General features: G+C 51.4%; 1 protein-coding gene across 2 annotated transcripts; it reads left to right on the plus strand.

The window, feature by feature from the left end:
- Positions 1-44,907: 44,907 nt before the first annotated feature.
- LOC119302082 (serine/threonine-protein phosphatase PP2A-2 catalytic subunit-like) lies at positions 44,908-50,215 on the plus strand. 2 transcript variants are annotated; one of them, XM_037579099.1, is made up of 11 exons: positions 44,911-45,177; positions 45,702-45,758; positions 46,456-46,539; positions 46,662-46,733; positions 46,815-46,886; positions 46,967-47,007; positions 48,272-48,338; positions 49,108-49,299; positions 49,391-49,480; positions 49,558-49,665; positions 49,756-50,215. In XM_037579099.1, the coding sequence occupies exons 1-11, from the start codon at positions 45,103-45,105 to the stop codon at positions 49,819-49,821; spliced, it is 924 nt and encodes a 307-aa protein (XP_037434996.1). In that variant the 5' UTR covers positions 44,911-45,102; the 3' UTR covers positions 49,822-50,215. The 2 variants fall into 2 exon arrangements, with proteins under 2 accessions (XP_037434995.1, XP_037434996.1); XM_037579098.1 differs by having other exon boundaries at positions 44,908-45,177; positions 46,662-46,886.
- The last annotated feature ends 19,951 nt before the right edge of the window (positions 50,216-70,166 follow it).

Raw genomic sequence — 70,166 nt, forward strand, 5'->3', positions numbered from 1 at the left:
CCTCTTATCACAGTAAAGGCCTTGGATCGACGGACGATCTGTCGAGCCTCTTCTTCGTCCTCTGGGAGTTCCTTCCTAAGGATGTACGCAATGTACGACATTGTCCAGTCGGGAGTAATGATCAGAACCTCCATGATTAGGTCGACCACGACTGGGACCTCGACTTCGGTCGAATCTGTGGCGCTCTTGGGCTGCAGAGGCTCTTCAGTAAAAGGATCTTCCTGAACTGTTGGTGTGTGAATATGTTCCAAAAACACATTGCTGGGAATGGCTTCTCTCTTGGAACCTATCTTTGCCAAGTCATCGGCTACTTGATTTTTCAGACGGGGTATGTGATGGAGCTCTAACCCCTCAAACTTCTTTTCCAACTTCCTCACTGCGTTGTAGTAACCAGTCATAGCTGGGCTTCTAACGTCCCATTCTTTCATCACTTGATTGACCACCAAATCTGAGTCACCATAAACCATGAGGCGACGGACGCCGAGTGAAATGGCCAAACGTAACCCATAAAGGAGTGCTTCGTATTCTGCTTCATTATTGGAGGAATCGAAGTGAATCTAGAGGACGTATCTGAGCTTGTCTCCTCGGGGGGATACTAGTACCACCCCAACACCAGAACCATTCAGCATTTTGGACCCATCAAAGAACATGGTCCAATGCTCCGAGTGAACTTGAGTCGGCAGTTGTTGTTCGATCCACTCGGCGAGGAAATCTGCCACTGCTTGGGACTTGATAGCTTTCTTTGCCTCAAACTTGATATCTAAGGGAAGGAGTTCAATCGCCCATTTTGCCACTCGACCCGTTGTGTCTCTGTTGTGCAGAATCTCCGACAATGGAGCGTCGCTGACGACTGTAACCGAGTGATCAGAGAAATAGTGTGCAACCTTCTTCGTGGTCATGTAAATCCCATAAACAAGCTTCTGACAGTGTGGATGTCTCTGCTTTGATGGGGTCAGGACTTCAGAAATATAATAAACCGGCGCTGAACTTTATAAGCTTTTCCCTCTTCTTCCCGCTTGACCGTAAGTACTATACTGACGACTTGTCCAGTGGCTGCTATATAAAGCAGTAAAGGCTCTTTGCTGATTGGGGCAGCAAGCACCCGCTGGGTGGAGAGCAGGGCGTTTAGCTCTGCAAATGCTGCATCAGCTTCAAGAGTCCACTCGAACTTACCTAATTTCTTCATCAGTCGGTAAAGAGGCAGTGCCTTTTCACCGAGGCGATAAATGAATCGACTTAGGGCGGCCAAACAACTAGTAAGCTTCTGGACATCATGCACATGCACAGGGCGTTTCATCCGGAGTATAGCACCCACTTTCTCTGGGTTAGCATCGATCCCTTGTTCGGAAACGAGAAAACCGAGTAATTTTCCGTCTGGAACTCCAAACGTGCACTTTGATCGATTAAGCTTGATGTCATACCTTCTGAGGTTGGCAAAGGTTTCAGCAAGGTCAGCCAGTAGGTCTGAACCTTTACATGACTTGACCACAATGTCATCCATGTATGCTTCCACATTTTGACTGATCTGACTGAGCAGGCACTTCTGGATCATCCGCATGAATGTGGCTCCAGCGTTCTTCAAGCCGAATGGCATAGTGACATAACAGAAGCACCCAAATGGGGTGATGAAATCTGTTTTTATCTCGTTGGGTCCGTACAGACGGATCTGGTGGTACCCAGAGTAGGCGTCCAAAAAGGACAAACGCTCGCACCCCATAGTCGAGTCGACTATCTGGTCGATGCGAGGGAGAGGAAAGTGATCTTTCGGGCAGGCCCAATTGATATGTTTGAAGTCGATGCACATGCGAAGTGAGTCATCCTTCTTTGGGACCATGACAACATTGGCTAACCACTCGGAGTGGTAAATCTCACGGATAAACTCAGCTGCCAAAAGCCGAGCCACCTCTTCACCGATTGCCTTCCTCTTCTGTACGGCGGACCGTCGAAGATGTTCTTTGACTGGTTTCACTTTTGGGTCGACTCGCAAATGATGCTCAGCCAGTCCGCAGGGAACACCTGGCATGTCTGAAGGTTTCCATGCAAAGATGTCCCAGTTCTCACGGAGGAACTGGGTGAGCGCTTCTTCCTATTTGGAGTCGAGTGTTGTTGAAATGTGAGTAGGAGCAGCATTGGGATCCGTCGGGTGGATGTGAATCGGCTTTGTTTCGCCAGATGACTGGAATGCTGAATCCGTGGCGGGCTTCTTGGCTCGCAACAAATCACTCGGATCTGCACTTTTTTGATATTCTTGCAATTCTACTATGGCCATCTGTGCATCGACGATCTTTGAGCCCTTCTGGAAGCACTCTTCCGCCTTCTTCCGACTACCGGTGATAGTGATCACCCCTTTGGGACCAGGCATCTTCAATTTGAGGTGCACGTAACATGGTCGAGCCATAAAACGTGCATAAGCTGGCCTGCCCAGAATAGCATGATAGGCACTCTGGAAATCCACAACTTCAAATGTCAACTTTTCTTTACAGTAATTCTTGGAATCACCGAAAACCACATCGGGAGCAATCTGGCCGAGTGATGCAGCCTTCTTTCCAGGAATGACCCCATGGAAACTCATATTACTTTCACTGAGTCTGGACATCGGAATGCCCATTCCTTTCAACATCTCTGCATACAGTATATTCAGGCCACTGCCACCATCCATCAGCACCTTAGTCGGTTGGGTGCCTTCGACTACTGGGTTGACCACCAACGCTTGCCTCCCAGGGGTGGCTATGTGCGCTGGGTGATCGGACTGGTCGAATGTAATGGCAGTCTGGGACCACTTCAAATAACTGGGTGTCACCGGAGTGACCATGTTCATTTCTCTGTTGATGACTTTCAATCGACTTTTACTCTCAATGTCAGCGAAAATCATCAGAGTGGAATTCACGTGGGGATAACCGTCATCATCCTCTTCTTCATCCTCAACCTTGTCAGCTTCTTTCTCCTTTTCCCTTGGTTGTTTCTCTCAGAATTGTTGGATTAGGAGTCGACACTGCCGAGTGTTATGCTTCGGGTAAATGAAATTACCCTCTTCATCTTTTTTGGTGTGGATGTGGCATGGCAAATCCAGCACATCATTTCCATCTTGATCTTTTACTTTCTCGGGGTTCCACGGTCCTTTGGGCTTCCCCTTGAACTTTCCTTGAGTCACAGCTAAGGCTTCACCAGGAGCAGCTGGCTCGGCTTTGCGCTTCTGTTTCCGACTGGAGTTTCCTCCACCGGTTTCATGGGCGACTGCTTTGTGTTTGCCACTCCGTAGTTGGTCTTCTTCTTCACCGTTGGCATACTTGGTGGCAATCTCCATCATCCGAGTCAGAGTCATATCTCCTGTCCGACCGAATTTCAGATTCAACTCCCGATACTTGACACCTTCTTTAAAGGCACAAATTGCTTGATGATCAGACACATTCTCCACCGTGTGGTGCAATGTGATCCATCTCTGGATGTAATCCCTCAAAGTCTCATTCGGTTTCTGAACGCAACACTGTAATTCGGTCAACCCTGTCGGCCGTTTGCAAGTACCTTTGAATGTTCTGACAAATACTCGGGCAAGATCTTCCCAAGTATAAATACTGCTAGGTGCTAACTGATTCAGCCATGCTCTAGCCGAGCCCTCCAACATCAGAGGAAGGTGTTTCATGGCCACTTCATCATTGTCACCGCCAATCTGGACAGCCACTCGGTAGTCTTCAAGCCAAGTGTCCAGTCTGGACTCACCAGTGAACTTACTGACTCCAGTCGCCAACCTGAAGTTGGGGGGAATCACTGCAGCCCTGATGGCTCTGCTGAAGCACTCCGGACCTGAGACATGCACCCTGCTTCTGGTTGGTAGATCTCTGTCATGACCTTCTCGGTGAGCTCTGTTTCTGTCGACCAAGCCCTGAACGAGAATAGATCTCGCATCAAAGCCTGGTTCTCTGGGGTCGACTGGAATCCCTCGCCCCATACTGTGAGGGCGCCTGTCATCATGTTGCATGATAACCCACAATTATAGGGGATCGCAACAGTTTTCGATAAGTAAGAGTGTCGAACCCAACGAGGAGCTAAAGGTGGAACAAATATTCCCTCAAGTTCTATCGACCACCGATACAACTCTACGCACGCTTGATGTTTGCTTTACCTAGAACAAGTATGAAACTAGAAGTACTTTGTAGGTGTTGTTGGATAGGTTTGCAAGATAATAAAGAGCACGAAAATAAAACTAGGGGCTGTTAATGTAAAGAAGAAACTAAAGTAAATATAGCGAGTGTGGAAAAGTGGTGGTAGGAGTTGCGAAATTGTCCCTTAAGCAATTGACTACTTTACTAGACCGATAGCAAGTATTATGTGGGAGAGGCCACTGCTAGCATGTTATCCCTTACTTGGAATTCTATGCACTTATGATTGGAACTATTAGCAAGCATCCGCAACTACTAACGTTCATTAAGGTAAAACCCAACCATAGCATTAAGATATATTGGTCCCCCTTCAATCCCGTATGCATCAATTTCTATGCTAGGTTGAAGCTTCTGTCACTCTTGCCCTCCAATACATAGTCCTATCAACATACAACTAACCCTATGGTGTGATCCACGCGCGCGCTCATATGATGGGCACCAAAGGACAGCAACATAACCACAAGCAAATTAAATCAATCATAGCAATTCATCAACCACCGATAGGACAACGAAAACCTACTCAGACATCATAGGATGGCAACACATCATTGGATAATAATATGAAGCATAAAGCACCATGTTCAAGTAGAGGGTACAGCGGGTTGTGGGAGAGTGGACCGCTGTAGATAGAGGGGGGAAGGTGATGGAGATGTTGGTGAAGATGGCGGAGGTGTTGGTGAAGATCGCGGTGATGATGATGATGGCCAGGGCGGCGTTCTGACGCCACCGGAGGAGAGGGGGAGAGGGGCCCTGTCGGTGTCAAAACCGGCGGATCTCGGGTAGGGGGTCCCGAACTGTGCATCTAGGCCGGATGGTAACAAGAGGCAAGGGACACAAAGTTTTACCCAGGTTCGGGCCCTCTTGATGGAGGTAAAACCCTACGTCCTGCTTGATTAATATTGATGATATGGGTAGTAAAGAGTAGATCTACCACAAGATCAGAGAGGCTAAACCCTAGAAGCTAGCCTATGGTATGATTGTTGTTCTGTATGTTGTCCTACGGACTAAAACCCTCCGGTTTATATAGACACCGGAGAGGGTTAGGGTTACACAAAGTCGGTTACAATGGTAGGAGATCTGCATATCCGTATCGCCAAGCTTGCCTTCCACGCCAAGGAAAGTCCCTTCCGGACACGGGACGAAGTCTTCAATCTTGTATCTTCATAATCCAGGAGTCCGGCTGAAGGTATAATCCGGCCATCCGGACACCCCCTAATCCAGGACTCCCTCGGTAGCCCCCGAACCAGGCTTCAATGACGATGAGTCCGGCGCGCAGATTGTCTTCGGCATTGCAAGGCGGGTTCTCCTTCAAATTCCGTGTACATGTCGAATAAAGTCCGGTTTCTTGTAAATGTTGCGCTCCTCGGCTTCCACGCCCAATAATGGTCGTCTCCCACGTGTCAAACGAATATGAAAAGTCTGAGTGTTTTTACATCCACACCCCTAGCCGCGTAAATGAGCCGCCCATTTAAGGGGACGAGGATTTAGATCCAAACCACACCTTCTCCCCTTCGCGAGTGTTCATTAGAGCGCATCCGACCAAGGTCCATACCACCATGGCCAGCCATCGCAACTCCTCCTTTCGCCCCTCCAGCCCTCAGCCTAGATATTGGGAGAGATGCTCCATCCCGCATAGTGAGCTAGTGATGCTCCAGACCAAGGGATTTCTCCCCCCGGCCTATATGATCCCTGTTCGAGCCGGTCTTGCCATCTATAATGGCGGAGAGCAAGTGGAGAGTGCCCCTAATCCCTCCAAAGGAGAGCGGGTATGCCTCGTCCCTTATTTAATAAGAGGGCTCGGATTTCCAATCCATCCGTTTCTCTGGGGGCTCCTGGAGTTCTATGGCCTCCAGCTACACAATCTTACGCCTGCCTCCGTATTGCATATCTCGGGCTTAGTAGACCTCTGCGAGCTGTTCTTGGGTGTTGAGGCTCATTTCGGGTTGTGGAAAGAGCTATTCTGCCTTGTGCCCCGCTCTCAGAAGGGGTCGATATATCAAGTGGGCGGAGCTGAAGTGTGGCGCATCGCCGGGACCGGATATCTATCCGGAACCCCAAAGAAGGCATCTGAGGACTGGCCTTCGGAATGGTTTTACATAGAGGACGTCCCGCTGCCGGATCCTGTCCGGATCGGCCTCCCCGAGTTCGACAGTGCTCCACTAAAGAAGCGCCTAAGTTGGCGTCCACGGAGCCCTCAGAGGGAAAGTGACAAGGACGTTTGTTACCTGATGAGCCGGATAAGATTGTTAGCTCATTCCGGACTGACCATGATCGGGGTCATGGCTGCATGCATCATGCGAGGGGTGCAGCCGCTACAGTACAAAGGCCACCCCATGTGGGATTTCAATGGGGAGGACGACGCCACCCGCTACGGCCGTAAGGGACCGGATTCGGCTGCGGCCCTAACAAAGACCTTGTCCACTTTGTACAAGGGAGAAGAGGAGGAATTTCTCTGCGTCAACCCACAGGGTGGATTTTCTATGTACAATCCCCCAAGCTGGGTAAGTGGTTTACTTGCCCATCCGTTTTATATTCCCATTGTTAAATATTCAGTCTAACGACTTTAATGCAGGAACTGCACCAGGCTGTTAAAGAAATAAACAGCCCTCCTCCACAACCCGAGGACCCAGGACGGTCCCTTGACCCGGCCTCTCAAGAGGATCCGGACTTATCTGTGGAGCTGATTGATGGAGTGTTTCATCAATTGAGCAAGGACAACGCCTTGGTGGCCATTACGGCCGATTACCCAGGGATAATCCCGGGCTCCCAGGTAACTGAGATCGAAGTCCCAGTACCCCGAATAGGGGTCCGCCCTCTCATGTTTTCAGTTTCCTGATTACAACCGAGCTTTGCAGGGGAGGTTTTTGAGACGGGAGGCCGAACCTGCGGCGACAAGCCAACGAGGGGCCGCAGGGCCCCGTGGGCAGAAAAGAGGTGCAGTCCAGATCGAGATGTCAGCGCAAAGGTATGGCGCGCCCCCTTATCCCAGGTGTTATACCTTCAAGGCATGTTAACATTTGTGCTCTCTTCAGGACAAAGAGACCTCGCCGGACTATATCCGAAGAGGCTGCCAATCGCACCTCCACCAGCCAGGCTCCAAAGCCTGGTCCGGAGGCGGAGGCGAACACAAGGCGCGCACTGGACGCTCCTCCGACGGAGGACGTGGACAGGTTGTCTGCCACCAACTCTGAGGTGGAGAGTGCCATGAACCACAGGCGTCTCCGGACAATTCTTCGCGACGCTTGTTTCTCCTGAGAGGCATTAGATGCCTTCAATTCGGGAGATGCGTACCTCCGTGCCGCTCAAAATGGTCTAGCCAGAGCCACGAAGCAATATGTAAAAGACATACGGGTAAGAAAATTTTGGTAATTATATATATATACCAGTAGCCCCCGAGACTTGAAACAGTTAGAATAACTGATTTAAGGATCATATGTTATGCAGGTTCTTACAGAAAAGAATTCCCTACTGTCCCAGGAGCTGGAAGAGTGCAAAGCCCAACTTAAGGCCGCACTAGCCACGGCAGGGGAGCGCAAGGAGACCCCCTCTGGTAATATACACTTCGAAAGATAAGTATTTTGTGAAGCACGGCATGGGTGCGAATCTGACAAATGAAATTGCAGATGGCGCTGAATTGAATCCGGAAAGGCAACACCTCCTACGCCAGCTGAAGGCTGGTGAGAAGGTGCTGACAAAGGTGAGACGGGAGAAGAACGATCTCCAAGATGCCAACACCAAGCTGGGCGTCGAGCTGAAAGATGTTCGTGCCCAGCTGTCAGACTCCGTTAGGGAGAATCAGCGGCTTCGGCGTGGCATATTTAGTAAGTGCTTGAACGAACCTTTGGAGAAAAAAAAGTTCGGCGGGGAAGTCGACTAACAGAGTAATGTCTGTGGTGTGCTAACAGGTCGTCCTGCAGAGGAGATGCCCGGTTCTACGGGTGACCTTCTTCCCGAGCTCTCGCAGCTGCTCGAGCGAGTTCGGAAGGCGATGCGAGGCATCGCCCAGGCCCTGTGGCCATCCATCTTCGTGCCCGAAGGTCTTGGAGAGCTTGCGGAGAAGCTAAAGGGAGCACGGCGGCGCTTCCGATTGTGGAAGATATCAGCCTGCCATCAAGGCGCTAGGGAGGCCTGGGCCATGGTGAAGATGCGGTACACAAAGGCTGACCCCAACCACATGGCCGAGGTCGGTCCTGTGGGGCCCGATGGGAAGGAGATCCCTGTAAGCTTAGTATACGGCCAAGTAGAATTGGCCGCAAAGTATTCCTAGCAGCACTGTAAATTAGACAGCCTATTAGATGGTATTGAAGAGGGATACAATCAGTCAGAATGACTATGTAATTTGATTGACATTTATAATGCCTTCTAGCCGGATTGTAGATCGTTTGTCATGGCCGACCTTTTCACTTCAGCCTCGGGACCTGACGGTCCGGAGTGTGTCCGAATTCCCATGCGGTTATATAAGAACCGGGGACTGCATGGAGACCAGGCATAGGGGTCATTAGTGCGTGAACAGACAAGTGCCTGACTAGTTATGTTATATTACACGGTTAGTAAGAAACATCTTCCAGGGAGAATAGTTCCGTTAGGGGTTCCTTTCCCTGGGAGGCATGCCCTAAAGTGCATGCCCATTCTGCGAAAAAGACGTAGGAAAAAGCATCTGGGGGCGCATAAATAAATAAGTAAAAAGATCATCTTTTAGGTCACCGACCAAATATTCCCTTAAGAACGCTAGCTTTCGGCTTCACCCAGTCTGAGGTACACATTCCGCTGATCCGGCAGTAACAATCGCAGAGGTGCTCCCTTTACCGCCTAGCCGAATAATCGGGAACGTAGGGGTAAGCACAGGAGCCAGGCAACCCAGCTTGGCCAAAACTTAAGTCATATCGATGCATATAATGGTGAAATAAAAGGTACATGCGGAAGTGTCACACATGTGTTGGGCATGAAGCCCGTATAAATAAGCTTCTGGTAAAAGAAGCCCCCAGGTTTAATGAGTGCGAATAGCACGTCATTTGATGAGCCTTTAAAGGCTATAAGAGAAAGGAAGGGGAGAAGGAGAGAAATGTAAGGCAGACAGTATATAAAAAATGGACAAAGGAAGGAGACGAACACAGAGTCCAGCACTAGGCATAGAATCTTCGGAGACAGGCCGCGCTCCATGGGTTCGGCTCGAGTCGGTTATCCGATGCATCTCGCAGGCGGTACGCTCCACCAGTCAGGACTTGGTCAATTATGAAGGGACCTTCCCACTTGGGCTTGAGTTTGTCCTTTTTCTTGCCCCGCAGGCGTAGAACTAATTCGCCAACGTTGTAATTTTTGGCCCGTACTTCTCTGCTTTGGTATCTTCGAGCCTGTTGTTGATAGAATGCGGAACGGGCTTTTGCCACGTCACGCTCCTCCTCCAATGTGTCCAAACTGTCCTGTCGATCGAGCTCGGCTTCTCTTTCTTCGTACATGCGCACTCGAGGTGAGTCATGAACTATGTCGCAAGGCAAAACTGCCTCTGCGTCGTACACCATAAAGAATGGTGTGTATCCGGTGGTGCGATTAGGCGTGGTCCGCAGCCCCCAGAGTACGGAGTCGAGCTCCTCTACCTAGTGCGTGTTAGATTCCTTGAGGGACCGCACTAATCTGGGTTTGATGCAGCTCATGATAAGACCATTTGCATGTTCGACCTGGCCGTTAGTTTGTGGGTGATAGACGGAAGCATAATCGAGCTTGATGCCCATGTTTTTGCACCAGAGTTTTACCTCGTCGGCTGTAAAGTTCGTGCCGTTATCAGTGATGATGCTGTGGGGACGCCGTAACAGTGTACAACCCCAGATATAAAGTCTATCACCGGTATGGATTCGGCCGTCTTAACAGGCTTGGCTTCTATCCATTTGGTGAACTTATCCACCATGACCAGTAAGTATTTTTGCTTGTGGGTTCCGCCTTTAAGGGGTCCAACCATGTCAAGCCCCCAGACCGCGAAGGGCCAAGTGATGGGGATAGTTTGGAGGGCGGTGGGTGGCATATGGCTTTGGTTTGCAAAGAGCTGGCAACCGACGCATCGCTGGACTAAGTCCTGGGCGTCTGCCCGGGCCATCGGCCAATAAAAGCCTGTACGGAAGGCCTTGCTTACAAGGGACCGGGCTGCAGTGTGATGACTGCCGAGTCCGGCATGAATTTCAGCCAGGAGGTTCCTCCCTTCCTCTTCGGAGATGCACCTTTGAAGGACTCCGGTAGTGCTTTTCTTTTAAAGCTCTCCCTCATGGCCTTTGTAGGCTTTGGATCGCCGCACTATGCAGCATGCCTCATTTTGGTCCTCGGGGAGTTCCTGCCTAGTAAGGTAGGCGAGGAATGGTTCTGTCCACGGGGCGATGACGGCCATTATTACGTGGGTTGAAGGTGTTATTTCATTGGCAGAGCCTCCGATTGTGTCAGAATGTTCAGTGTCGGGCAGTGCGGTTGGGTCCGGGCTGTTATTGTTCGGCTCCCCTTCCCATACTACGGATGGCTTGAACATCCTTTCCAAGAAGATGTTGGGGGGGACTACATCGCGTTTTGTGTCGATGCATGCCAGGACATCTGCCGCCTGATTATTTTCCCGGACTATATGGTGAAATTCAAGCCCTTCGAACCGAGCTGATATTTTTAGGACGGCATTGCGGTAAGCTGCCATTTTTGGATCCTTGGCATCGAAGTCTCCATTTATTTGGGATATTGCGAGGTTCGAGTCCCCGCGCACCTCTAGGCGTTGAATGCCCATGGATACTGCCATCCGGACACCATGTAAAAGGGCCTCATATTCGGCTGCATTGTTGGAGTATGTGTACATAATCTGGAGTACGTATTGAACTGTGTCTCCTGTGGGGGACGTCAAAACGATGCCAGCCCCTAGTCCAGCCAACATCTTGGAGCCGTCGAAATGCATGATCCAATTTGAATATGTGCCGTACTCTTTAGGGAGTTCGGCCTCCGTCCATTCTGCGACGAAGTCGGCCAAAATTTGCGACTTGATGGCTCGCCGTAGCTTATAAGTTATGTCGAACGGGAGGAGCTCAATGGCCCATTTTGCAATCCGGCCCGTTGCGTCACGGTTGTTTATAATATCGTTAAGTGGTACTTCCGAGGCTACAGTTATTGAACACTCTTGAAAGTAGTGTCATAGCTTCCGGGATGCCATGAATACCGCGTAAGAGATCTTTTGATAATGCAGGTACTGTGATTTGCACGGAGTGAGGACAGTGGACACATAATAGACCGGTTTTTGAAGGGGGGATTTGTGTCCGTCCGTTTCTCGTTCGATGACGAGCACTGCGCTTACAACCTGATGTGTTGCTGCAATGTACAATAGCATTGGTTCGCCAATGTTTGGCGCGGCCAGGACTGGGTTTGTTGCCAATATGGCTTTTATTTTGTCGAGTCCGGCGTGGCTGCATCCGTCCATTCGAAGTGTTCGGTGCACCAAAGGAGGCGGTAAAGGGGTAGGGCCTTTTCTCCCAAGCGGGAGATAAAGCGGCTTAGAGCCGCCACGCATCCGGTTAACTATTGTATTTGTTTGAGGTCCTTTGGGATATCCAATTGTGACAGAGCTCGGATCTTGGCTGGATTTGCTTCAATTCCTCTACCGGATACAATGAAGCCCAAGAGCTTTCCGGCTGGGACGCCGAAAACGCATTTTTCCGGGTTGAGCTTGATGTCGTATGTTCGGAGGTTATCAAATGTGAGCCTCAAGTCGTCTACTAGAGATTCGACATGTCTTGTTTTGACGACCACATCATCTACATATGCCTCCACTGTTTTGCCAATCTGGTTTGCCGGACATGTCTGAATCATGCGCTGATATGTTGCGCCGGCGTTTTTGAGCCCGAAGGGCATTGTGTTGAAGCAGACTGGGTCGTATGGTGTAATAAATGCCGTTGCGGCTTGATCTGATTCTGCCATCTTGATTTGATGGTAGCCGGAATATGCGTCAAGGAAACACAACGAATCATGTCTTGCGGTAGCATCGATAATTTGATCGATGCGGGGGAGGGGGAAGGGATCCTTTGGGCAAGCCTTGTTAAGGTCTTTAAAATCAACGCACAGGCGCCAGGATTTGTCCTTCTTTGGTACCATCACCAGGTTTGCTAGCCAGTCCGGATGTTTTATATATCTGATGAATCCGGCCTCCAATAGCTTTGCTAGCTCCTCTCCCATAGCCTATCTCTTAGGTTCGGAAAAACACCGAAGAGCTTGTTTGACAGGTTTGAATCCTTTTAGGATATTTAGGTTGTGCTCGGCCAGCCTGCGTGGGATTCCTGGCATGTCTGAAGGGTGCCAGGCGAAAATGTCCTAGTTCTCTCGTAGGAACTCTCGCAGTGCGGCGTCTACATCAGGGTTTAACTGTGCCCTGATGGAAGCTGTTTTATTGGGGTTCGTTGGATGGACCTGGAATTTGACTATTTCGTCCGCCGGTTTAAAGGAGGTGGACTTGGATCTTTTGTCGAGTACCACATCGTCCCTATTCACTGTGGAGCGCAGCGCAGTCAGTTCCTCAGCCGCTAGGGCTTCGGATAGTGCCTCGAGGGCCAGTGCGGCTGTCTTGTTTTCGGCGCGGAGTGCTATGTCCGGATCACTAGCGAGAGTGATGATCCCTTTAGGCCTGGGCATCTTGAGCTTCATGTACCCGTAATGGGGTATTGCTTGGAAGATTGTAAATGCTTCCCGCCCTAATAGAGCGTGATAACCGCTGCTGAACGGAGCCACATGGAACGTGACCTCTTCGGACCTGTAATTATCCGGCATGCCGAACACCACATCTAGTGTGAATTTTCCTGTACAATGCGCTTCTCGACTGGGGATTATTCCTCTAAAGGTTGTGCTGCTTCGCTCAATGCAGTTCCAGTCTATTTCCATTTTTTGAAGGGTTTCCTCATAAATGAGGTTCAATCCGCTGCCGCCGTCCATGAGTACCTTGGTAAGACGAAAGTCGTCCACTATTGGACTGAGGACCAATGCGGCTGGTGCTCGGGCTGTTCAGAATTTAGGTTCATCACTGGCGTTAAAGGTAATAGCCGTGTCACTTCATGGGTTTATTGTTGCTACTTGGTAGACTTCGGCAAGGCTGCGGAGTGTCCTTTTTCGCATATTATTTGATGCGAAAGTCTCGAAGACTATTAATACCGTATTGGTGTCTCTGGGGTGGCTTTCTGTGGCCTCCGGAATTAGGAGATCTTCGCCAATTTTGGCCACCTGCCGGAGTATCCAACATGCTCTAAGGCTGTGAGTTGGTGTGGCGTCCTTTGTACTGTGAATTTTACAGGGTCCATTAAGCCATCCTTCCAGTACGGTTCCATGCCCTGTAGAGGGTTTTTTCTTTTTGGTGTTTGACCCGGGTGTATGGCGATGATGCACCCTTTTATTTCGGACTGGGTTTGTATTCAGGGCCGAATCGTCCCAAAATTTTATTTTGGTTTTCCAGGCGCTTTCCATCGCACAGTATTTTCGTACAATGGACGCCAAGTCAGCGAAGCGTGTAATATCACGGCGACTTATGGCGTTGAGGATTCCCTTGTCCATGCAATTATTGCAGAAGATTGAGATTGCATCTTCCTCACGGCAGTCCCTTATCCTGTTCCTAACCAGGAGGAATCTGGCCCAGTAATGATGTACTATTTCTTCGGGCTCTTGCCTGATTTGGGATAGATCGCTTATGTTCGGGTGGGTGGGTGGAATTAAATCCGAAGCCTCACCCCATCTGAGGCTCAGAGGCCGAGGAATTTCTGAACTCGAAAATTTGGATTCCTGGATGTTGTCCAATGAATCCAACCCGTCGCCTGACTCTGAGTTCAGGTCTTGAGTGATATCCTCCCCTCCGCGGGTATCTGGCTTGGAGAGATCGGGAATCCGGACGTAGCTAGTCCTTAAGATAGATGAAGGGTCGCCGCACTGTCCCTCTACCACGGCAACGTGATGGTGACTTGGGGAGAGTTAATCTCTCTCAGATCGGGCTTAGGCCCAATCTGGTCGTAATCCGTAGCGACTCCGAGGGCGGCGATGCGATCTAAGAGCTCGTTTATGAAGGAGAGCTCCATTGGATCTAACTGCTCGGCGAGTTCCGAGCTAACATGAAGATTGTTTTTGATGGCTCGAGAGGTCATCGTCGGCGCAGAAGCCGAACAGGCGGTCATGAGAAAACCACCTAGCCGGAGGGTTTGGCTGACAGCCAAAGCTCCCTTAGCAATGGTGCCTTCTTTAAAGACGGGGCGAGGCATCCTTCCTGATGGCGACGACATAGAGGAACTCTCAATGAAAGCACCAATGTCGGTGTCAAAACTGGCGGATCTCGGGTAGGGGGTCCCGAACTGTGCGTCTAGGCCGGATGGTAAAGGGAGGCAAGGGACACGAAGTTTTACCCAGGTTCGGGCCCTCTTGATGGAGGTAAAACCCTACGTCCTGCTTGATTAATATTGATGATAGGGGTAGTACAAGAGTAGATCTACCACGATATCGGAGAGGCTAAACCCTAGAAGCTAGCCTATGGTATGATTGTTGTTCTGTATGTTGTCCTACGGACTAAAACCCTCCGGTTTATATAGACACCGGAGAGGGTTAGGGTTACCCAAAGTCGGTTACAATGGTAGGAGATCTGCATATCCATATCGCCAAGCTTGCCTTCCACGCCAAGGAAAGTCCCTTCCAGACACGGGACGAAGTCTTCAATCTTGTATCTTCATAATCCAGGAGTCCGGCTGAAGGTATAATCCGGCATCCGGACACCCCCTAATCCAGGACTCCCTCAGGCCCCCTTCTTCCTCTTCTTCCTTGACCTCCTCCCTAGGTGGGAGAAGGGTTTCCCCTCTGGTCCTTGGCCTCCATGGCATGGGAGGGGCGAGAGCCCCTCCGAGATTGGATCTATCTCTCTATTTCTCTCTGGTTCTGGGTTCTCTCCTGGCTCTGTTTCACCGTTTCGTATATATATGGAGATCCATAACTCCGATTGGCCTGAAACCTTCGCCGTGATTTTTTTTCCGAATATTACCTTTCTTGCGGCAAAAGAAGAGCGTCAACCGCCTTACGGTGGGCTCATGAGGGTAGGGGCGCGCCTAGGGGGGCAGGCGCGCCCCCCCCTGCCTCGTGACCACCTCGGGCACTGGTTCGCGTTGATTTTCCTTCCAAATTTTCCATATTTTCCAAAAATAAGCTCCGTCCGTTTTTATCCCGTTTGGACTCCATTTGATATGGATATTCTGCGAAACCAAAAACATGCAACAGACAGGAACTAGCACTGGGCACTGGATCAATATGTTAGTCCCAAAAATAATATAAAAAGTTGCCAAAAAGTATATGAAAGTTGAATAATATTGGCATGGAACAATCAAAAATTATAGATACGACGGAGACGTATCAGCATCCCCAAGCTTAATTCCTGCTCGTCCTCGAGTAGGTAAATGATAAAAAAGATAATTTTTGGTGTGGAATGCTACCTAGCATAATCTTGATCACATATCTAATCATGGCATGAATATTAAGATACGAGTGATTCAAAGCAATAGTCTATCATTTGACATAAAAATAATAATACTTCAAGCCTACTAATAAAGCAATCATGTCTTTTCAAAATAACATGGACAAAGAAAGTTATCCCTAGAAAATCATATAGTCTGGCTATGCTCCATCTTCACCACACAAAATATTCACATCATGCACAACCCCGATGACAAGCGAAGCAATTGTTTCATACTTTTGACGTTCTCAAACCTTTTCAACTTTCACGCAATACATGAGCGTGAGCCATGGACATAGCACTATAGGTGGAATAGAATATGATGGTGGAGAAGACAAAAAGGAGAAGATAGTCTCACATCAACTAGGCGTATCAACGGGCTATGGAGATGACCATCAATAGATATCAATGTGAGTGAGTAGGGATTGTCATGCAACGGATGCACTAGAGCTATAAGTGTATGAAAGCTCTAACTGAAACTAAGTGGGTGTGCATCCAACTTGCTTGCTCATGAAGACCTCGGGCATTTGAGGAAGCCCATCATCGGAATATGTCGGGGATATACCCCGCGGTAATCACCCGGCCAGATGTATAACCCGGCCGGACTTGGTGACTCACTAATGACCCGCCCTGACTGGACGACTCACTAAGTGACCCGCCCGAGCCTGGCGACTTATGGGTGACGTGGCAAGCGGATCAAAGGAGCGACAAGACCCGGGGGCCCAAGAGGCTCAAGGCCCAGAAGGCCAGCTACGTTATGGTAGGCCGGCTTAAGAGGAAAGGCGTGAGGAATATCTCCTTTACGAGGAAGCAAGACCCGGACTTGTAATCAACTTGTAAGAGAAGATAGACTAATCCTAGTCCTACTAGGACTCCACATGTAACCCGCCCCTCTAACTTATATAAGGAGGGGCAGGGCTCCCCAAAGAGGGAGAGGACAAAAAGTAATCTCTAGGGCTAGACACAAAGAGCCGGCTTACCAGCGACTCCCTCATGATCATAATGAGATCTAGCCACAAACAGCATGTAGGGTTATTACCGGATGATGTTTCCCGGGGCCCGAAGCCGTCTAAACCCTTGTCTTGTGTTGCGTCTCTCAATTCCACTCAACCCCTCTCAAGCTACCACATAGATGCGTTGGTCTCGCGACTAAGTCCTCGCACTAAGTACATCTGCCGTGACAATTCCAGGACAATTGGCGCCCACCGTGGGGCCTGCGCACGGTGGTGTTGAGTTCTTGAAGAGATCTTGTCGGAGGAAATAACCATGGGTAGCCTAGCCGGCTTCCCCTAGCCCTCCTGAAAAAGTTACGAGCCCGCCCGGCTCTCAAGAATCCAAGATATGGGGCCGCCTTCCCCTTGCTGGCTGCCACCCAGGCCGGCTTTCGGAAGGCGGTCCGACTTTAGCCCTCATGAGAAGGCCGACTCCAAGAAGCCGACCATGAGAAGGCCAACTCCAGGAAGCCGACCATGAGAAGGCCGACTCCAAGAAGCCGGCTCCCCATAAAGCGGTCAAGACCGTACCCACAAAGTTTGCACCCACCTAACAGCGGTGCGACGGGGCGTGGCTACAGTGAAGCCCGCCACCCCCGAATCCCAGAGCACGCCTGGCACAGTGCGTCGTACGGGGTAGGCATGACCCGTCCGGCGCGGCACTGTTGCCATGTTGACCCTGGCATCACCCACGACGGGCCGCCGGCGTGGCCCACAGACGGTGGGCCCCTTCGAGCAGAGAGACGCCCGAAGGCGGCCACGCCTCCAACCAGTCGGCCCAAGACAGAGCCGGCTCCTCGCAGCCGGCTTGCTGCCACCCTCGAAGAAGACGCCCCATCAAGGAGACAAGACGCGGTGAGGCTACAGCGATCGCCTGACAGGCGGCGGCACTGTAGCCACGCTTACCACGATGAAGCTCACGTCAACAAGATGGAGCCACAGTAATCAGTCGCCGACCAGGCCCTGGACAGTGGGGCCTGGCTGTCGACCGAGGGGCCGGCAGTCAGCGGGACCCACCAGTCAGTGGGCCCCGACAGCCGGCGCAGAAGCCGGCGAGCGCAGTCACAGACGGCTGGGTCCCGCGCCCAGTCGGATTACCATTGTACCCCCGGGGGGTAGGCCTATATAAACCCCCCAGAGCACCCATGCAAAGGGTTGGACCCCCTGCTAGTTCTAGACACCACACGAGGAGAAGAAGCGGGCTAGCCGTGCCCTTCTTCCCCCTCCCACCAGACAGCTCAAGGAGCGTTGTGTAGCTACTTGAATCATCCAATGAATATGCGGAGACCCCGCAGAGCAGCAATAGGGGTGTTATCTCCACGGAGAGCCCCGAAGCTGGGTAAGATCCGCCGGCGTGCATGTCTTCGCCTTATCCCGTTTCCAGGCACCGGCGATGTCTTACTGGCTCCCACAATGATAAGCCACCCATTGGCATATGTCGCACCTACCACCCGACATTTGGCGCCCACCGTGGGGCCAGGTGCACCGTCGTCCGAAGACCTGTTCTGGACGGGAACCTTATTCCTCCCCCGCGAGCGTAGCCAGCCCGGCACGCCCGATGGCGCTTGCCACGACGCGCTGCAAGGTGTCACCAGCATCTGCGCGGCGAGCAGCCTCGCCGATCCCCTCGACGAAACCCTCATCTCCGACGAGCTCGCCTCCGATGCAGGCACCGACCACCTCGCCAACCTTCTCGGCCAGCTCCATGTCTCCAGCGAGCCCGCTGCGGACCTGGAGTCGGTCGGCTCCACCGACCCGATGCCTGTCGACTCCGACACGGCCTCCTACGACACCTTCCCCACCAATGTCACGATCTACAACGACCCGCTTTCCTGAGCCGACGGCTGCGAAGCTGTCACCACCGAAGTGATGGTTGTCGGCCACGGCGGCCCGGCCGACGAGAGCGCCCGCGACGCCTCGCACACGGCAGCCCACGACTTGTCCGCTCCCCTCCTGGCTAATGCCTACGACGAAGCACTGGAGGCACGCCGCCTCGCCCTCCTCGCAGAGGGCCGGAGGCTGGCTTCCGTAAGACGCCTCACTGAGGCCTATCAGCGCGAAGCTGACCGCGCCGCCTTCGGCACGCCGGCCCCAGGCGGGCCAAGCCAGGCCGGCCTTGTCAAGCAACGCGGCGCCGTCATCGCCGACACTCTGGGAGTCGACCGCCCGGTCTATGCCACTCCGCTCGAGAACTTGCGTGCCGCCCAGGCGGCTGTAGACGAGTTGGACGGCTTGGAGGCCGAAGACCTCCCCCACATGACCCGGCGCATCCAGCAATTGATTGATGTAGCCGCGCAGCGACACGAAGCCGATGGCCACGCGGAAAGCCCTCCCCCGCGCCGAGAACACGGCGCGACGTCCCGGACGCCGACTACGAGCAACACCCGCGCACGACGCGAGAAGGAGCCGGCTGCCAGCCGCAGCCGGACCCGGATCTCCATCGAGCGAGACGCGGACGGTCATCCCCGAGCCATGGAATGGCGGGGCGACCCGCCTCCGCCTCCGTCCTGTGGAGAGAGATATCCCGCCACGCCGCCAGTGGCGCACCCGACTCTTAGCGGCCGGCTAGGCCGCCGCGAAGGAATCGGCGAGAACGACGCCCGCCATCGGATCGACCGCCTGGCGCGATCCCTGGCGTTGGAAGAAGAAGACGATGTCGGCCCGCCTTATTTCGGCCCCCGCATCTGCGACGAGCCCTTTCCCAAAGGGTTCTCGCTCCCAAGAGACATGCCCAAGTACAACGGCTCCGTGAAGCCGGAAGATTGGTTGATCGACTACTCCACGGCGGTTAGCATAGCCAACGGCAACCGGCGCGTTGCCGTGAAGTACGTGCCCCTCATGCTGCAAGGCACGGCGCGGACCTGGCTCAACAGCCTCAAGCCGCATAGCATCAACAGTTGGCTAGATTTCACAGAAGCCTTCATCCGCAACTTCACCAGCACCTACAAGCGAGCTCCCAAGCCCAGACAGCTCTCCTTGTGCGTACAAGGCCCCGCCGAGTCCACTCGCGATTACCTCACGCGTTGGGCCGAGCTCCGCAACTCCTGTGAAGGGATGCACGAGGTGCAAGCCATAGAATACTTCACAGCCGGATGCCGAGAAGGCACCCTCCTCAAGCACAAGCTCCTCTGCGACGAGCCGGCTACCCTCGACGAGCTTCTGGACATAGCGGACAAGTACGCCACCGCCGACTCCTCGATGAAGACTGAGCTTCGGGTAGACGCGTCCGGAAAGGTACTCAACCCGGCGCCTAAGACGCCGCTTGGGATTCCGGCCGACTCCCCCACTCGAACGACCACAAGCGCAAGGGCCCCGCGCCGCCTCCCGCCAGTCGGCAGGTGGCCATAGTCGAAGACGCGCCGCCTGAAGAGCGACCGGCGCCCAAGAAGCCCAAGGGCGGCAGGCCGGCCTGGCAGCCCGCCTTCTCCTACGAGCAAACTCTCGACGCCCCTTGCAAGTTCCACAGCGGCGCGAAGCCGTCCAACCACACGACCCGGAAGTGCCATTGGCTCACCCGGATCTCTAAGGGCGAGGGGCTCGTGTCACCTCCGCCTGCCGGCCCGCCGCCTCCGCCCCCGCCACCCTCGGCCGCTCGGCCTGCATTCGGAGCCGTGCATGACGAGTTCCCTGACGAGCAAGCAACCTACATCGTCTTTACAAGCCAGCCCAAAGACCGGCGCAGCAAACGCCAAGAGCGCCAGGAAGTTAGCGTGGTCGCTGCCACCCCCGCCGCACACATGCATTGTCAGAAAAGCCCATCAGCTGGAGCCGGGCCGACCATCCGGAGGTGATGCCGTCTCCCGGCTCTTATGCTTTGGTCCTGGAAGCCACCCTTGCAACGGACAGACGCGCCGCCCGCTTCTCCCGTGTGTTGATAGACGGCGGGAGCAGCATCAACATCCTGTACCGTGACACCCTGGAGAAGCTAAATGTCAAGACGAAGCAGCTCATACCTACTCGGACAGTGTTCCATGGCATCGTACCCGGCCTGTCCTGCGCCCCCATTGGCAAGATCAAGATTGATGTACTCTTTGGGGACAAGGAGCATTTCCGCCGGGAAGTGATCTGGTTTAAAGTGGTGGACCTGGAGAGCCCTTACCATGCATTTCTTGGCCAACCTGCCTTGGCCAAATTCATGGTAGTTCCTCACTATGCATACCTCAAGATGAAGATACCAAGCACCAAAGGCGTCATCACCGTAGCCGGCAATTACAAGAAGTCCTCTGAGTGCGCAGTAGCCGGCAGCCGGCTAGCCGAGTCCCTTGTGATTTCCAAAGAGAAGAAGATGTTGGACCGAGTCGTGGCCATAGCCGGCAAACAGTCGGCCGTGTCCCCCGACCCCAAGGAGCATGACGCTCAAGGATCTTTCCAGCCGGCCAAGGAGACGAAGAAGATATCTCTTGACCCCGAGCATCCAGAGAGGTTTGCCATCATCGGGGCAAACCTGAACAGCAAATAGGAAGGCGAGCTCGCTGATTTCCTCCGTGAGAATCGGGACATCTTTGCATGGTCCCCCAAGGACATGCCGGGTGTTGTGAGGAAATTCACCGAGCACAAACTACATGTTCGAGAAGATGCAAAGCCAATCAGACAACCCCTTCGCCGACTATCGGAGGAGAAGCGCAGGATCGTAGGGGAGGAGATAGCCTGGCTTTTGGCAGCCGACTTTATTATGGAAGTTTTCTTTCCAGAGTGGCTCGCCAACCCGGTCCTTGTGCTAAAGAAGAACAACAAGTGGCGCATGTGTATAGACTACACGAGCCTCAACAAGGCCTGCCCCAAAGATCCCTTTGCCCTGCCAAGGATTGACCAAGTGATAGACTCCACAGCCGGATGCGAGCTGTTGAGTTTTTTGGATGCTTACTCCGGATATCATCAGATAAAGCTAGATCCGGACGACCGCCTGAAGACCGCCTTCATCACGCCATTTGGGGCCTTCTGCTACCTGACTATGACATTCGGCTTGAGAAATGTCGGTGCCACTTTTCAGCGTTGCATGCAGAAGTGCCTCCTCAAGCAACTCGGCAGAAACGCTCACGTTTACGTGGACGACATCGTGGTGAAGACGGAAAGGCGCGGCACCTTGCTGGGAGACCTCAAGGAAACGTTTGAGAACTTACGCCGGTTCCAAATCAAGCTCAACCCCGAGAAATGCGTGTTCGGGGTGCCAGCCGGCCAGCTCCTTGGCTTCCTGGTCTCCAAACGCGGCATCGAATGCAACCCGGTGAAGATCAAGGACATCGAGAGAATGGCGATCCCCACCAAGCTTCAAGACATCCAGAAGTTCACCGGGTGCTTGGCCTCCTTGAACCGCTTCATCAGCCGGCTCGGAGAGAAACCTCTCCCCCTCTACCGCCTCATGAAGAAGAGCACTCACTTCGAGTGGAACGACCAGGCCAACCAAGCCTTTCACGAGCTGAAGAAGATGCTGGCCACACCGCCTGTCCTCGCGGCGCCGACTGAGAAAGAGCCCATGCTCCTCTACATCGCCGCAACCAGCTGGGTGGTCAGCACCGTCATCGTAGTCCAGCGCCCAGAAGAAGGCCGAGCCCAGCCAGTCCAGAGGCCGGTGTATTATTTGAGCAAGGTGTTGTCCGCCTCAAAGAAGAACTACCCGCACTACCAGAAGATGTGTTACGACGTGTACTTCACCACCAAGAAGTTGAAGCCCTACTTTCAAGAGCATCTCGTCACGGTCGTATGCACTGCCCCGCTAGCCGAGATCATAGGCAGCCGGGATGCATCCGGCCGGGTGGCGAAATGGGCCATCGAGCTGGCCCCCTACACGATCTTCTACCAGCCCCGCACTGTCATCAAGTCCTAAGCACTGGCCGACTTCCTCATCGACTGGGCCGAGACCCAGTACCTGCCGCTGGCGCCCGACTCCACCCATTGGCGCATGCACTTCGACGGGTCCAAGATGCGCACCGGCTTGGGAGCCGGCGTCGTCCTTACCTCTCCGAAAGGCGACAAGCTCAGATACACGCTATAGATCCACTTTGCCGCCTCCAACAATGTGGCCGAGTACGAGGCGCTCATACACGGGCTCCGGCTTGCCAAAGAGCTTGGCATTCGCCGGATCCTATGTTATGGCGACTCGGACCTGGTGGTCCAACAATCATCCGGCGACTGGGACGCCAAGGACGCGAATATGGCGAACTACCGCTTCCTGGTCCAACAACTCAGCGGATACTTTGAAGGATGCGAGTTCCTCCATGTACCGCGAGCCGACAATGAGCCAGCCGATGCCCTAGCTCGAATAGGCTCCACTCGGCAAGCAATTCCAACCGGCGTCGCTCTACAACGCCTCCTCAAGCCGTCCATCAAGCCGTCTCCAGAGTCCGATTCCATCTTCGTGCCGCCTGACCCCGATGCGGCCGGGTCCGGCTCGAAGAACCGAGTAGGCGACCCCAAGACCCCCGTAGCCGGCCCGGCGACTTCGGCAGCCGGCTCGGGGACTTCGGCGGCCGGCTTGGGGACTTCGGCAACTGGCTCGGGGACTGCCACGACCGGCTCGGGGACTGCGGTAGCCGGCCCGGGGACTGCACCAGCACTACAGCCGGCGGCCGACTCCAGCACCTCACCGCCCAGCCCGCCCACCCTGGTGGCAGTAGCCACTTTGGCAGTAGAAGAAGTCGCGGCTCCGTCATGGGCTCAGTCCATCCTCAACTTCCTAGTAAACCAAGACCTGCCGGCTGACGAAACAAAAGCAAGACAAGTCCAGCGTCGAGCCGGAGCGTACACAATCGTCAACAGAGAACTACTCCAGCGCAGTGTCACTGGAATCCTCCAATGGTGCGTCGAGCAAGAGAAGGGCATTGCAATCCTCACAGACATTCACCAAGGAGAATGCGGCCACCATGCGGCCTCAAGATCACTTGTCGCCAAAGCCTTCCACCATGGTTTCTTCTGGCTGACTGCTTTGGATGACGCCAAAGAATTAGTCAAACATTGCAAGGGATGCCAACTCTTCAGCTCCAAGCAACACGTGCCGGCTTCGGCACTCAAGACCATTCCCCTCACTTGGCCCTTTGCCGTTTGGGGACTGGACATGGTGGGCCCATTCAAGACGGCGCGCGGCGGCATGATGCATTTGCTCGTCGCCGTGGACAAATTCACCAAGTGGATCGAGGCAAAGCTGATCAAGAAGCTGAATGGGCCGACTACTATGACATTCATCGCAGACATAACAACTCGGTACGGCGTGCCGCACAGCATCATCACCAACAATGGCACGAATTTTGCCAAAGGAGCCTTGGCACGTTTCTGCGCAGCCCAAGGTATCCGGTTGGACTTAGCATCCGTCGCCCACCCGCAGTCAAACGGCCAGGTCGAGCGAGCCAACGGCCTCATCCTCTCCGGTATCAAGCCTCGACTGGTCGTACCTCTGGAGCGCTCAGCCAGCTGTTGGCTCGATGAGCTGCCGGCTGTCCTCTGGAGTCTGCGCACTACACCAAACAAGTCAACCGGCTTCACCCCTTTCTTCCTTGTGTATGGTGCCGAGGCGGTCATCCCAACTGACATCGAGTTTGACTCGCCTCGAGTAACCATGTACACGGAAGCGGAGGCCAAGGAAGCATGAGAAGACGGCGTCGACCTGCTGGAAGAAAGCCGGATGTTAGCCCTCAGCCGGTCTGCAATCTACCAGCGGGGTTTGCGCCGCTACCACAGCCGGAAGGTCAGGCCAAGATCTTTCCAAGAGGGCGATCTTGTGCTCCGGCTGATCCAGCGAACAGCCGGCCAGCACAAGCTCTTAGCCCCTTGGGAAGGCCCCTTCGTCATCAGCAGAGCTCTAGGCAACGACTCCTACTATCTGATCAACGCACAGAAGCCGAAGGCACACAAGAGAGACGACTCCGGCAAGGAGTCGGAACGACCATGGAACGCCAACCTCCTCCGAAGATTTTACAGTTGAAATGCAGTATGTACCGCGCTAACTTTTGTATTAAGTACAAGACAATAGGCCCCCCAAGGAGGGCTTGGGGACTGCCATCCCTTATTTATGAATGAAAAGTATCATGCTTATGACCTTGTCATTTCATTTACTTGTTCCGTCCGGCACCAGGTTCGACTAGTCGGCTCAGGGACTGGCCGACTGGAGTTATATTAGAAGTCCTACCCGCAGTCAGACAAGTAGTGTGCCGGCTCCCAAGCCTTCTCTTGCCAAAAGTCGCAGTTCGAAGAACCGGCTGTCCGGCTGGCAAGAGTTAAAGGCAGGAACGGGCGCCCACACGAAAAATGGCTAGGGACTAACGGACTAATATAACAAGAGCCGGTTTTCTCACACCACCGACTGGCTACCAGAGTAGCCGGCCGGCCGGTTTCCATTCACTTCACTTCAATCCAAGAAAGCTCAAGTACTTGCCTCCCCAAAGAGGGAAGGCGGCAAAGGAAAAAGCCTAAGGATAAAAAGAACATACACGAATGGAAACCAAACATGCACATAATAATATTTACATAAAAAGACCTCCGAGAGGCCAGCATTCAACATAGTTTCGATACACCCCCAGTGGGTGGAACTGCGAAAACTTAACAAAGATTGTTCAAAGACAACAAAGCAGGAAAGATAAAGATGGCAGGTCAAGCCGGCGGAGCGGCCGACGAGCCAGACTGGTTGGCGGAGACGGTCGTGCCGGCTGAAGGAGCAGCCGGCTGGCGAACTTCGGCTTTGTCGCCGCCTCCTGCAGAGGGCGCGCTTCCACGCACCTCGTTGCTGGAGGCACGGTCGGCCTGAGGTCGGCCGGTTGTTCCACCAGCCGGCTCGACGTCTTCGACGTCCTCCTCTTCGTCATCCTCGCCTTCGTCGCTGGAGGCAATCTCCTCCGCCGAGTCCTCGCCCACCGCCGGGTTCAGCCCAAACCATTCCTCCGGCTGAGCAACACCGTCATCATCGATTTCGGGTGCGAAAATGCTGATGTCGGTGCACTCGGCGATTGTCGAAGCTCGTTGGATGATAGCCGGCCTCACCTCCTCCAGCTCCGCGTCGGCTTCCATCCGCCAAGTGCACAGCTGGTCCAGGCTCAGCCCTGGGTACCAAGCCCGAACGAACTCCAACGCCCGGCCGGCTCCGAGGCGGGCCACCGACGCCTTCCAAGCCTCAAAGCGACCGACTGCGACCTCCAGCCAGTCGGTAGTTCGGCTTGGGGTGCGGGGAATCGTCTCGCCGGGCCAGAAGGCGGCCAGCACTTGCGCCCCGGCACGTTGGAGCCGACGAAGCATCCGATGAGCCGGCTGCAACCGCGCCTGGACAGCCAAGAGCTGCTCCTCGAGCGTCCGGTTCGCATCCGGCACGATGTTGGCCCCCGCCTGACGACGCGCCTCGCGATGGGCCTCAATGCTTTGGGCGGCGAAGGCGGAGTAGCCCGGGAAGTAATCTGCAAGAAACAACAAGCAACAGCTCAAGATACGTCAAAAAAAACCCAAGCGGCAAGGGGCAGGGGAGGGCCGAGGAAGGCGACTTACCATCGATCAAATCCTCGATCCGGCCGAAGCCTTTGTCCAGGGCTCGCCGGGTCTCAGACCAGCTCGCCGCCTCGGTCTCATACTCCGCCTTCAAGGCAGCTTCGCTTTCCTGCGCCGCCTGCAGGGCCGCTTTGTGACTCTCCTCTTGGTCGGCCAGCTTCTTGGCTAGGCGATCCCGTTCCTGGACCAAGGCGGCGCACTCGGCCTCCTTGGTATGAAGGGCGGCCTTCGCTTCGCCGAGCTCCTTTCTCAAGTCGGCATTGGCCCCTGAAGACAAAGAAAAAGAAAAACAATAAAGAAAGAGTCATCAAGAAAGATCCGACCCGACTGCGCAGCAGTCGGCCCGAATCTCGGGACTACACCCAGTGGGTGCGCTGACGCGCCCCCACAGGAGACAGACAAGTTTGAGTACTTACTTCGGCTGTCGGCCAGGTCGTCGGTCCTCCGGCTCAGCTCCCGAGCCTGGGAGTTGAAGGCGGCAGCACGAAGGTTGTGATATTCCTGAAGGTTCAGAAAAGAGCAAAGTAAGGTAGCCGTCGAGAAAGATCCAACCCGACTACGCAGCAGTCGGCCCGAATCTCGGGGACTACACCCAGTGGGTGCGCTGACGCGCCCCCATGGAAGAAATTAAGAAAGCAAAGCAGCCAAGAACGAAGGACTCACCCGGATAGTGGCTCGCGTTGACAAGAACTCCTGGGTGAACTGTTGCAGCAGGGCGGCCTGAGCTTGCAGCCGGCTCCGGACCCCTTGAGCCGCCACATTCATCTCGCCAGTTCCCCCGCTGGGAGTCCACTCGGACGTAGCAGTGCTGGCCGCCTCCAGATCTTCCGCCGACCGGCCTGCGCCCGCGACTCGGCGCAACTCCGGCGGAGCGGCGCCTCCCTCTGCGCGCCGACCTGTCGCTGACTACACCTCGAGGCCGGCTCTGTTCTCCGGCTCACCTCCGGTCGGCCCCTCTGGCGCCGCTAACAATTGGCCGCCTTGGCCCGCTCTGGTTGGCGCTGCTGGCGGCGCTCTCCTCGTAAAGGCCAAGGGTAATGGGGTGTCAGGGGCTACGGCTCGGAGAGGGATGGCGAGCAGCGGGGGCGGGTTGCGCGAGCTTTCCGCCTCCGTCTCCGCGGTAGCCGCCTCCATCTGGGCCTTGGCTGCCGCATCGACCTGCTCCCTCGCCGCCTGGGCGGCCGCCTTCTCCGCCGCCTTGCGCTCCTCCCGCGCTTCGTGGGCGTTCCGCTCTGTGGCCTCCCTGAGATCGGCGCGGGGGTCCACGCGGCGGGAGCTCGAAGACCCTCCGGCCGGCCCCACGACGGAGCCGCCCGGACCCCGCTCAAGGGAAACCGGCGCCCTGTCCAGCAAGCGAGGAAAAGTTAAGAAGAATACTCGAAGAGAAAGAGAGTGATGAAGGGCATGCGACCAGACAACCGGTGACTTACGCTGAAACCGCCTGAGGCTGCCTCACCGCCTTGCGGAAGCGGGCCGCCTTCGCGGCCGCCTCGTCTCGTTTTGTCGCCACGGTGGAGGGCTTGGACTTCTTCGGCCAGCTGCCGAAGAGGCCTGGAGCGGCCCGGCGCTTCTGCGCGCCGCCGGCAGCCGGTGCGATGGACGAGCCCGCGCCCTGATGGTCGGCCGCCGGCTGGCGGCGCGGGGCGACTTCGGCTTCGAAATCGTCCGGCCAGTCCTCGAAGCTCGCGGTGAACCTTGAGCCTCCAGGCTCGGCACTGTCCCCCACCACGGCGTCTTCCATAGCGGCCGCCCCCAAGTCCGGGTCGTCAACGTCGTCCACCGTGCGGTCGGGGGCATACTGGCGTTCAATCCCCGCCGCCCCGGCCGGCGGCGCAAGAAGAGGGTTCTGCTCAAAAGAACCGACTGGTCAGAAGCCGACCGTCATGAAACCGGCTGACGACTAAAAGAAGATAGAGAGAGAAGCTTACCACGGGCGGAGGATTGGCGCGAGAATACGACACCTTGTTGTATTGCCAGTCCCCGGCGAGCTTGCAGTTGGCGATGTAGTTAACCATGAGCGCCACCTCCGCGTGGGGCATTTCCCATGTGCTCAGCCGGCTTGGGTCGAAGCGGCCGCTCATCTGACACATCATATGGGGCCAGCTTTGGAGAGGAAGGATCCGGCGCTCCACGAAGGCGGCCACTAAGTCGGCCCCGCGCAGACCTTCCGACTGAATCATCACCCGAAGCCGGGAGATGGCGGCGTTCCCGGACGGAGACAGTGACCGGAACCGGAAGCTCCACGAGGGCTGCCTCCCAGCCGGCGGGCCGGCTACGTAGGCCGGCAGGTTGATGTAGTCTCCTTGCTCGGCGACGTTCTTCACGTAGAAATATGATCTCTACCAGACCTTCACCGACTGGATCAGGGGGATGGGCGGGAACGGGTTGTTCTCGCTCGCCCTCCTCATGGCGATGAAGGCCCCGCAGGGGGCGGGCACGCCGGCGACGACTGTGCCGAGCTTGCTCTGGAAGAACTCTCCCCAGAGCTCCAGCGTAGGGAGCAGCCCCAAGAAGCCTTCGCAGAGGGAGACGAAGGCCGACAGCAACATCACCGCATTGGGCGTGAGGTGATGCGGCTGGAGGTTGTAGAATTCCAGGAAAGAGCGCAGAAATCCGCTCGCCGGAAGGCCGAAGCCGCGCAGGCAGTGCGAGCGGAAGACGACCCGCTCGCCCTCCTCCGGTGCCGGCGAGATCTCCTTCTCCGGCGCCAGGCGAACCTGTACGAGGTCAGCGCCGGGCAGGCGCCGAGTCTGGCGGAGGAACTCCACATGGTCGTCACGGACGTTGGAGCCGTCCCACGAGCTTGACAACGCCATGGGAGCGAGGCGGTCCAGAGACGCGGCGGCGCTGAGACGGAAAGCTGCGACGGCAGCGAGAGGAAGAAACGAGGGTTAGGAGGGGCGGAGCGGGAGAGAGCGTGCGAACCTCTGTCGCTCTCCCTCCCCCCACTACTTCTAGGCTCACGCGGCGGAGCCGAGGAGGCGCGGCGTGGGGAAGCATGGGGATCGATCGTGCCCACTTCCCACGTCCCGCGATTATTGAGCCTTAACGGCAAATCAAAACTGCCTCGGGAAGGCGAGCGGCCCCTGTGGGCCACAGAAGATCCACGCCCGGACCAAGGCTCGCGAGTGGCGGGCCCGGGCCTGCGGCGGCGTCCCGTCGCGCGCGTGCGCTCGCAGGATCTTGCTGCCATGTGGCCGCGGGAGGGCCCGCGGTCAGCGCGCAGGTCCCCCTCCTCCTGCTTACAAGACGCGGGGCTCTCTGAAGTCGGCATACGCCCGCTAAGCCGGCTCTCCAGGATGGGAAGCTGACCAAGCTTCTCGTCCCCCTGCTCGCCTCGGAGCTCGATCAGCTTCGGGGACTACTGTCGGAGGAAATAACCATGGGTAGCCTAGCCGGCTTCCCCTGGCCCTCCTGAAAAAGTTATGAGCCCGCCCGGCTCTCAAGAATCCAATACATGGGGCCGCCTTCCCCTTGCTGGCTGCCACCCAGGCCGGCTTTCGGAAGGCGGTCCGACTTTAGCCCTCATGAGAAGGCCGACTCCAAGAAGCCGACCATGAGAAGGCCGACTCCAAGAAGCCGGTTCCCCATAAAGCGGTCAAGACCGTACCCACAAAGTTTGCACCCACCTAACAGCGGTGCGACGGGGCGTGGCTACAGTGAAGCCTGCCACCCCCGAATCTCGGAGCACGCCTGGCACAGTGCATCGTACGGGGTAGGCATGACCCGTCCGGCGCGGCACTGTTTCCATGTTGACCCTGGCATCACCCACGACGGGCCGCCAGCGTGGCCCACAAACGGTGGGCCCCTTCGAGCAGAGAGACGCCCGAAGGCGGCCACGCCTCCAACCAGTCAGCCCAAGACAGAGTCGGCTCCTCGCAGCCGGCTTGCTGCCACCCTCGAAGAAGACGCCCCATCAAGGAGACAAGACGCGGTGAGGCTACAGCGATCGCCTGACAGGCGGCGGCACTGTAGCCACGCTTACCACGATGAAGCTCACGTCAACAAGATGGAGCCACAGTAATCAGCCGCCGACCAGGCCCTGGACAGTGGGGCCTGGCTATCGACTGAGGGGCCGGCAGCCGGCGGGACCCACCAGTCGGCGGGCCCCGGCAGCCGGCGCAGAAGCCGGCGAGCGCAGTCACAGACGGCTGGGTCCCGCGCCCAGTCGGATTACCATTGTACCCCTGGGGTAGGCCTATATAAACCCCCCAGAGCACCCATGCAAAGGGTTGGACCCCCTGCTAGTTCTAGACACCACACGAGGAGAAGAAGCAGGCTAGCCGTGCCCTTCTTCCCCCTCCCACCAGACAGCTCAAGGAGCGTTGTGTAGCTACTTGAATCATCCAGTGAACATGCGGAGACCCCGCAGAGCAGCAATAGGGGTGTTATCTCCACGGAGAGCCCCGAAGCTGGGTAAGATCCGCCGCTGTGCATGTCTTCGCCTTATCCCGTTTCCAGGCACCGGCGATGTCTTACTGGCTCCCACAATGATAAGCCACCCGTTGGCATATGTCGCACCTACCACCCGACAGATCTTTTCTAGGGTTTCGAGAAGTTTGCAATTTTCCGGATGAAGAAGAACCGGTTTGAGAAGATTGGCATCAACCTCAAGATTTATGATATGTGAAAGAGAAATTAGAGTTGGAAGCCGCCTGCCGCCATCGTCTTAAGGTTCATCTGAAGAAGTTTTTTGAGCCGCCGAAACCAACAGGGATCAAGTTTTTGCGGCGACTTACTAAGAGAGCGGTTCGATGAATCTGCCGACTCGTTTAAAGATCATGGACAACTATTTTATCTAAAACCAAGAGATTCCACGGTGGATTGTTGGCTGCGCGTAATGACAAAAGCATTAAGATGAGACATCTAACGAGCGATTCAGAGACCGAGGTGTCAAACAATTAGAGTCAGAAAAACCGCCGAGACCAAGATTAAAGCTTTCCGCTGCTGGTTTCCTTTCTCGGATTGCGGGATGGATATACCAAAACCGACTCGAAGCAATCCTGCGCTGTGGTCAAATCGCCGTAGTCCTTATTTTCCTCCAATAGGCCAAACTAGGTACACGCACATGCAAGGATCGGTCCCGCTGCGCTCACGAGAAGCCTGAAGACGTTTCTGTTCGTACGAGACAACAATGACAATCGTATTACTTTGCCACGTGATGGTGAGGTTGATCTGCCACTCTGAATTTTTTACTTACCAAAAACTGCATGGGGAGGCGATCAAGACAATCCATCATGATGCTAGCTATTGTTCCTAATACGCAAGTGGTCAAAAGGTAAAACACGTGAAGTCAGATGATGGGACTCGACCTTCACGGCCTCGCCCTACCGCTCGCTCCGGACCGAAAGGCCTTAAGTCTCCGCTTCTGTTTCTGTTCCGAGTCGCTGCCGGTTTTTTTGCTTGACCCGCCACCGGAGCACCTCCGAGCCGCTACTTCATGGCTGCCGCGCCGCATCACCGGGTGGCTGCGTTTGCGGTTGCGGTCATGGCCGCGCCATAAGCCGCCCGGCTGCCTAAGCCTCGCGCCACCACCGTCGTTTCATCTTTGCGGTGGGCAGCCGCGCCGCTGCAACCTTGAGCCGCTAGACCCGTGGCGAGTCATTTTTTCTGCAAGCCTCTGCACGTGCAAGTCCTCCGGTTTTCTGCGGCCTTCAAGCACCTCGGCTCTGCCAAAGACACCGACGCCTCTGGAGCGGCAAGAGAGTGGCAGTGGCACGGCCCCAACAACCATTGATTTTTCAAGGCATCTCACGTGAAAAGTACTACCACAGGTTGCCATTTTAAATAATGTGAGGCCATACTAGTCCATCATTAATTTAGTCTGCATATGGATCATCTGTCCAAAGGGCATAATCTATCATCCAGATAATCAGGTGATATCCATCTAAGTTTATTGGTTTTTCATCAAAGAACAATCACTTTGGTCTGTATATTTTTATGTGCAGCAAAGGAGGTGCCATGTTGTGCCTATAAGGCGTACGTCAGCACCATCACGCACCGACATCTGCGCCCGCTTACTGATGAAACAGGTGTGCGCAAGTCGCTGCCCGTGTAGCTTAATCTACGTCAACTCGCCGGAGCCGCGTTGAGCCGCCCTTGCCGCTTTGAGCCGCTGAGGTTATATTAAGTTGACCGGTCTACCTGAGCCGCCGGAACTATAATGAGTCGCTGATCTGCCCGAGCCACCTCTGTCGCGGTAAACGGATCATCTGTCGTCCAAACAAATCAGGTGTTATCCATCCAAGTTTGATTTATTAGCACATGTTGTTTTTGTCAAAAAACAAGTTTATCTTTGCCTTGGTCTGCAATATTGTTTATGCAGGACAATTATTTATGACAAAAGTGATATTATACCGCGGAGATGGAGGCACGCCAACATCTTTTGGCACAGGTGGTCGTCGTTACTCAACGGACTCCCGCACCGGCTTACAACGTCATGGCCGTCTCTCACGGCCGCACCGGCTTACAACGTCGTGGACGTCTCTCATGGCCGCACCGGCTTACAACATCGTGGCCGTTTCTCGCGACCGCACCGGTTTACAACGTCGCGGTCGACTCTCCCGTCCACACCGGTTTAAATGTCAGCACCCGCGGCCGACTCGGCCGTGATTGATTCCAGTTTCACCATGGTGATCATCAACTTTGCGGTCATAATTGCTGACCTGACGCATCAGGGCAAGTTATATCACTGAGCTGTTAAATGACTCATACCGGGTTACATCACGGTCAAATATGGAGAATCTCAAGACAACTCCTCGAGTCGCCTCGAGACTCGGGGGCTATGATGACATGAATCAGTAAATGATTGCCAGTTTAAAGGCGAATTCAAGAACTCCAGGCCATTGGAAAAAAATATAGCCCGGCCCCAGAGGCTACTGTCTTTTTGACGAATATTTAAAGGCCGTCAGGAAATTTTCGGCTTAAAAGGAAGGATTCCGGTTCAAATCCGGTTCAAGGTAAACCTGTTTCCCACAAATCTTGAAGCTCTCAAATCCGGTTTAAAGTTCCGATTCAAAAATATTTAAATCTCTCGCAAGTTCGAGTTCTCAGAAAAATTAAAGGTTGCCAAAAGAACTTGCTGCCATGATGCGCGGTTCAAACTTGGATATCCCGCCTTACGGCTTATCTTATTATGATCACTTGGGGGCTTCCTGCTCATCGAGCATAGCTATCAATACCCTCTTGATCGGCGCAATGCCAAAATTTATATGGTCACTTGGGGGCTTCCTGTTCAAACATAAGTCGTATTCGAACCAAAGAGAACATAGCTGTCGATACCCTTTTGATTGGCAAACTACCGAACCTACTTGGGGGCTTCTTGATCGTATCCGAATCATAGCTCAACCCCTTTGGGAATCGACGTGGATCGTATTTGAATCAGCATCGTTAAACAACTCTCAAGGTCATTTGGGGGCTTCCTGTTCAAACATAGGTCGTATTCAAACCAAAGAGAACATAACTGTCGATACCCTCTTAATCGGCATCGCCAAAGCCAATGGGGGCTATATGATCGTATTCGAATCTTAGCTTAACCCCTTTGGAACGATTTACTGATCGTATCTGAATCAGAAGCCTCAAAAAGTTTTATTCTGTCTCTGGTAAAGTTTATTGCAGCCACAATTACTTAACTTGAGACCTTTTTGATTATATCTCAAATATATACAAGTGTTTTATGCTTAACCCGGCTTGACTTTTGACTATAAGTCGTCAGTTTATGACAATCATCATCTATGTGGAAGCATTGGCTTCTAAGGATTGGGTTATCACCCTTACTGCACAGGTTATGTAAGCCGGCAGTACAAATTCAATATCACAGTAGTTATATGTGAGATATTATGACCCGCCCTGGTTTTGACGCTAAGTCGCCAGGGCATATGTTGTTTAAATTCTCTGCAGGATTTGCAGAAATATGACATGTAAATGATTAAGTTCAAGCTCATTACCAAAGTTGATGCTTCAAAATGGTTATCCGTTCTGGATTTTTCTCAAAAGGCTATAAGCCGCTGGGTCATAAAAATTCCGGTTTACAATGAAGGCGTATTGAATCGCCATCGGCCAAGAGCCGCCGGGTATTTAAACTCCGGATTTACTTGTCAATAGATAAGGTATTTGAATTCTTTAAATAGCCAACATGGTTGGATTTTCAATGATGATATTGAATGATTGAGGTTTTCATACCGGATTATATTATTCAAATTTTGAATAGCCAACATGGCTGGATTTCTATTATGATTATCAATAACCAGTATTATGATTGAGGTTTTCAAAGCCGCTTTAGTGCCGCAGGTATTATCTTTATCAATGGGCATGATTTATTTTACAATGGAGGAAATAGTCCCGAGTCACTGCAGGCTTACGACCCGGCACTTGGGGGCTGCATTATTCAAGTTGAGGTTACATCAAATATGCAAGTCTCATGTCGTTGCAAGCATGCACCATGACACTTGGGGGCTAATGCAAAGTCATTTTTATTGGCCTTATTGAAGACCCGACTCATCCCATTGTAATGAGCCGGCCCTTGGGGGCTACCAATTGCTCCTGTTAAAATTCAGGATACACAAGCCTTATTCCATTATATATTGAAGGATCCACTGCTCAGTTGGTAAAGCATAAATCTCTTAACCTTGTGGACGTGGGTTCAAGCCCCAGGATGGGGGTTACATCATATGATATTATTTTCAATGAAAAGTCCCATCTTAGTATTATCTTACTAAGTCGGCCCTTGGGGGTTACACGTTACTGCTCAAATTTACATCATCATATTTACAAAGTCCCTGCTCATTATTACATAATGACCCGACACTTGGGGGCTAATGCATATTGCTCTTTGCTTAAGACAATTCTAGGATGACCCGGCTACACTACTATGACTATAGCCGACTCATGGGGGCTACACAACTGGATTTCATTTAAAGCCATGGTGATAAGTCCCGGCTTACTCATGCTGATTAAACCGGCCCTTGGGGGCTACAGGTATTATGGATATAAGGGAGAAATATCTTTAAAGTTTCAGTTTGAGTAAATCAGATTGACCCGGTGTCTGCAAAACTAATAAACCAGCGTCGGCAACAATTATGACTCGGCATCATCTATTTATAACCCGGCAATTTTGGTAATCATAAACCAGAAAGTTTTATCTCAAGTCGGCTGAATATAAGTTGAATATTTGAAGACCAATATTTTTGTCAAGTCAGAGCATTGAAGGCCGACTCAAATGGATGCTTTATTTACAATATTTCTTCTACAAGCAAATTGACTACGAAGTTGGTCCATTGACCCGGATTTTCCAGAAGGAGGAGATGACAAGGACTTAAGGATGATCAAGTGCCGGCTTACAAGAATATTTAACCCGGAGTGCAACCTGTCAATTTGTTCTTGTGTTTATGTTGCAGATCAGTTTGACATGGATAAATCCAAATTAAACTTGGGGGCTAATGTCGGGGATATACCCCGCGGTATGACCCGGCCAGATATATAACCCGGCCGGACTTGACGACTCACTAATGACCCGCCCTGACTGGACGACTCACTAAGTGACCCACCCGAGCCTGGCGACTTATGGGTGACCTGGCAAGCGGATCAAAGGAGCGACAAGACCCGGGGGCCCAAGAGGCTCAAGGCCCAGAAGGCCGGCTACGTTATGGTAGGCCGGCTTAAGAGGAAAGGCGTGAGGAATATCTCCTTTACGAGGAAGCAAGACCCGGACTTGTAATCAACTTGTAAGAGAAGATAGACTAATCCTTGTCCTACTAGGACTCCACATGTAACCCGCCCCTCTAACTTATATAAGGAGGGGCAGGGCTCCCCAAAGAGGGAGAGGACAGAAAGTAATCTCTAGGGCTAGACACAAAGAGCCGGCTTACCGGCGACTCCCTCATGATCATAATGAGACCTAGGCACAAACAACATGTAGGGTTATTACCGGATGATGTTTCCCGAGGCCCGAAGCTGTCTAAACCCTTGTCTTGTGTTGCATCTCTCAATTCTGCTCAACCCCTCTCAAGTTACCACATAGATGCGTTGGCCTCGCGACTAAGTCCTCGCACTAAGGACATCTGTCGTGACAATTCCACGACAGAATATACAAGCCAAGTTCTATAATGAAAATTCCCACTAGTATATGAAAGTGATAACTCAAGAGACTCTCTATATGAAGAACATGGTGCTACTTTGAAGCACAAGTGTGGAAAAAGGATAGTAGCACTGCCCCTTCTCTCTTTTTCTCTCATTTTTTTGGTGGGCTTCTTTGGCCTCTTTTTTTTATTTGGGCTTCTTTGGCCTCTTTTATTTTTTTGTAAAGTCCGGAGTCTCATCCCGAATTATGGGGGAATCATAGTCTCCGTCATCCTTTCCTCACTGGGGCAATGCTCTAATAATGATGATCATCACACTTTTATTTACTTACAACTCAATATCTAGAACAAAGTATGACTCTATATGGATGCCTCCGGCGGTGTACCGGGATGTGCAATGATCTAGCATAGCAATGACATCAAAAAACGGACAAGCCATGAAAACATCATGCTAGCTATCTTACGATCATGCAAATCAATATGACAATGAATGCTCAAGTCATGTATATGATGATGATGGAAGTTGCATGGCAATATATCTCAGAATGGCTATGGAAATGCCATAATAGGTAGGTATGGTGGCTGTTTTGAGGAAGGTATATGGTGGGTTTATGGTACCGGCGAAAGTTGCGCGGTACTAGAGAGGCTAGCAACGGTGGAAGGGTGAGAGTGCGTATAATCCATGGACTCAACATTAGTCATAAAGAACTCACATACTTATTGTAAAAATCTATTAGTCATCGAAACAAAGTACTACGCGCATGCTCCTAGGGGGGATAGATTGGTAGGAAAAGACCATCGCTCGTCCCCAACCGCCACTCATAAGGAAGACAATCAATAAATAAATCATGCTCCGACTTCGTTACATAACGGTTCACCATACGTGCATGCTACGGGAATCACAAACCTCAACACAAGTATTTCTACAATCCACAAATACCCACTAGCATGACTCTAATATCACCATCTTTATATCGCAAAACTATTGCAAGGAATCAAACATATCATATTCAGTGATCTACAAGTTTTATGTAGGATTTTATGACTAACCATGTGAATGACCAGTTCATGTCATCTCTCTAAATAGATATAAGTGAAGCAAGAGAGTTTAATTCTTTCTACAAAAGATATGCCCACGCTATAACAAATGTAAGTGAAGCAAAAGAGCATTCTACAAATGGCGGTTGTCTAAGTGAAGAGAAACAGGCAATCCAAACTTCAAATGATATAAGTGAAGCACATGAAGCATTCTATAAAGCCATACTCAAAAGATATAAGTGAAGTGCAATGAGCATTCTATAAATCAACCAAGGAATATCTCATACCAGCATGGTGCATGAAAAGAAACATAAAAACCTAAATGCAAAAGACGCTCCAAGATTGCACATATCGCATGAACGAAACGAATCCGAAAACATACCGATACTTGTTGAAGAAAGAGGGGATGCCTTCCCAGCATCCCCAAGGTTAGACGCTTGAGTCTCCTTGAATATTTACTTGGGGTGCCTCAGGCATCCCCAAGCTTGAGCTCTTGCCTCCCTTCCTTCTTCTCACATCGAGACCTTCTCGATCATCGAACACTTCATCCACACAAAACTTCAACAGAAAACTCGGTAGGATCCGTTAGTATAATAAAGCAAATCACTACTCTAAGTACTGTTGCAAACCAATTCATATTTTGTATTTGCATTGTTTCTACTGTAATATAACTTTTTCATGGCTTAATCCACTGATATGAATTGATAGTTTCATCAAAACAAGCAAACTATGCATCAAAAACAGAATCGGTCTAAAACAGAACAGTCTGTAATAATCTGAACATTCACCATACTTCTGATACTTGAACAATTCTACCAAAATTAGGAAAAATAAATAATTTGTATAGGAAGACAGTGCAAAAATAATCAGAACCATTTGACGTTCCAGCTAAAAATTTAAAATCGCGCACTACAGCCAAAGTTTCTGTCCTGCACCGTACAAACCATCAAGCAAATGTAAACATCCTAAAGGCAAACCTTGGCACATTATTTTTATAATACAATGAAATTGTACAAGGGGATAATTATTTTTATTGAAAAGTTTGTGTAATCAAGATTCACAAAGTTTCCGTGAGCATGAACAAAGTTCAAGGCTAGCTCCCACTTCAACAATGCTTGTCTTTCTCACTTTCGCTTTCCTTTTTGAAAAAGTTTTGGGTTCCCCTCTTTATTTTTATTGTTTTTAAACTATATGAAAGCACTCAAAAGAAATAAATGACTCTCTAAAACTTCCGGGTTGTCTCCCTGGCAGCGCTTTCTTTAAAGCCATTAAGCTAGGCATATAGTGCTCAAGTAGTGAATCCACCCGGATCCCAAGGTATATCAAAGCCAATTTTAATTAACAATGATTTGTAATTTAGTAGTGAGCACAAAGCAACATATATCAAGCAATGAAGAAGTCTAACTCTCTTCCTATGCATCGGCATGTCATAAAAGAACAATTCATGCACACCTAGTAAAGGCCAATGCATAGTATAAACAGTTTCTTGCAATTTTATCGTATTGGAAACATAAAGAGGTGGAGATATAGTTCCTCTCTCATAATAATTGCAAGTAGGAGCAGCAAGCACATGCATATTATATCTATCAAAATCATCATGTGCAACGGTAAAAGGCAACCCATCAATATAATCCTTAATAAGCACAAACTTCTCTGATATAGTGTAGTTTGGAGAATTCAAAAAGATAATAGGACTATCATGTGTGGGTGCAATAGCAACAATTTCATGTTTAAAATAAGGAACTATAGCAATTTCATCTCCATAAGCATCATTCATATTGGCATCTTGGCCACAAGCATAGCAAGCATCATCAAAAAGGGATATTTCAAGAGAATCAATGGGATCATAACAGTCATCATAGCAATCATCCTTCGGTAAGCACGGAGGGGAATTAAACAATGTATGAGTTGAAGAGTTACTCTCACTAGAAGGTGGGCATGGGTAGCTAATCCGCTCTTCCTCCTTTTGTTCTTCGCTCTCCTCCTCATCTTTTTCATCCAATGAGCTCACAGTTTCATCAATTTCTTCTTCCATAGACTCCTGCAAAATATTAGTCTCTTCTTGGACAGCGGAGTAGTACTCAATATATGGTTTAACATAAGCATTAGAAGCATAATTATCATAGCAATATTTAAATATGGCAAAGTTTTCAAATTTGTGAAGAGTAGCATCATACTTTTCAATCAAAGAATCAATTTCAAAAGCACCCTTAAAAGCAACAAATTCTTCAATTTGTTGAACATCATAGTAATTATAAACACCCTTGGCATATGAAGATAAGATTCCATTATCAATAAACTCACATTGGTAGGGAAGGTGTTTCTTAGGGTCTTCAGAGCAACAAGTAAAATCATATATTGCACATAAATTCCAAGCATAGCATTGCAAACGTTGAATTTGACCCCATAATAGTTTTCCTTTTTCAGATATACGGTGTCGCACATAACAAGCATGCTCATCTAAAGATTTGCCCTCAACTAAACTAGTTGGGGTTTCGGTACGAGCACAAAGGGATCGAAGATGATCCAAGTAATAAGCTTCAACGGTGTGATAGATTTTGAGTGGTTCTTCAACCATTGGTTCAGTAGGTACAACTAATTTTTTTTGGTATTTTGCGTTTCCTACCCATAACTAAAGATAGAAAACAACTAAGAACAACAAATAAAAATTACTTAGTGATAAAGCAAACAAGCACACACGAGAATATTCACCCCACACTATTGTTCCCCGGCAACGGCGCCAGAAAAAGGTCTTGATAACCCACAAGTATAGGGGATCACAACAGTTTTCGATAAGTAAGAGTGTCGAACCCAACGAGGAGCTAAAGGTAGAACAAATATTCCCTCAAGTTCTATCGACCACCGATACAACTCTACGCACGCTTGACGTTTGCTTTACCTAAAACAAGTATGAAACTAGAAGTACTTTGTAGGTGTTGTTGGATAGGTTTGCAAGATAATAAAGAGCACGACAATAAAACTAGGGGCTGTTAAGGTAAATAAGCAACTAAAGTAAATATAGCGAGTGTGGAAAAGTGGTGGTAGGAGTTGCGAAATTGTCCCTTAAGCAATTAACTACTTTACTAGACCGATAGCAAGTATTATGTGGGAGAGGCCACTGCTAGCATGTTATCCCTTACTTGGAATTATACGCACTTATGATTGGAACTATTAGCAAGCATCCGCAACTACTAACGTTCATTAAGGTAAAACCCAACCATAGCATTAAGATATATTGGTCCCCCTTCAATCCCGTATGCATCAATTTCTATGCTAGGTTGAAGCTTCTGTCACTCTTGCCCTCCAATACATAGTCCTATCAACATACAACTAACCCTATGGTGTGATCCACGCACGCGCTCATATGATGGGCACCAAAGGACAGCAACATAACCACAAGCAAATTAAATCAATCATAGCAATTCATCAACCACCGATAGGACAACGAAAATCTACTCAGACATCATAAGATGGCAACACATCATTGGATAATAATATGAAGCATAAAGCACCATGTTCAAGTAGAGGGTACAACGGGTTGCGGGAGAGTGGACCGCTGTAGATAGAGGGGGGAAGGTGATGGAGATGTTGGTGAAGATGGCAGAGGTGTTGGTGAAGATCGCAGTGACGATGATGATGGCCACGACGGTGTTCCGACGCCACCGGAGGAGAGGGGGAGAGGGGCCCCCTTCTTCCTCTTCTTCCTTGACCTCCTCACTAAGTGGGAGAAGGGTTTCCCCTCTGGTCCTTGGCCTCCATGGCATGGGAGGGGCGAGAGCCCCTCCGAGATTGGATCTATCTCTCTGTTTCTCTCTGGTTCTGCGTTCTCTCCTGGCTCTGTTTCACCGTTTCGTATATATATATATATGAAGATCCATAACTCCGATTGGCCTGAAACCTTCACCGTGATTTTTTTTCCGAATATTAGCTTTCTTGCGGCAAAAGAAGAGCGTCAACCGCCTTACGGTGGGCTCAGAGGGTAGGGGCGCGCCTAGGGGGGCAGGCGCGCCCCCTGCCTCGTGACCACCTTGGGCACTGGTTCGTGTTGATTTTCCTTCCAAATTTTCCATATTTTCCAAAAATAAGCTCCGTCCGTTTTTATCCCGTTTGGACTCCGTTTGATATGGATATTCTGCAAAACCAAAAACATGCAACAGACAGGAACTGGCACTGGGCACTGGATCAATATGTTAGTCCCAAAAATAATATAAAAAGTTGCCAAAAAGTATATGAAAGTTGAATAATATTGGCATGGAACAATCAAAAATTATAGATATGATGGAGACGTATCATTGCCGAGGCACGTACGACCCACTCCTTGGGGGAGGCGTAGGCACTCGACGCCGATCGTGGTGATCGACTCGATGATCATACTGCTCACGGTTTCTGTACTGATCTCGTCGATCTCCACGTCCCTCACGCCTCAGGGGTGATCTTTGGCTGTGAGTTGACTGAACTGTGTCTGCAACCACGGATCTGCTATGGATCCTATTCTGCGACTAAGATACTGATGTATTCTGCTCTCCTGCCGCACGGAGCAAAGCTCGGATCTGCACCAGACCTCGACCAGCTTCTGACTGGGAAGGTTGGATCGACTCCGCTATCCGGGCTGCAGCTGCGAGATTCTGGATCGGAGTTCGGTATACCCGAGTCGGAGGCGGAAAGAGTTGACGTTGACTGGATTCGGGAGCACGCTGTTGAGCACGCTCGTCGAGTGCGCGCCGGAGGTTCTCCAGTCGAGTGCGCTCAGCCAAGTTGGCCAGGCGCGCCTCCTCCAAGGCCTGGGCCTCAGGGGTTTCTCCAACGATAGGAGTGTGAAGTGCATCCATGTTCCGGCGGTGAAGTTCTTCCCTCCGCTGCGAAGAGAGGGGTTCAGGGCGGTACTCTTCATGAACACGCGACGGATCGCCGTTCCCATCGCCTCCGTCTTCACGGGTGAAGCCAGGAGGACTGTGTGGTCCATTGACCATCAAAACTTCCGCTGCTGGGTCGCTGCTGTCGCACTCGGGTGCAGTCTCTACGGAGCCAGTCGACAGATCGAACATGCCGTAGAGGGTTTCGTCGGGCTCGATTGCCGCGACTTGAGGGGTGGCCGACTAGCGAGCCATCGCATGCTTCACCCACCGCTGAAGCCTCGATCGACCGGAATGTTTGCTCCGGCGGGCTGCAGGGAGGGGAAAAGCTATAGGAGCCGACTGATACTTGGTCGACGGCTACCGCAGGAGGACGCCGCGGACGCACGCGCGAAAGTGCGTTGCTCCACGGGCGGGAAGTGCGTCGACATCGAGTGGAGCCTCCTGAAGTCAAGCGGAGTCGTCGGCGACAAACACGAGCGCGCCGAGATAGATCTCGCGGCCCTCAGCCAAACCTCCGCCTGAAACCATGATGAAGGGGATCGAAAAAATTGCAACCTCTCCAACAAGTCGCTAAGACACCTGCCCCAAGGTGGGTGCCAACTGTCGTGGTTCTAAGTATGATCGTAGAATGGGGGTAGGTATGTAGAGGCAGGATCCTAGCTATGGAGGAGTTGTACACGCGAGTTTTACGAGTTCAGGCCCTTCTCGGAGGAAGTAACAGCCCTACGTCTCGGAGTCCGAAGGCGGTCGACTGGATTATACGCGTGTGAGTTACAGGGGGTGCGAACCCTTGTCCCTGAGGAGGGGGGTGGCTTATATAGAGTTTGCCAGACCCCTCCCGTCCTCAGTTACAAAGGGTTTAAGGTACATAAAGGTAGGGACGTTACTGGTAACGCCTATAATAAAAGTACATAAATGACCATTAAAGCTATGACTTAAATCCCGACCGTTGCAGAGTGAGTGGCTCTCAATCTTCTGGTAGTCGAGTGGTTGTTCGTACGATCGAGTGTCTTCAAGACTGTCGAGTGGAACATGGCATTATGGTCGAGTGGTCGATGATTTTTCTTCGACTGCTTCTGGTTCTTTTAGAGATGCCCTTGGGGAGGGTATCCGCATTAGATCCATGACCCTACCCTAGGTACATAGCTTCGTCAAGCGGGACGTAGGGTTTTACCGCCATTAAGAGGGCCCGAACCTCGGTAAACATCTTGTCCCCTTTGTCTCCTGTTACCTTCGATCCTCAGATGCACAGTTCGGGACCCCCTACCCGAGATCGGCCGGTTTTGACACCGACAACGAGTTCACACCCTCATCATTTCCCCTAACTCCCTGATTCCCTGTTCATTGGATCCACCTCGTCAGCCCCTTTGCGCCCATCAATAAGAACTGACTAGCTATGACGCCCTCCTGACTATTTTCATAATCTAGACGATGTTTTAGAGCCCCTGATAAGAGTGAAGAATTATTATGGGGATTAACCGGGCTTGAGGCTATACTTTTTATTTAATCCATGACCTCCCTGACGTACCCCACCTCTTGTAGCTGATCTACCCCCTGTAGCACCCATACCAGCCGGCACCCAATACTCATTTTTTCTGAACTCCTATGCAATAAGCGTCGGGAGCTAGATAATATCCTTCTCTTCATGGACACCGTTTCCGTGCCCCTTAGCCACATGGCCAACAAATCCACATACTCCGCAGAACACTGACATCTATTCATACTCGAAATCAAAGTACACTTTTTTTTGCTTCTGAGAGTTAAACTTGCATACCTGGTTAAAGGCTTGGTTGCATCCAAGGTAACGCGAACCCTAATACCCCTACCCCGACCTTTAGCTGATCTTTCATCTACCCGTTCCACCACCCTGCTTTCTTTGCCAATTGTCACGCATTGCTCCCTGACCTGATCTTCCCCTTAAGCCCGATCACTCTTACCCACACCTGATAAGTGTATAGAGTTCCACTTCATTCACCTCAAACCATCCATCATATGGTGCAAGCAGCACCAAACAATTCCTAAATATCCATGGTCCATCATTCATCACACGCTCTCAGTCACCCAAACATGTCAATTGGACCGAAAAACAAGTTGTCCTCAATCGCTCTGAACTCCACTTCTTGGCAAGGTTTCATGCAGATCTCGTGTTCCCATAGAAAGCTCCATGACTGACCTTACGATTCATATACACCCTGGCTAAAACCATGAATTCGACATCTTTTTCAAGTTCCTCCAGCACCACCTCCTCCTCATCATCTTCCCTTAGATTCAGATGACGCAGCCTGTCGTTGAGCAAATCCGCCGGCGACGCTGCCGTACCAGCCTTCGAACTAGACTTTCTCCAACTTCTTCTTTGTGTGAACTCCCTCGCCGTCGCCACCAACCCTAGACGCCGCCAAGTTGTCGCTCGCCATGGTTTCCGACTTATGTCCATTGACCCTTTGTCCCTCGAACAATACTCCCCTGGCCTAGATCGGACGAAGATCCACTCCAAACATCGGAAGAAAGGAGTTTCTCGTCGGAGATCGCCTGGGCAATCGCCTACGAGACCTTTTAGGGTACTTGACATGCAGCTAATCACAACTTTGACATCTTTATTGAGTTTACATAAACACATACTGTATTTGTTATCTTGATTGAATTTGCGTGTACATGAGCATCTTACTTTGTACTACCATGTACTGTGTGAGTATGTTAAAGAAAAATGATGATAAGCGAATGTGATTTGTGAATCCGGAGGCGCAGACCCGTTCCCCGCGGCCAAGGCCAACCCCGACCGCAGAGTTTACCGGCCGGCCACCGCCACGCAATCACCACCCGAGCGCCGAGGCAACTCCTCCTCGGCATCCAAAGATAAATATTTTTTGGGGCTATTCCACCCGCGTCCTCCTCTGCCTCTCCGCACCTCTTGCCGCTCCGCGCCTCCTCCTCCTCCCTCCTCCCCCCCACTCGCGGTCGCCTCTCCCGATAGATCTGGTGCCAGGGTTCGCGGCGCCGGCGGACGTGCGGGGGGAGGGGTCGACGCGTGCCTGGTGGCCGGAGGGGAGGATGGGGAATCCGCGTGGCGGCCTCGACGAGCAGATCGAGCAGCTCCTGCAGTGCAAGCCCCTCGTCGAGCCCGAGGTGCCGCTCCTGTCTCCTCCTCCTCCTCCTCCCCGTTTTCCCGAGTCCTGGGTGCTTGATTTTGCGTGTTTCTGGGGCGGGTTGGGGTGCTTTCTGGCGGATCGGCGGCCGGCAGGCCGGATGGATCGGTTGCCCGCCTCTATTAATTGAAAAGAATGAACCTTTGGTGCTGTACTAGGTTGCTAGCGATTGAATGTTTGAGCTGGCGCCTTCATTCCGTGCGTGAATTGTTTGGTTTGCTACGGATTTCAATGTACTAGAGAATTCTGAATGATTTCTCGCGTAATAATGTAATAATGTCGTGCAGTGTTTGTAAGAATTCTTGTAAGGTAGCGTAAGGGACATGCATAAGGGAGAGGTTCTTATATATGCTGATAGAGCTGGTCTTGACCTGCATTTTGGGCCCTGACCAATTGGACCAAAATGTGTATTAATTTTATGTTATTCTTGGTGCTTAGAAGAATTAATTTGCTATCAGGTTGCTTGGTAATGAGTTATCATCACCTTATAAACATTTTTTGCAGTTGAAAGCACTGTGTGAGAAAGCTAAAGAGATTTTGATGGAGGAGAGCAATGTTCAGGTATATCACCATGCTTTCTACATTAATTCAATCGGCAAGAAATTTTTCTGAGCTTCATTGCATTTCTTTTTGTTAGCTGTAGTGAGCCTGCGTTTATCTTCTCTTGCATGAACTTTCCGTTTGCCCATGCTATCCACAAACCTTGTTAATATGTCGATGTATAGCTAGATATATTATAATGCGTGCCTACTTTGACAAACGGGAACCGAGCATTGGTCTGACTATAGCTTAATGTTTAAGGCAACCTTGAAGGTTCTGTCTGAAGAATGAGACTTGAAATTGATAAAATTTGATAGTATAATAGGTCTGGAAATTGTGGGGTTGTTATGCCTCCTGTAGTGTCAATAAAATGTTCAGGAACTATGGTGGATGTTGGTCAACTTTGCTTGCGGCCCTAATTTGAGCTTCTCATCAAGGTTCTAGTCAAATGGAAGCTGCACTACTGTCAAAAGTGTATTTTATTTTGCAGTGTCGTTAATGCAGTTTGGTATTTCTTGAAATTTAGAAAGTTTATTCATGATACAAATCTAGAATTTTATTATTATTTTCTTAGTGGATACCAGGGTTTCAAGGCATGAATATCTGAGCTTTCAATTCTAGATAGCCATGCGACTACATATAAAAATTTGTTTTTTTGGCTGTTCTGTAATTTCTAGTTGATCTTTGCCATTGCATTAAAATTCAAACTTCCTTTCAGCCTGTGAGAAGCCCTGTCACGATATGTGGTGATATTCATGGTCAGTTTCATGATCTTGCGGAACTATTCAGAATTGGTGGGAAGGTAAATCTTTTACACCCCTTTCCTTTCCCTTTTGTTTTCACGATTCCTACTGTATTTTGCTGTACTTCACCCTGACTTGGTGGATTCTTATGTCAGCTTGCTTTTTGTGTTCTTATAACCAGTGTCCTGATACAAACTACCTATTTATGGGAGATTATGTGGACCGTGGTTACTATTCTGTTGAAACTGTATCGGTAGGACTACTAACCAGCACAATTTTCTTTAGCAGTTACTTATATAGCTATCGTGCTAAGTTTTTCTTTGAAATCAAACAGCTTCTGGTAGCTTTGAAAGTTCGTTATCCGCATCGTCTTACAATTCTTAGAGGAAACCACGAGAGCCGGCAGGTAGCTTTTTATAAGAATCAAACTATGTGTATTCACATTCCGTGATCACTATTGAACACTGAACTGCAACCATTCTGCAGATCACTCAAGTTTATGGATTTTATGATGAGTGCCTACGGAAGTAAGTAACATTCATCCTATGCTTGTTTTAAGCGATGAAAGCAGCGCAATGGTTTTTGTATTATGCTATATCGATATCTGTAGTCTGTCTATCCAGGATAATTTTACAATTTCGTACATAAGGATTAATAGACGTAGTTTACATAACATTGCAAAGAATCCATATTTAACACTTTACTGTTAAAAACCAAACCACTATACTTTGCTGCTTTTGTTATGCTGTTATAATTAAGATCTTAACTAGTAAGATATGCATATTTTGCATGGCAAATGAATGGGATGCCTTGTGCTTCTTGAGGCTTAATGTGCCTCTAACGTAACAAGATGGTATAGATTTAAGGGCCTGTTTGGTTGGTGACTAATTTTGTCACACTTGCCTTACCTTACGTGCTCAAATTCTTGGCCACACTTTGGCTTGCCAAAGGGAATTTTGCCACACTGTATGTGTGTGACATGTGGGGCTTATTTCTCACAAAAAGAATCTTGCCTTAGGTGTGGCTAGAACCAAACACCCAACTAACTTGGTCAAACTTGCCTTGATGTGGCAAGGTGTGGCCAGGAACCAAACAACCCCTAAGATGCCCACTTGTAAATTGTTACAATTAACAAAAGCTCTCACAACACTTTATGATTTTGAAAGGCCATGCCCAAAGATATTAGGCGTTTTTTTAAAATAGCATTGCGAAGAATTCAGTTAGGTTCTTTATTATTGTCAAATGACCAAAATGCTGTTACTGCTTGTGTTATTAACTTAGTATTAAGATCTAATATAGTAATATATGCACATGCATGGAAAATGAATGATGCATTGGCTTCTGTTGAGACGATGGGGCCTAATTTTACCAAATGCAACAAAAATGTATGGATTTTAAGATGATCATATGCTCTGATTTCAAGCCTGTCAACCCAGCATTGGTGATATTCAAGTCGCCCAGTTGGGTGCATACTTCTGATTTTTAGTTTAAAGTACTGTCTGATGTCCTATGTTAAGGATAGCCATTTCATAGAAGCTGGTGAACATATGACACACATCATCGTTTGGTTCTTTTCCAAATTGCCATTCAAGCTTTTTTATTGAGGTCATACCATGCTGAACTGTTCATGTTCCGCATTGTTGTTGTTGTGATCTGGCCTAGCAATTGTTGTATAAAGCTTATGGGCTTATGATGTCAATGTATCAATGAGTTGGTTGGTGTGTAGTTCATAGGCACTTTGCAGCAATTGGATCCTACTCACATCCGAACTATTTAACCTGTTTGTTGCAGGTATGGGAGTGCTAATGTATGGAAAACCTTCACGGATCTTTTTGACTATTTACCATTGACAGCATTGGTTGGTATCAGTTCAATTTTATTTTGTCTGCTCTTATATCAAGTTTATTTTCATTTTGTCCCCATTTACTTGTTTGTTCTGTTGAGTTATATCAGGCTTTGTGCTATAGTTCCAGTGATTTATCAAATAAATTTTCTGCAACCTGGTTTTGTGTGAGGTCCACTGAAATAATTCCAGATTGTAGTTGATGTTTATTTCTTTTAAGAATGCATAGTTCATTGCAAATAAAGTTGACATTTGTTATTCTTGTAATATGTTAATCACTAGTCAAGTTTGTATAAGATAGGGAACACATAGGATGCAGTGTGTATGGTGGAATGAAAACTATTTATTTCTATTTTTGGGATGCCCAGCCTTTAAAATTTAGGCTTGGTTTACCCTAGCTTAGAAATCTTGACTATGTGTTGTCATCCATCATGTATTGCTTTCTTAGGGAATTCAATGTACATCCGAAGTTCCTAACTTTGGGGGGAACTAAACTAATCTATGTAGTGATGTTTCTTACAGCATTCCTCCTGTTAAAGTTAGTCTGTTTGTACTGTATGATTGTGTCTGTTCATTAGAATGAGGTTTTGGTTTGATAAAATCATGCAATTTTCGGTTCTGGAGTTAATGATTGAAAAGCATGCTCATTTTGTTGGTCTCGCTGAGATTTAGGATTGATAAGCATACAAATGAATGTTAGCACAAGTACTGTGTTTGCTGTTTCAATTTCTTTATTTTTGTTTTGCTCTTTGCTAAATTCAACATCTTGTATTGCTGTTGCTAGGTTGAGTCGGAAATATTTTGCCTGCATGGTGGACTATCACCATCCATCGAGACACTTGATAATGTCCGCGGCTTCGACCGCATCCAAGAAGTCCCTCACGAGGGGCCAATGTGTGACCTTCTATGGTCTGATCCTGATGATCGATGTGGTTGGGGCATTTCACCACGTGGTGCCGGATACACATTTGGCCAGGTTTAGCTTATTACGTTATTTATATCCGCTCTTTTGTTTCCTTTCTTTGCTTGAGCTGATGTATGGCCTTTTTTTTCCTTCCTTCTTCCAGGATATTTCAGAACAGTTTAACCATACCAATAGCCTTAAGCTAATAGCAAGAGCTCATCAGTTAGTTATGGAGGGATTCAACTGGGCACATGTACATCTCATTCTGACCTATGCTTTCAATTGTGACCTGTTTTGCTTTCAGATTTCCTAATTCCTTGACTGAAACAGGAGCAAAAGGTTGTGACAATATTTAGTGCACCTAACTACTGTTACCGGTGCGGTAACATGGCCTCGATCTTGGAGGTGGATGACTGCAGGGAGCATACTTTCATCCAGGTAATTCCATTCAGTTCTCTCGCTGTCACCTTGTGATCTGTCTGTATTCATGACATGGCGCCGCGCTTTTGTGATCTTGTGCACCTGCAGTTTGAGCCTGCCCCAAGGAGAGGCGAGCCTGACGTGACCCGAAGGACGCCAGACTATTTCTTGTAAATGTAGCCTAGGCCATTCGTTTTTGTTTTATTTTACGGGATAGCTTAGGTTATTCCGACAGCAAACAAAAGAAAGCGCGTGATAGCTAGATGCGCCGTGTCCTGTCGTGTGGTCATAATTTTTGTTGTTTGGGTCTCGCTCTGTTTTGCTTCACTCCTTTTGTTGTAATCTGTGTGCTCATGCTGGGCTCAGGGGTGTGAATGTGATGGATGATGCTGGTAAATCAAAGGCCCGGCGTAGTAGTAATTTTGTTGACTCAAGTTGGCTGTGTAGTATAACATGTGACGATGGCATTGGTGATTTTATGGATACAGCTGAAGTCGTACACTTTGTAATAACTTGTGCGCAGTTGCTGTCAACATTGTGCACAAATTAACCAAGTTTCGATCCTGTAGTTTGGATCAGAAGAGGACCAATCTCATCGAACCGGCATGCATTTCATCAATTTGTACAGATCTGGTTGATCTGTCGTTGGTTTCTCTTCTATGAATTTAAAGCCTGTGCATCCGCCTGTCGGCGGTGAGTTGAGCCACGAACGGTGGTGCCACCACCGTCATTTCCATTGTCGCTGTCGGTTGTGTGACCGGTGACGACTGACCGAACCACCCTAACTGGGTCATGGAATGCTGCTGCAGAAGAGTTGGGTGTTTTGTCCTGCGCGGGCCGTGCAGGGTGGCACGGTCCATCACCTGACGAGACTCCGTGAGCGACAATGCCGATGGACAAGCCTTGCGAACCAACGATGGACAATGCCGACGAACGTTCCTCTCGCTCGGAGATCCGTGACCGTATGAAGAGAGAGTCTTGAGATCAGTGGATTGTTTATCCTGATGGTGCGTGCCTACAGATCAGTGGATTGTTGGAGCGCAAAAGTATCCATCGATCTAATGTGGAGATTTCTTTTATGTAACGGTGAGAGGCGGCATGGGCTCAACCTGTGCAAATAATGTACAGCTCTGAGACAAAGGAAAAAAATACAAGGAATTTGATAAAGCCCGAACGCCAGGTGCGATCACATGGCAAATCAAACGTTTTCGATGGCAAGTTTAGTGACGACGCGAGGGTGACAATATTAGTTGGTAAACATGGCAACTTCGTGCTTCAATTTATTTTTAACAAAAAATCACCTGTGTCAACTAACTTGCCACCCCCGCGTCACTAAACTTGCCAGAAAAAACGTTCAATTTGCCATGTCCTCATACCAAGTACTTATCATTTCTGAAAAACAAATCAAGCTCGGGCCTTTGGGCCACCATGGAGACCATGTCACTCGACAGATCACCTGCACTTGAAGACTGTACTTTTACGCCGGTCCGTTCTATCCATAATGGACTCTCATCAAAAGGGCATGCACCACGGTGGTGCTCGCCGTCCACTGACAGGTGGAACCACAGTTTTCACACGCCAAGATTCTCTGCCTCCACCAGCTCTGGTAAAAAAGATCCATCGACCTCAGGAAAGGCCACTGGCTGCACCACTCTCCTCTCCCGCCGCGTCATCGTTGGCAAAGGTTCGGCCAGGAATTCGCAGCACTAATTAAATCCGCCGTACATGTGCACTATGCCCATGCCCAGCTGCTTTCTGCACACCACATTCAGTAGCATCGTCGTTTGTTAATTGATGGAATAATTAGTAACTAGTAGTATTGGTACCGCTGTACTACTAGTAGATGGCAGTGTCGCCCTCGCTAGCTAGCTAATCAATAGGCTCGATAGGCTTAGGGAGCAAGCCTGCGTACCGACAACATGATTACTGCGTACCTTGATATGCGTCCATCCGCATGAATTTGTTGATCAATGGACCCGTAACATTGATAGGATTTGCCGATTTGAGTCAACTCAGCATTTGTGTATGCTAGGTTGGTTGGGTGAGAACGAGATCCCGCTTATGCTTGAAAGGAGCTCGCACCTGCTCTGTCATGCAAAGATTAGTAGAAGCACAAGTATATGCATGATCATGTAGTTTCAATCAACCGGCCCTAGCGTGCTTTACATAAAGCAAAAGCAAAATATATCTGAATTTGAATGGTTCATGATTGGGTACGGTCGCTAAGCTAAGTACGTAGCCGTTGGAATATCGGACCCAAATGGACAGTTGAACCACTGCCTAACTAACTGCCCATGCAGAATGATAGTAACCTTGCGGCTAATGCTTGTTAATTTCTAACATGATGATTAGATTCTAAATAAAACAAGCTCAGCGAGTGAGCACGGGCTCGCTTATCGCACTAAAACTGCGATTGAATCATTGCCGACACGATTTCCACGGGCATCATCATATGAATGAAAGTGAAGGGTTGATGTCTCGTGTCCCTCTCCTTGTCCGTATGATAAATGTGCCCTTCATGCATGTGGCAGTCCTACTACTTTGGTTGTCATTTGCGGTCTTGTGTACCACCTAAACAAAAACTGAGTGGTGGTGTTACAGCATGCACAGACGGGCGCCGTCTGATCATTTACCTGTTAAAAAAAATCCAACCCATCCGGGCTTCTCAAACCGGTCTCAAACTCCCGGACTGACAGGCAACCCTCATATCCAGTCTAAATTTGAGACATATATGTGGAAGACTGGGCGCATCCGTCATGTCGGATTGACGTCATGGTCTCGCTCGAAAACACTGTGAAACTCGACAGTCCGAAGCTCGTGTGCTTTGTCGGACCGATGGTGTCGCGTGACGCTGCTCTGGCGGGCCGCGTAGTGCCCTAGCTCGGCTATTTAAACCGACCGCCGGCACCGAAACCATACCGTCCACATTTCCTCCCCTCTCATCCCGTTCGCCCCGCCACTTTCCACTCGTCGGCCGCTCATCGTCCGCCACCACCAGTATAGCCCGTGGCGGAGCCATAACTTTTGTGAAGCCTGGGCAAATTTAAGCCAACTGCAAAAATCAAAATTGGATTTTTGGATACAAAACATATAAAATAGCAGCAAACATCGGGACCAAAACTCCACATTAATAAAAATATAATCAAAATATAGTAATAGGAATGTGAAAATAAAATATAAACATAATAGTCATACAACCGGGATTTTAAAATGAACTAATATATAAATATTTGGATTTAATTCATTGGCATCCTTAGGTAGTGGATATGGCGCCTATACTTCTGTTTCTAGATGTACATCATTCACATTTTCATTGTTTGTTCAATTAATAAAAAAAAGTTCTTCTCACTAAAATTTATTGATTCAGTTTTTGAAGTTAACGTTCAACTATATAGAACAAATCGCTCACGAAGTTGTGATCATCCCCAATGAATAATTCATCACGCCCTGTCCTGAAACTTTAAGCCCTAAATTTATTAAGGCCCAAACCAGTCAGTAATCTTACCTGGACGCTGATCCGATAATGGAGGAAACGAGTAGGTAAGGATGCGATCTGTTCCTAGGGATGGATCTCACGTAAACAGTCCACTAAGAGCATCTAAAGCCGGACATTGCAAATCCGGCCTCAAATGCCCGCGGACACGTTGACCGGGCCGCCTCAAATTAGCCACTTTGCATCCGTCTCTCCCATATTTCATCCCCTAAATCCATATAAAACATGCAAAAGTAATCCTACGTACTACCCTAGCTACTCTTTGTCGTCGGAGATATCCACGACGACGGTGCCGGGCGCCGGCTAGACGGGCTGGTAGGAGTGAACGTGATGGATGATGCTGGTAAATCAAAGGCCTCGCGTGGTAGTAATTTTGCTGACTTTGAAGCTTTTTTTTTTTTGAAACAGAACTGACTTTGAAGTTGGCTGTGTAGTGTAACATGCGACGATGGCATTTGTGATTCTATGGAGACAGCTGGACTCGTACACTTGTAATAACTTGTGCAGCAGTTGTTGTCAACATTGTGCACAAATTAACCAAGCTTGGATCCCATAGTAGGAAGCTAGGATCGGAAGAGGATTAATAATCTCATCGAACCGGCATGGATTTCATCAGCTTGTACGGATCTGCCGTTGGTTTCTTTTCTGGTATGAATTTGGAGCCTGTGCATGCATCCACCTGTTGGATGGCGGGTTGACTGCCGGCGACGGTCCTCTCCATTGCCGCCATCCGTCCTGTGACCGGCGACGACTAACCTACGCACACTGCTTACCTGGGTCATGGAATGCTGCTGGAGAAGAGTTGGATGCTAGCGCTACTGCAGCCCTGTGCGGCCGTGCGTGGTGCCACGGTCCATCTCCTGACAAGACCGCGTGAGTGACGATGTCGACGGACAAGCCTTGCGAACCAACGATGTCGACCGTGCCACCATTCCACTCACAGGGAAGACACTGACTGACAGCGTGCCACCATTCCACTCACAGGGGAATATACCAACAGCGCAAAGTGTACCGAGCACAGCTACGAAGCTGATGGGAACCAACGTCCCTCTCGCTCGCTCGGAGATCCGTGACCGTATGAAGAGAGACAAGTTTGTTTTTCCTCACGGTGTATCAGTGGATTGTTGGAGCGCAAAAACTATCCGTCGACCTACTGTGGAGATTTCTTTCACCCAATGGTAGACGGGCATGGGCTCAACCTGTACAACTAATGTAAGTAGCTTTGTGAGAAAAAGAAAAGAATCAAAGCCTCGGCTTTTGGCCCGCCATGGAAACAAAAGTCATTTGACAGATCACCTGCACTTGGAGACTCTACTTTTACGTCTGTCCGTTCTACTAGCCATAACGGACTTTCATCAAAAGACATGCGACATTGGTGGTGCTCGCCATTCCCAGACAGGTGGAACCATTTTTTTTAGGGTACCATGGTTTTCACAAGTGCCAAAATTCTCTGCCTGCCTCCACCGGCTCCGGTAAAAAGGTCATACCTTTCCGCCGAGATCGAAAAAGCCCACTAGCTGCACCATCAGCACCACTCTCCTCTCCTGGCCGGCGGCCTCACCAAGATTGTGCCGCCGCCAGCCGCGTCATCGTCATTGTCCGGTTAGGAATTTAAACAACTAATTAAATCCGTCGTACATGTGCGTTGTGCTCATGCCCAGCTGCTTTCTGAGCACCACATTCAGTACTACTAGCATCGTCGTTTGCTGATTGCTGGAGTAATTAATTAGGAGGAGTAGTACTGGTTGACAGTGTCGCTCTAGCTAGCTAGGAATAATGTAATCAAATAGTACTGACAAGATTAGGGAGCAAGCATGTGTACCGACGACATGATTATACCTTGACATGCACAGATCGGCATGAATTTGTTGATCAATGGACCGGTGACATCGATAGGATCCAAGTCAACTCGCATTTGTATATGCTAGATGAGAACGAGATCCCACGAATGCTCGAAAGATTAGAGCATCTACAACAAAGGATAGATTAGCAAAGCAGTCACTCCCAACTGCAGATGAAACCGATACCGGGCACCTCAAACCCGTCTCATACATTCGGGCGGTCCGTTCGGTCACTAACCAGTCACATTTTTTCGATCCAGACGGACACCTCAAACGGGCCTCAAACGCCCGGGCTGACCGATACCCCTCATATCCAGTCCAAATATGGGGTGGATACGGGGTGCCCGGGCACGCCCGTCACGTTGGACTCGGACCCATACTGGCCCACCCGACCCCACTTGTATTCATAACCATCCGCTCGCCGGAGCAAATCCTAGCCACCTCACCCCACTCCCTTCCGTCACCCAAGCTCACTTCCGGTGGTTTCCGGTCTTTCCCTACCATGACAGGCAGCGGATCGGATTCTGACCAGTCCGGATCCGAAGAATGGGGTGTCACCCCGTGCGGGATGGAGGAGGCAATGGCAGTCTGCCGCACCCGGAGGACAACGCCCGGCCGACGGACGGGTCCGTCCGCCACGACGCCATAGCGTCGGTCATCGGGCGCTCGGGTCCTCTGGTGCTGGATCCTCGCGGTCCCGACAGCCGGAACACCTCTCCTTCCCCATCACCGGCCGGGCAGACTATGAGTCCCACCGGGAACGGGCGGCCTGCCGTGGGAAAGAGAGGATAAGGGCTGCTGAAGCCCGTGTCGCGGCGAAAATGGCAGCAGCGGAGGCGGCTGATGTGGCGACACGGGTAGCTACAGAGGAGGAAGCCATTCACGCCTGCATTGTGAAGAAACGACAGTGGAGGAACACGTGCGCCCTCGCCCGAGTGTAGAATCGGGCGGTCTGTGCCATGGCCGGACTGCCACCGAAGGAGGAGGAGGACAACGACGACGAGGACAACTTTGGCGACGAGCAGATCCGACTTGATCTGTACTGCATCTTCGACCGATACTTCCGCGAGAAGGACGGCAAGGGCGCTGGGAAGGGCAAGGACAACCCTGGATGAACTCCACCATAGCCAAACATGCCAAATTTTGGTAGCCTGATGGCACGTTAGTTAGTAGTGATGGAGTAGCCGGACGATGTGTGTGCATCGATGTAGTTGCATGAGGTTGTATGGATTCGAAATATGGTAATTGAGGTGTTTGGATGTGGATTACATTATTTGAGAGGTGTCCGGTCAGTGTCCACGGACGCACCCGGGCCCGTCGGACGTTTGAGGGGCCGGATTTGCCAAGCCCGGTTGTAAATGCCATTAGTAGGAGTACAAGTATATGCATGACCATGCAATTTCAATCAACCAGCCCTGGTATGCTTATTGGGTTGAGTCGCTAAGCTGCGTACGTAGTCCTCGGAATATCGGACCTAAATGGACAATACCACTGCCCTAACTAACTAGGATGCATCCATCTGCCCATGCAGAACAATGGTTACCTTGTACCTAATCTTTGTTAGTTTCTGATGTGATGATTAAGTTATAAATAAACAAAACAAGTTGCAGACGTGCTCGCTTAATCGACTAGAACTGTGATCGAATCATTGCCGACACAATTTCCACGGACACGATGATTCAAAGTGAAGGTTTGGTGTCTCGTGTCCCTCTCATCGTCCGTATCCTTTCCTTCTTTTGACAATCTTGATGCACGCATCATCAACCCTTTTCATTACGTTTTTCTTTTTTTGCGGGGATTTATTTCATGGGCACAAAGATTAACTAGTCACGGGGAATATACTTGAGGTCGATCGATCGATCGGTCACGGGTGAGCACAGTTAATGACTTAATGGGATGGAATTGAATGGGGATCCGATCGATCGATCGAGTAATCAGGCCAGGCCAGTGGTGTTTGCGTTGCATGGAGCGCATTTCCGGGAGGGTCCATGCCATGGTGGCAGCGCTTGTCTCTTCCTCGGAACAGGAAACACCACCGTACCGCTACCAGCAAGAACGATAAGTGTGCCCTTGATGCATGCATGTGGCAGTCCTACGATAAATCATTGCCGAGTACTTTGGTCGTCATTTGGCGGCCTTGTGTAGTGTCACCACCTCCACCTAAACGAAAACTGACAATTCGTGTTAGGTTTCAACCTCTGGTGTGTTTGTGTATGATCAACTGACTGTTGTGTTTGATGGATTTTCTGAACCTTTTGAAGGGCGGAGCTCTGTCGTCGTAGTACAGGTCGTCGGGAAGGAGGCGGCGACGGCGCTCGCTCCCGTCGCGGCGCACGCGGCCGCTCGCCGGCACCGGCGGGATCGAGACCCGGTCGGCACTGAGGTGCCAACTGTTGGGGAGGTGGACGTCGCTCCACGGGACCGGCGTCCTCGTATCCCAGTACTGCCGGCACACGTCCACCGCGAGGTACTGCCGGTCGCGCTCGCCGGCGGGTCTAGGGTTGATGGTGAAGGGGGCCGGCGCGGGGGCTCGACGGGAGGAGCGCGGCGGAGACGCTGGCTCCTCCTTCTTCACGGAGCCGCGGCGGCGCCCCGAGGAGGAGCCGGCCTCACGGTCGTGCTTCCCCTTGTGGTTCCAGAACCCCATGGCGAGGTGGCCGGCCGGCGAGCTCGAGGACAATGGAGGGCTAGGGTTCGGCGCTGTCGGGTTTCGAAAAGGCCGCGGGATGGCGTGGGGCAGTGTGGACGACGACCGGTCCATGCTTCCCACTTAAAGAAGGACGGCGACCTTTCGATGTGCGGATGACAGGTGGGGCCGCGCCCTCGTGCGCATTGATGTGGATGGGTGGGAGGTAGGTGGCCGCCTGCCACGTAGCCCCGACGCGGACGAGGCGCGCGTCCGTTTGATGTCCGCCGCGACCCAAACCCAGTGTAAGTTTGTGCTCGAAATGGGTTGGTCCGGACACAAAACGGATAAGATCGATTCGGGCCGTCACGCGCTGAACCGTCTCGTTTGTCCTTTTTATCCTAAACGAACAGAGCCGGACAGGATAGGGTGCTTGGCCTCCACAGTTCCCGATCCCATCGGATCTTTCTTGGCCCATCATCTTTCGGGTACTCGCATGCCGTGCTTGTGCTTGTTCGCGTTCCCCGTAGACGCCCGGGCGCGAACCGAGCACAATCGAGCAGGCAGGCAGGCAACAATAATGCTACACTTACGGGAAATAGGTACGCACTCAAGTTACGGACGCAACGTGGCTTCATACAGTTGGAAGACTTAGCTCATTTGCTCCGAAATTGTCTCCCGCCGTTGCATGGCTGCATACCACATCAGTCCGTAGGCTGAATCCGTCGGATACATCCCGTAAATGTAGCATTATTGGGCAGGCAGGCAGGGGCACCCGTCGTCGCCCAACTCCTGCCCGATCGGAATCGGAATTTACACGGCGTGGCCCATGCGGGTAGGGCTGTGGTCACATCGGGATCTAGACAGTGACGCGTCGTCCGTCCCGGTTCGCCGCAAGCTAAATGCCAGGAACCATCACGCCGCCTTTGGCATGAAGCACGAAACGGGTACCATGACAAGGACGGCGGAGGCGTGTCCCCGCTCCCCTCTGACGATTCTCCGCTCTCCCCTTTCCCCTCCCCGCTCCCGCCGGCGGCCACTCCGGCCCCGGCGTCCACCCCTCGCGCCGGCAACCGCTCCGGTTCCTGGCGCCCAGCCTCTTCCTGCCATGGCTTCCGGCTCCCGCAGCCCGGGCAGCCATGGCTCGGTCTCCTCCTGCCTGCAGCCGGTGGTGTCCGGCCTCGGTCTCTCCGAGTCACCGGGATCTGCGGGTTCTTCCTCTGCGGGCGCGCCTCCCCACGCCGACCGGGCGGTCGCAGATCCGGCCGTGGGCGCTGCCGTGGCGGATCCTTGGAGACGGCCGGGCCCTTCCCGCAAGGCGTTCTGGCGCCGCCGGAAGTGGGAGCTCCGGCAAAGGCAGCTTGCGGCGGAGACTCGCCCGAGGTTGCGCTCGCCGGCATCTTCTCAGGAGCGGCGCGAAGTCCCGCCGGATCTTTTCGGTCTTTGCTTCAAGTGTTTCAGGGAAGGACACCGCAGGGCAGATTGCACCTTTCTGCCGCTCTGCTTTCGTTGTGGTCTGGAGGGGCACATCTTGTCTGATTGCTCGCGTCCCCGGAGCCCAAGGCCGGAGGAGGAACTCCGGCGGGAGGCCATGGCCAAGGTAGCACAGACGGGTCTACAGCAGCTGTCAGCAGGGACCGCGCGCAGGCTGTCGCCGGGGACTCGGCAGGTCGCTCCTCAGGGGAGGCCCTCGTCAGTCCCGGTCGACAGCGTACCTGCGGGGGCCTGGCTGGCGTTGCCTGCGACGGCCGCGTTGCCGGCGGCCATGGAAGGCGTCTGTGTCATCTCACGGACGCAGGAGATGGATGATATGGAGCAACGTCTTAGGACAGCAGTGGTGGCCTACATAGGTGGTTCCAGGCCGGCAGTGTCGACAGTCGAGGCGGCCGAGGCCATTGCAGCTCAGTTGCATATCCCAAGACACAAGTTTTCAGTGCACAAGTTCTTCCCGGAGGATTTCTTAGTGGTGTTCGCCACCCCAGACCTAAGGAACAAGGCCCTGACGGCAGATTTTGTGGAGCACGAGTTCTTCAAGATGTTCTTCAGGCCATGGCTGCGGCAAGCTCAAGCGGTGACTAAGGTGATGCGCTCCCAAGTCGACTGATGATCGAGGGCGTGCCGTCTCACGTCTGGACGAGGGATAATGCTGCTGAGCTGTTGGGTTCGGGCTGCCTGGTGGAGAGCCTCGCGCCGGAGACAGCGAACCGTGAGGACCTTTCCCTCTTCAAGCTCAGGGCATGGTGTGTTGACCCGGATGAAGTGCCAGTTGCGTGGAGGCTATGGGTGCCAGAATCGGAGATGGAGTACAACCCTGCGGCTCGCCGGCCAACTTCTCGGCAATTGCTGGAGTACAAGACTTTGATACACATTGGCAGAGTCAGAGAGTATGCCGGGCCAGAAGGTTGGCTGCGGCCACCTAGCTTAGATGGAAGCGGGCAAAATGGCTTGCTAGATGATTCTGGCAGCTACTCGGGAAGTGGTGATTGGCGTGTTCTCCCCTGGACACGTGGTGTTCGTGATGCTAGGGGCGGCGCACCGGATCGAGATGTCGCCGGAAGGTTGTATCGATAGGCTCTGCTGGGACGTGTGGGGCCGTCCGACTGGCGTCTTCCTCCGATGGGCGCGGTGTGTCCTCGGGTTACTATGGCGTCAAGGCTGGTGTTTCCCTCACCGGCGGCGGCTGATCCCCCAGTCCAGACGCCGGTGCGCATCAGGGTGGCTGCGGAGGAGCAGGTGCCGGCCCGCCATGGAGGATCCCCGGCCGCTGCGGATCACATGCGCTCGGCCGCTGAGATTCCTGAAGTTGTTGCCGTGGGCCAGGCGTTGGTGGTGCCGGAGACCGCGCGGTCGCCACCTTTTGCGCAAGACCGGTCGCTCACTGGTACACAAGGACAGTCCCGGAGTGGCATGCAGGAAAAGACTAGGGATTTGGTTGTGGATGGGGTGGAGGATTCTGTGATTGGTGCCTCCGACCAGCTGGAGAGGCCCACAGATGCTGGGCTGGGACAGAGCATGGGGATTGATGTTCCTCGCAAGTAGTGCACGGGTATGGAAGGCGGGCAGGCCAATGCGATTCTGGGACAGAGTCGTGGGATTGCAGAGGATCACATTTTGATTCCAGGTGTGGAGACTGGGCCAGCCATGCTGAAGCTCCTGCTCCGGCTGTCGCGGTGGACCCCTTGTCTGGAGATGCGGAGCTGGTGGGGGTGCAGAATGAGGTGGGGACAGGTCAAGTGGCCGGCCCGATGGGCGAGCCGCACGAGACGGCCCCGGGATGGGCCCCGGTCTACGAGCTGCTGCCCCCCACTACCCTGCATGCAGAGAAGCGCACGATGGGACCTACTAATGGAGCCAACGGGCAAGTGGAGATTGGCGACCGAGGCGCTCGGGACTGCATGATTGAGCCAGCGGATGTGGGTACTACTGCTTGCATGGATGTAGACGTCCACATGCACGTACCAAATGGTGCCTGTGATGTTCCGCTACCACCCAAAGAGCAGATTGCGGTGGCCAATATCAAGGCATTTTGTGCGGGATTAATGAAAAAACTGGCACCACCCCTCCTTAAGGAGATTGAAGCTGTGTGTGGAAAGGGACTGGAATACACACCTCGTCGGACCACTCGTTCTGCGACGGTGAACGCGCCACGGAAGTCCAAAGCAACGGCGGCTGAGACGGTGCTTCTCAAAGCGTTAGGCATCATGCCAGAGGGTCTGGCGGTTACCGACGAGACACTTACACAGCTCAAGCAGATGTTTGATTCTCCAATAAAGGAACCGCAACTTCGTGCACTCGCCGCGATTTTTGGCAAGGTCATCCCTTTTGATCTTGGCCAGGAGGTTGCCCCGAAGGTGGCATTGCTTGCCTAGTTGGTGAGCGTTGGCGCATGTGTCGATATCATGTCATCGACCAAGATGGAGTTGGTGTGTTGGAATGTGCGTGGCTTGAACAGCCCGGCGAAGAAGAAGGCGCTGCGTGAATTTGCGGATTCGACGCACCCGGCTATGTTTTGTATTCAGGAGACTAAGCTAGCTTGTATCGATACTTATACGATTATGCAATGCCTTGGCCCGTCGTACGACGGTTTTTTCTACTTACCGGCCTCGGATACGAGGGGTGGGATTCTCTTAGCTTGGAACTCGGTGTTGGTTAGCATTACGAACTGCGTCCGTGATACGCATTGTGTGACTGGGTATGTGACCCCGGTCGACGGTATGCCTTGGTGGCTCACTACGGTGTACGGACCGCAAGAGGACAATGACAAGATGTTGTTCCTAGAGGAGCTCGCAGCGAGAAGGGATTTGTGCCCGGGTGCCTGGATGGTGATTGGGGACTTTAACATGATACTCCAAGCCTCAGAAAAAAGTAACTCGCACCTGGACAGAAGAATGATGCGCAAATTCCGTCAATTTGTGGATGGCAATGGGCTTAAGGAGCTATACTTGCATGGACGCGCTTTTACTTGGAGCAATGAAAGGGAAGTCCCTACCCTCACCAAAATAGACAAGGCGCTGGTTTCGGTGGATTGGGAGATTGACTATCCGGACTGCCTGCTCCAAGCGATGTTAACTTCGGCATCGGACCATTGCCCTTTGCATCTTGCCTTGAGCGAGAATCTGCACCCGCAACGACGTTTCAGATTCGAGGTGTTCTGGATGAGGCTGGAGGGTTTTGATGATGCGGTCAAGGAGGCTTGGGTGTGTGACCCTCGGATTCATGATCCTTTCAAAAGACTTGATGCACTGCTTAGAAATGCGGCTCGATATTTAACAGCTTAGGGACAAAGGAAGGTTGGTAACATCAAGTTGCAGATCGCAATGGCTAACTGGATTATCTTCCAGCTTGACGTGGCTCAGGAACGACGCTTGCTTTCGGCTGGGGAGATTTGGCTGCGCCGAATGCTTAAGCTTGTAGTGCTCGGCCTTGCCTCTCTCGAACACACTATCGCGAGGCAAAGGTCATGAATTCGATGGCTCCAGGGAGATGCTAGTACCAAGCTGTTTCACCTCGTGGCAAATGGTAGAAAAACAAAAAAAATTATACCGACGATATTGCACGACGGCAACCTTATCACGGATCAGCACGGCAAGGAGGAAATCTTTTTCCAAACTTACAAAAACTTGCTAGGCTCGGCAAGAGGGCGCGAGAACACCATTGATCTAGAGTTTCTAGGGATCCAGCCGGTGGACTTGCTGGATCAGGATGCTTATTTCACGGAGGAGGAGGTTTGGGCCACGATCAAGGACATGCCAGCGGATCGCGCACCGGGCCCGGATGGGTTTATTGGCCTCTTTTTCCAGAAGGCTTGGAGCACCATCAAAGGAGACTTGCTGGCCGCCATACACCATCTCTTTCTTGGTAATGGCCGCGGCTTCGGAAGACTCAACCAAGCCCTGATTACTCTTATCCCTAAGAAGGCCGGCGCATGTCGGGTGGGAGATTTCCGTCCCATCAGTTTGGTTCATAGCTTGCCCAAGATCCGCTCCAAGTTACTCGCAAATCGGTTGCGGCCGCGTATGAATGAGCTCGTTCACGCCAACCAATCGACATTCATTAAGGGGAGAAATCTACACGACAATTTCTTGCTCGTAAGACAGGTGGCTAGATCCCTACACCGCCGGAGAGCAAAAGGTGTTCTACTCAAGTTGGATATCTCGCGCGCGTTCGACACCTTTTCTTGGCCATTTTTATCCGAGGTTCTTCGTGCCAAGGGATTTTCAGACACTTGGTTGTCCTGGATTGCGATCTTTCTCTCTACGGCCAGCTCACGCGTGGTGGTCAATGGACATGCGGGGCCTAAATTTGCTCATGCTCAAGGGCTTCGGCAAGGAGATCCGGCCTCACCGTTGCTTTTTGTTATTGCCATGGATGTCCTCACATCGCTTGTCACGAGAGCACATGAGAGTGGAGTCTTGAGCAAGATGCCGGGTTGCACACCCATGCAAAGACTTTCCATATACGCGGATGATGTGGTATTATTTGTTAGACCTACCACTCCGGATCTTACTTTTGTCAAGGAGACTTTGCACATATTTGGGATTGCTTCGGTCCTGAACATAAACTACTCTAAGTCCACGGCCATCATGATTAGAGACGAGGATGGTGACAAGGAGCTGGTCGCGGGCGCCATGCCCTGGAGCATGGACTCTTTTCCCTGCAAGTACTTGGGACTGCAGCTGTCAATATGGCAATTGACGCGCTCGGAATGGCAACCGATTGTGGATAATATGCTCAATTTCATGTCAGGTTGGCAAAAAGGGATGATCACTAGGGCAGGGAGGTTAGTGCTGGTGCATGACGTAGTGATGGCGCGCCCCACTCACCATCTCATCATAGCGGATGCTCCTAAATGGGAAATTGAACAAGTCAATAAACGGTGCAGATCTTTCTTTTGGGAAGGATCGGAAGCGATTCATGGAGGAAAATGCCTTGTGGCTTGGCAAAGAGTTTGCAGGCCTAAAGACCTCGGTGGCCTGGGGCTGCTTGATTTATACCGTCAAGGCCTGGCTTTACGGTTGCGTTGGGAGTGGCTCAGACGTACTGACTCTAACTGACCATGGCATGGGCTACCGATGGTGAGCGATCCTTAGGTGCAGAGGGTTTTTGACAGCTTAGTGCATTGGAAACTTGGTGATGGCAACAAGGCGTTGTTTTGGAAGGATAGATGGATGGATGGTGGATCTGCCAAGGAGATTGCCCCGGGTTTATGGAGCAAGGTTCGAACTCAGACGGTGAACAAGCGGACAGTGTATGACGGACTGACGAACCACCATTGGACCGCGGACATCTCAGGAGATCTTACCACCGATGATCTAGTTCAGTTAATCAAGCTCTGGGAGATTGCTATTGCAACACATCTTGACCCTACTCAAAGAGACGAGGCGATATGGCCCTGGAACTCCAAGCAAGTTTACACCTCGGCCTCAGCTTATAAAATGCTATTCAAAGGTGCAATCAGTGTGGACTACGCGCGATGGATCTGGAAATGCTGGGCACCCCTCACCTACAAAATCTTCCCGTGGCTTGCAGTACAACATAGAATCTGGACTTCAGACCGGAGGCTTCGGCACAGGTTACAGGATGACCCCTCCTCCTGTTATCTATGTGATCAGGAGGAAGACAATGTGGAACATCTACTCATCCAATGCGTTTACTCAAGACAGGTATGGCACATGGCCTTGTCCAGCGTAAGGATTGCACCAACACTAGCGCCGGTGGCGAATGATAACTTGGAATTGTGGTGGGGTAGCACCCGTAAGCTGATTCGCAAGGAGAATCGTAGAGCTTTCGATAGCCTGGTGATTTTGGTGTGTTGGCACCTATGGAAGCAACGAAATGCTCGAGTCTTCCATCCGGAGACTCCGTCTATCTCCGCCTCTGTATTAGTGTCTAGGATTCTTGATGAGCTGCGCATGTGGGCGACATCGGGAGGGTGGGGAGTTGAAAATATTGTGTGAGGAGTTAACATAGTGTGTGGAGTTGGAGTTGGCCATGGCCTCAGTCGGCTTGTGACTGGTGGCTATGCTTGTAACTCTCTTGTACATTTCTTTCACTCTTCTATAAAGCTAAGGTACGCAATTTGCGTACTCTCGAAAAAAACAAGGACGGCGGAACCAAAGAACGCTGGGGTTCATGCCGGAGGTAGCGAGTCACGGGGCGAGCCTGCGTGTCCGCACCAGACGTGTCGCGCAATCTTGGTTGGATTGGCTGCATCTGGATTGGTACATTAGTAGTACAAAAACGCGCCGCCGGGTGAACCGGATTTGATGGCCAGCGAGTGAAGGATCCATCATCAACTAGGCACTGGTCAGGGGCGCAGGGCTCACTCGACGCAACGCCAGCCAGCGTGTTTGCTTGCGTTCCACAGAAAGGCGCAGCCCGACTTCTTCCATCCCCCTCTCGCACTCAGGCCAACTTCACCGTACGACCCCAAACAAACGTCGGATTTGGCTGGATTTCATCCGTTTGGGGCGGCAATGGATTCATCCATGTCCACTTTTGTTCGTTGGGTCGTGGGTGTGTTCAACACGCGGCCGCATCCCAAATCATGTCCGGGGTGGACGTGATTAAAAAAAAGAAAAACTAAAATAAAATATCAAAAAAAGTAAATAAAAGCAAATATAAAAACATAAAACATAAATTAACCATCACGGCCACAAAACGGCCCAGTTCCACGGTTCACATTGCCATAATTAACATAAAAAACGCCGTCCGTGCGCTCCTGCCATGCCCGTCGATGCCGTGGCCGTCTTCACTGGCCGCCGGTGTCATCGTCGTCGCTGACAAGGTCGACGTAGTCCGGCGGTGTCCAGAGGTGTGACGGCGGTCCGTGGTACACGGGAGCGGGCTGGAAGGCGGGAGGTGCCTGCACCACCTCCTCCCATGGCGACGCCTCCCGCTCCGGTGACCGCGGCGGCGTGGGGCACCAGTTCACGCCCCCACGGCGCCGGCCATCTCCGGAGCCGTGCACGACTAGATCCAATGCTGGCCCACCAGGCCCGGGTGGAACGCGGCCACCGGCTCCTCCTCCGCCCTCATTATCTCCAGCTCGGGGATGGCGACGTCGCCGGCCGCAGAGAGGGCCATCGTCTCCTTGAGACCCGGCCATTGGCGCTCATCGTGCGTGTTCATGGAGTCCTCCATGACACGTTGCATGAGCAAGGCCTCCTCCTTTGTTGTCATGCGAGGAGGTGGAGGTGGCGACAGAGACCATGAAGGCGACGGCGTGGGCGTGAGGCCGCGCACCCGCGTACGCCCGCGCACCTCTCGACGTGGCCGTCACGGCCCCGACGACGTGCTGGTGAAGAAAGAGGCGCACCGCACGTCGTGCTCGTCTCTTAGCCACGTGTCCCAGACCACGGAGTCGGGGACATACCTATCGTCGTAGTACAGGTTGTTCGGCAGTAGGCGGCGGCGGCGGCGCTCGATCTCCTCGCGGCGCGCACGGCCGCTCATCGGGACCGGCGGGATCGGGACCCGATCGGCGGAAAGATGTCAGTTATTGGGGAGGTGGGCGTCGCCCCATGGGACCGGCGTCCTCGTCTCCCAATAACGCCGGCATACATCCGTGCTGATGTACTGCCAGTCGCGCTTGCCGCCGGCCCTAGGGCCGATGGTGAATGGGGCAGGCGCGGGGCCTTGACGCGGTGGTGATGTGGCCTCCTCTTTCACGGAGCCGCGGCGGTGGCCCGAGGACGGGCCAGCCTCGCAGTCATCCTTCCCCTTGCGGCCGTGGTTCCAGAACCCCATGGCTACGAGGCGGCCGGCCGGCAAGTTCGACGACGGGGAGAGGCTAGGGTTTGGGCGTGTCGGGTTTCGAGGAGGCAGCGGGCTGGAGTGGGTAGTGTGGATGACGACCGGTCCACGGCTTCCCCATTTAAGAAGGACGACGACCGTTCGCCTGGGCGGATGACAGGTGGGGCCGGCCGTGCATGCGCATTGTGTTGGGAAACGTAGTAATTTCAAAAAAAATCCTTCGCACACGCAAGATCATGGTGATGCATAGCAACGAGAGGGAAGAGTGTCGTCCACGTACCCTCGTAGACCGTAAGCGGAAGCGTTATGACAACGCGGTTGATGTAGTCGTACGTCTTCACGATTGACCGATCCTAGTACCGAACGTACGACACCTCCGCGATCTGCACACGTTCAGCTCGGTGACGTCCCACGAACTCATGATCCAGTAGAGCTTCGAGGGAGAGTTTCGTCGGCACGACGGCGTGATGACGATGATGATGACGCTACCGGAACAGGGCTTCGCCTAAGCACCGCTACGATATAACCGAGGTGGATTATGGTGGAGGGGGGCACCGCACACGGCTAAAAGATCAATGATCAACTTGTGTGTCCATGGGGTGCCCCCCTCCCCTGTATATAAAGGAGTGGAGGAGGGGGAGGGCCGACCCTCTCTATGGTGCGCCCTAGGGGAGTCCTACTCCTTCCGGGAGTAGGATTCCCCCCGTCCAAGTAGGAGTAGGAGAGGAAGGAAGGAGGAGAGAGGGAGGAAGGAAAGGGGGGCCGGCCCCCCTCCCAATTCGGATTGGGCTTGGGGGGCACGCCTCCCTCTTTTCCCTTCACTCTCCTCTATTCCACTAAGGCCCAATAAGGCCCATATACTCCCCGGGGGGTTCCGGTAACCTCCCGGTGCTCTGGAAAAATGCCCGAACCACTCGAAACCATTCTGATGTCCAAACATAGGCTTCCAATATATCGATCTTTACGTCTCGACCATTCTGAGACTCCTCGTCATGTCCGTGATCAAATCCGAGACTTTGAACTACCTTCGGTACATCAAAACACAAAAACTCATAATACCGATCGTCACCGAACGTTAAGCGTGCGTACCCTACGGGTTCGAGAACTATGTAGACATGACTGAGACTCACTTCCGGTCAATAACCAATAGAGAAACCTGGATGCTCTTATTGGTTCCTACATTTTCTACGAAGATATTTACCGGTCAAACCGCATAACGGTATACATTGTTCCCTTTGTCACCGATATGTTACTTGCCCGAGATTCGATCGTCGGTATCTCAATACCTAGTTCAATCTCGTTACCGGCAAGTCTCTTTACTCGTTCCGTAATGCTACATCCCGTCACTAACTCATTAGCTACATTGCTTGAAAGGCTTATAGTGATGTACATTACCAAGAGGGCCCAGAGATACCTCTCCGACAATCGGAGTAACAAATCCTAATCTCGATCTATGCCAACTCAACAAGTACCATCGGAGACACCTGTAGAGCACCTTTATAATCACCCAGTTACGTTGTGACATTTGGTAGCACACAAAGTGTTCCTCCGGTATTCGGGAGTTGCATGATCTCATAGTCATAGGAACATGTATAGTTATGGAGAAAGCAATAGCAACAAACTAAACGATCATCGTGCTAAGCTAACGGATGGGTCAAGTCAATCACATCATTCTCTAATGATATGATCTCGTTAATCAAATGACAACTCATGTCTATGGTTAGGAAACATAATCATCATTGATTCAACGAGCTAGTCAAGTAGAGGCAAACTAGTGACACTCTGTTTGTCTATGTATTCACACGTGTACTAAGTTTCCGGTTAATACAATTCTAGCATGAATAATAAAAATTTATCATGATATAAGGAAATATAAATAACAACTTTATTATTGCCTCTAGGGCATATTTCCTTCAGTCTCCCACTTGCACTAGAGTCAATAATCTAGATTACATTGTAATGATTCCAACACCCATGGAGTCTTGATGCTGATCATGTTTTGCTCGTGAGAGAGGCTTAGTAAACGGGTCTGCAACATTCAGATCCGTATGTATCTTGCAAATCTCTCTGTCTCCCTCCTTGACTTGATCACGGATGGAATTGAAGCGCCTCTTGATGTGCTTGGTTCTCTTGTGAAATCTGGATTCCTTTGCCAAGGCAATTGCTCCAGTATTGTCACAAAAGATTTTCATTGGACCCGACGCACTAGGTATGACACCTAGATCGGATATGAACTCCTTCATCCAGACTCCTTCATTTGCTGCTTCCGAAGCATCTATGTATTCCGCTTCACACGTAGATCCCTCCACGATGCTCTGCTTGGAACTGCACCAACTGACACCTCCACCATTTAATAAAAACACGTATCCGGTTTGTGACTTAGAGTCATCCAGATCAGTGTCAAAGCTTGCATCGACGTAACCGTTTACGATGAGCTCTTTGTCACCTCCATATATGAGAAACATATCCTTAGTCCTTTTCAGGTATTTCAGGATGTTCTTGACCGCTGTCCAGTGATCCACTCCTGGATTACTTTGGTACCTCCCTGCTAAACTTATAGCAAGGCACACATCTGGTCTGGTACACAACATTGCATACATGATAGAGCCTATGGCCGAAGCATAGGGAACACCTTTCATTTTCTCTCTATCTTCTGCTGTGGTCGGGCATTGAGTCTGACTGAACTTCACACCTTGTAACACAGGTAAGAACCCTTTCTTTGCCTGATCCATTTTGAACTTCTTCAAAACTTTATCAATGTATGTGCTTTGTGAAAGTCCAATCAAGCGTCTTGATCTATCTCTATAGATCTTGATGCCCAATATATAAGCAGCTTCACCGAGGTCTTTCATTGAAAAATTCTTATTCAAGTATCCTTTTGTTGGGTTTCGTAGTAATTTCAAAAAATTTCCTACGCACACGCAAGATCATGGTGATGCATAGCAACGAGAGGGGGAGAGTGTGATCTACGTACCCTTGTAGATCGACAACAGAAGCGTTAACTTGGTTGATGTAGTCGTACGTCTCCACGGCCCGACCGATCAAGCACCGAAACTACGACACCTCCGAGTTCTAGCACACGTTTAGCTCGATGAAGATCCCCGGACTCCGATCCAACAAAGTGTCGGGGAAGAGTTCCGTCAGCACGACGGCGTGGTGACGATCTTGATGTACTACCGTCGCAGGGCTTCGCCTAAGCACCGCTACAATATTATCGAGGACTATGGTGGAAGGGGGCACCGCACACGGCTAAGAATATGATCACGTGGATCAACTTGTGTCTCTAGGGGTGCCCCGTGCCTCC

This window comes from Triticum dicoccoides, chromosome 5A, assembly GCF_002162155.2.
Source record: "Triticum dicoccoides isolate Atlit2015 ecotype Zavitan chromosome 5A, WEW_v2.0, whole genome shotgun sequence".
NCBI lineage: Eukaryota > Viridiplantae > Streptophyta > Magnoliopsida > Poales > Poaceae > Triticum > Triticum dicoccoides.

Excerpts from the sequence above, each read along its gene's own strand:
- LOC119302082 (XM_037579098.1), top strand. The coding sequence starts at position 45,103 with ATGGGGAATCCGCGTGGCGGCCTCGACGAGCAGATCGAGCAGCTCCTG. Across the intron at positions 48,339-49,107 it reads ATTTACCATTGACAGCATTG|GTTGAGTCGGAAATATTTTG; the intron begins GTTGGTATCAGT and ends TGCTGTTGCTAG. Across the intron at positions 49,666-49,755 it reads GGGAGCATACTTTCATCCAG|TTTGAGCCTGCCCCAAGGAG; the intron begins GTAATTCCATTC and ends GTGCACCTGCAG.